Below are 72,089 nucleotides of genomic sequence, written 5' to 3'. Positions count from 1 at the left end.
ACTCTGGGATAGGTTGGTTAGTGAGAAGAGTCGCAAGCGGATTGGCAGCCGTCCGTAAGAGGCAATTGGTTGAGTAAGCGGGTGAAGGGAATCTTGGGAGTAAAAGTCATTTCATTATTGAATCAAAATAAATAAAACAGACAAAATTACGTTTTTCAAGGCGTTTAGAAGTGCGATGAAAGGTGATTCTCCAGCTTACATTGTGATGGAGGAGCAAGGTGTAGCACCGCGTTTGTGGTTAAAGCAGTGGTATAAGCTAACTAAGAAGCAAGGGTCCTTAGCATTTCCGGAGCATGGAACATTACATTTGAGAATTCTGGATTAATTGCGAATGGCATTATATGAGATGAAGCTGTTACCAAGACCAGCACAGTTTGAGGCTTTAGCCGTTTGGGAACTGGTAGCCAGACAGCAACAAGAAATGCAGTTTAATAAGAGAATGAAACGAGTAGAGAAATCCTTAGCTGAAGCTAGAAGGGATTGGGAACAGAAAAGATGGAGAGCGGAGACACTACAGTGTGCCAAATTGTTTCCTGACATTACGGAGGAAGATGAGGCAGAGAAGGAAGATGGCGCTAAAGAGGATGAAAGTGCAGGAAAAAAAGAAAAAGAGAAAGACTTATGTAGATGATGAAGATTCTGATGTTGAGGATCTCATTACGCAGTTGTTGAGGGATAGACCTCCACCCTTGCGACATGCTCAGGGGGTCCAAGTACTAGTGCCACTACAACTGCTCCAACATAAGCACGGGGATCTGAGGGAGCAGCTCAGATAGATAGTGGACAGATACCAGGGGTAGTACAGAGTACACCTAATGCAGGGACTACTACTGTGGTACAAGCGCAGATGCATCCACCTTCGGTGCAGAGAATTTATCCAGATGTACCAGTTCTTGAGACAGTCTTGAATATAATGGTGCCAAGGGAGCAAGTGCTTCAGAAGCCAGTGCTAGTTCAGACAGAACCGACACCAATGCTATTGCCTTCAGCACAGGTGCAGGGTTTGCCGAAGTACACCAATGACAGGAACACAGTCAGATGTTACACCAGTCATGAATCAAGCGATGGGAGTAACTTTTCCACAAGGTGCGAAAGTCAGGGGAGCTCCAGATGCAATTTCGCTACCAATTACTGTTGGTCCAGCAGTACCCTTATTTGTGCAAAAGAAATCAAACACAGGGGAGTAAAGCGAGATGTCACAAAGTCTTGGAAGAAGGGGAGTAAGTGATTCGGTGCAAGTGATGTCATCAGTAGGTCAAACTTTCAATGGATCTAGACCATTGATGGATCTTAGTCCACTTGTAGCACTTCCAGATGCAGTAAATGGCCCGAATGCGAGTCAAAGTTGGAAACTTGTGACGCCGCAGACTCCAGGTGCAGTGGTGCAACAGTTACCAGTGCCAAATGCGAGTAACATTTAAGTACAGGGATTGTCAGCCCAGCAATTGAGTGAATGGCTAGATAGTCTAAACACTCCTCAAAATGCATCCAAAGGTGAAGAGCAGATAAATCGCTTGAGGCTAAATATAGAAGCAACCGTACTAGTTGGGGGAACAATGGTGTGGACAGATTGGAATCCTACACTGAAGAAGAGCTGAGATATTTGTGCACATAAATTACAAGAGAATTGAGTATAATACATCGGAAATTGGCAGAATTATCAGAGAAACATGGCACTGAGACTGAGAAAACGAAGCATTTGAAACGCAGTTACAGATTAGATTTCGAGGCAAAGGATTTTGAACACACGAGATCAGCAGGAACGAAGGCACATTTGAGAGAATTGCTGCAGAATGCTCAGATCTGGGGAGCATTAGAGAGGTGGGAAGGCAAATGGACAAAGAAAAAGGACAAATGAAAGAGGGATTCACAAGAGGGGTCCGAGGAGGTTCAAAAAGAAAGGGAATCAGTAAAGATGCTTCCAATGAGAGAGATTCCAGGAGGGCAGTTTGTTCATGTCCTATGGCACAGGAATGATATATTGTCATTTACAAATGATTACCCAAAATTGAGAGAGAAGCCAGTCGAGTGGTATCAGCAAACAGATAGATTTGTGAAACTTTCCAAATGTTTGTGGGAAGACTTGAACACGCTATTGGAGATAGTAGTACCAGCTGACTTGTGGGATGAGTGTAAGAGAGCAGTGGACTGGCCAACAAGTGAACCAGAAAGGTATAAAGTAATGGGTGCATCTTCACCTGAGGTGATGAAAATCTACTATAAGGTGATTGAGTTTCTGAAGACAAGAATTTCTGCCAAAAATATTGATTGGCAGAGGATTGACAGAATGGTTCAGAAGTCTAAAGAGTCAATACAAACCTACTATGAAACATTGTTAAAAGCGTTCCAGGAGTACAGTGGTAAGGAAGCAATTGAGCCGAAAGACATGTTGCAGTTTGTGTTCAGGTTCATCGAAGGTTTGAGACCAGAAGTAGGGCAGATGATTAAGAATCATTTGATTTGCTGGCAGGCAAAGTCGATTGATGAAGTGTTGCAGTATGCAAAATATTGTAGTGACAAGATTGAATTGAAGCAGAAAAAGTTGAAGGAGAAAGCGATGGTCATGCAACTAAAGGCAGCTCTGACAGGAGTGCAGGGAGCTATTGTACCGCCTATGGCGCCACAACAGAGAGTTGTTATGTTTCAGCCTCAAATGAGAGGTAGAGGACGTGGAGTTGACATGATGCGTGGTCCGGAGTTAGGGACTGTAGTGGTTCAGAACGACATGTAAAGGATGAAAAAGATGTTGCCATGTCATTTGTGCTGAAATGTGGGACACTGGAAGCAGGAGCGTCTGTTGATGGCTCAGGATGGTGTTGTTCAGCAAAGTGATGTCAGTACATTTCAAACTGTGAAATTCCCAAGAATGAAAGGATTTATTCCTAACGTTCAGAATAGAGGACAGAATTTCCTACCGGTGCAGCAAATGCAGGTGCCACGTGCACAATTTACACAGATGCAACGGGTACAGCAGCAGGTCCCCATGGTACCTAGACAGCAAAGGCAGATACCTCAAGCCCCGATGGAGCAGCAACCGGTAATGCTTACTCAGCAGGTCACAGGTCAGAGACAAGACAATAGTAATAACACAGGGCACCAGTTTCCATTTTACAGTGAGGATGAAATAAACGAAGAATGGATAAGTGACAGTTCGGATGAAGGAGCTTGTATGCTTGCCGCTTTCCTAGACGTAGATCAGAGAGGACCTTTTGTGAAGGCAAAAGTGATGGGTTACAAGGTCTCATTCTTAGTGGATACAGGAGCTATGCACTCTACAGTGAGAAGTATAGAGGTCCCGAATTTACCTCTTTTAGGCAGGACAGTTCAAGTTGTGGGTGTGGAGAATAGACAGTTGACAAACCTAATCACAGAACCAGTGCAGGTTGAAATTGGTAATTACCAGGGACTACATAGATTTGTGGTGTGTGATTCAAGTCCCCTATCACTATTGGGAAGAGATTTACTGTGTAAGACAAAATGCTCCATTAATTATTCGGACACTGGAATAGAAGTTCAAATGAATAGTGATGATGAGGAAGAGCAGGTGACTGAAATGATGGTTAACAATGCCAATGAAGAATACCCGTTGATTGCATTTTTCCCAATGTTTACTGTATGGGAATTGCATGCAGACTTGCAGGGAACAGTGAAGGAAGAAGTCAGGGACCTGACAGGTAAAGAAGTAGGTCTGATTAAGGGGGTGGAGCCGATTAAGATCACTTTGAAGCCCAATGCAGTATTTCCGCAGCTTACCACAGTATAACATGCCACAAGATGTTTTGATGAAGGTTGCACAAATAATTGGAGACCTTCTAAAACCAGGAGTTTTGAAGGAAGAGTTGAGCAGCCCATGCAATTCACCAATAATGGGTTTGAAAAAGCCATGTGGGAAAGTGTGTGTTGTGCAGGACTTGCGAAAAGTGAATGATTTGGTGGTTAAATGTTGTCCAGTGGTGCTAAATCCAGCAGTGATACTGTTTCAGATTCCTTGCGATGCAGAGTGGTTCACAGTGGTAGATCTGTCACAAGCTTTCTTTTCTGTGCCATTTCATGAGGGTAGTCAGTTTCTTTTTAGTTTCAAGTTCCTAGACAGAGTCTACAGCTGGTGCAGGCTTCCACAAGGGTATTCAAACACCATCGCTGTTTAATCAGGTCTTGAAAAAGAACCTGGAGTTATTGGAATTACCATACCAATCGACTCTACTGCAATACATTGATGATTTGCCGATCGCATCAAGAACAAGGGAGAAGTGTTAGTATGACTCGATTGCCCTGTTGAATCATTTGGGAGAATTTGGACATACAGCTTCACGTGTGAAACTGCAGTATTGCCAAAAATCAGTAAAATATCTATGACACCAGATTGAGAAGGGATTAAGGAGAATCTCCAGGGAGAGAATTACCATGATTCTGCAGAGAAGTCCCCCGACTTCACAGAGAGATGTCAGAATGTTTGTGGGAATGGTGGGGATACTGTAGACAGTGGATTCCATATTTTGCTGAAAATTGCTAAACCTTTACAGTAGTTGACACATAAGGAAGTTACAGATCCCATTACCCTAGATGAAGATCAGATGAAAGCATTCACTGAATTGAGAGAGAGTTTGTGCAGAGCTCCAGCGTTGGGAATGCCTGATTACACAAAGCCTTTCACTTTGTTTTTTCATGAACGTGATGCTTGTTCTTTGTCTGTTTTGACACAGGTCCATGGAGGTGCTTATCGCCCAGTAGCCTATTTTTCAGCTACCTTGGACCCGGTCGCAGCAGCTTTACCAGGTTGCCTGCGCGCAGTAGCCGCAGTTGGTCAAAGTCTTTCCCAATGTGAGGGGGTAGTCATGGGATTCCCTTTGACGGTAATGGTACCACACTCTGTTGAGATTTTACTGACAAGGATGAAAACGCAATACTTGACGGGTGCAAGACTGACAAGGTATGAGACAAGCATATTGGGTGCTCCAAATGTAACATTGAAGAGATGTACAGTGCTGAATCCAGAGACATTGCTTCCAAGTGATACTGTTGAAATTGAAAAAGAAGAAGACATCGAGCATGATTGTCTTGAGGTAACTGAGTTATGTACAAAACCAAGACCTGATATTAGAGACATGCATCTAGAAGAAAATGACCAAATTGTCTTTGTTGATGGTTCGTGTCTCAGAGATGGAACAGGAACACTGAGAGCAAGATATGCAGTGTGCACAATTACAGGCACATTATAAGCTTCATGACTTCCAGGTGTATACTCTGCACAAGTGGCAGAATTAGTAGCTCTTACTAGAGCCTGCTATTTTTCTGCAAGATTAAGAGTCACAATATATACTGACAGTCAATATGGATTTGGAATTGTTCATGATTTTGGCCAGTTGTGGTCGCAGCGAGGTTTTCTGACCTCTACTGGAACACCAGTGAGAAATGGCGACCGAATAAAAGACTTGTTGTATGTAATACAGTTACCTGAAGAAATTGCTGTGGTAAAATGCAGTGCACACCAAAAGACACAGGATTACATTTCATTGGGAAATGGATTTGCAGATCAAGTCGCAAGGTTTTGCACATTGAACTGCATATCATTTAAAGACAAGTGGGAACTAATGCCTGAAGAAGAAAATAATTGCACAAGTTTTGCTTTAAAAGTAATTGATACACAGGAAGAATTGAAAACATTGCAAGAGAATGCCGATATCGAAGAGAAACGACTTTGGGTCAGATTAAAATGCATTCAAAGATCTGATGAAATTTGGGTTTCTGAGGAGGGTCAGATGGTGTTGCCAAACAGTTTGTTGACCCAGATGGCCAGGTATTATCATGGCCAAGCACATATGGGAAGAGATGCCATGGTTAGACTGTTTAAGGTTGATTGGTTCAATCCGAAATTCAGACAGGCAGCAGAGGCAGTATGTCATCGATGTGTAATATGCCAGCAACTAAATGTGGGAAAAAGGACAGTGGTGAATTTGAGTCACAAATGGAAGAGCAGGGGGACCATTCAGCAGAATGCAGTTGGATTTCATTGAAATGCCTGCATGTGGATAATTGAAGTATGTGTTGGTGATTGTGTGTGTGTTTAGTCACTGGATTGAAGCATACCCTACATGAAGGAATTACAGTCTCATAGTAGCAAAGCTGTTGCTTACAGAGTTACTACCACAGTTCGGATTTCCGATCTCTTTACAATCAGATAGGGGAACTCACTTCAATAACAAAGTGATTAAGCTCTTATGTGCAGCATTAAACATTGAGCAGAAGTTGCATTGCAGTTATCGTCCTGAAGCATCAGGACTAGTGGAGCAAATGAATGGTACATTGAAATAAAAAATTGCCAAGATGTGTGCTGCGACTAATCTGAAATGGCCAGATGCTTTGCCTTTGGTATTGATGTCAATGCGAAATATTCCTGACAGGAAGGCAGGACTGTCACCTCATGAGATCCTCCTGGGCAGAGCAATGAGGTTGCCAGCAATTCCAGCCAATGCTCTTGTCAATATTACAGATGATATGGTGTTGGACTACTGCAAAGGTGTGGCTGATGTGGTTCGCTCTTTCTCTCAGCAGGTGCAGGCTGTTACCCTGCCACCCATCCATGACCCACGTCACAATCTGAGAGCTGGAGATTGTGTTGTCATCAAAAAGCACGTACGAAAGACTTGTTTACAATTGCGTTGGAAAGGTCCATATTAGGTTGTGCTAACAAATACGACAGCTGTGAAGTGTGCAGGACTGCTGAATTGGATACATGCAAGCCATACAAAGAGAGTGGTGAGTCCGCAAGAACATGAAGAAGTGTTGTTGAGAGCACCAACAGCAGCGAAACAGGTGGCTATACCTGAGCCGGAACAAGAACAAGTTGAACCTGAAATTGAACCTGAGCTGGTGGAAGATGGGTCAATCACCCCTGTAAGAGACGAAAGTGAAGAATTACAGGAAGGTGAGCAAGAGTCAAATTCCACAGATACACCAGGAGAACCCAGCACAGAAGGGGTTCTCCCAGAAGCAGAGCAAGTGCCAGATCAAGAGGGGGAAAGAGTTGAGACTGATCAAAGTCAAAGAGGTCCGACTCCTCCTGAACCCTTTGAAGGTCCATCAAGAGAAAACACCATAGAGAAAGAAAAAGAAAAGAGTCAAATTCTGAGGAGAATATTGACTGAAGGAACGAGAAAAGGAGACAATTGGCCTGAGTCACGATTTGGGAAGAAGAAAGAATTGGTCATAAATGAACCAATAGAGGAAGAAGTGGATACTACAAGAAAGGAAGAATGAAGTGAAGAAGAATTAAGTGGAGAACAAAGGTTGAAGAGAAAGAGAGTAGCAATTCAAAGATATGCAGTTCCTGAGTGGGCATATGTGGCAACAAGTGAATGGCAAAACAAGTTTATGTCCTTTTGTTTTGATAGAGAAGTTCCGAATCAGTACTTTGATGCAACCTGAAAGGGATCAATAGACTGAGTTGTTGAGCTAATTTGAAGAAACCTGAAAAGAGACTCTTGAAATAAAACCGGAAAAGACATTGATAACCTGATGTGACAATTTGAAAACCCGGATGTGACAAGCTGCTAACTGATTTTTGACAAAGGAGAAAAGGGTTCCTACGTGTGAAACTGAACTGTGAGAAATAAATATTTGTCTTCATTTTTGATTTTACTGTTGCACTTTATCTAAGAGTTGATTCTACTTTCTGATTCTTTACAGAACATGGGTAAAGTAAATAACCACATAAAAAATATTAGATATTGTAGGCATTTGAGTGTTGGAGTGGCAATTATGTGTGGAATAATGTTCATAATAATGATTGTGGGAATGTCTTTTCATGAAATGAAGGCGGTTACTATTGCTTCTGTTCCTGAGACTACTACACTTCCGGCTTTAGAGAGGTTTAAGTTAGATGAAAAATATTTGCATGACTATAGAAATGCTCAAGGAGCGCTTTCTTCTAATGTGTTCTATCGGTTGTTGAGTGTGTATGTGGAGACGATGGATGCAAGGAATTTTCTTGTGTGTGCTCAATTTCCTTCCTCTGTGGAAGAAGGGGTTACGTACCACAGCCTTCCACTAACTTATGGCAAGACTTGTAGTTTGCTTCTAACAAGATTCTATAACCAAGAGTATATTCAGTATTTTTATTCTAACCATGACGTTGTGTTTTCCTTTGTTCCTATTATTAGATATCTAATAGCTAAAGAGCATGATATAGTATTAGTTAGAGGATTCTTTGAGCCAACACTAACATTTGGTACTGCTTATGCCCATACAAATTTTCTCACCTGGTTACTAACACCTTTAGAGAAGAGCTTCATAGAGCATACTGACGACAGAAGAAACACATTGAAGGAGAAGTTAGGGAAAGGATTGGAGAAAAGGACGCAAGGGAAATTAGATTTAGATTTAGATGCATTACATGTAGGGAAGCTTTGTACATATATGCCGAAATCACGCACTGACAATTTATTTGTGGGAACGAGTGAATGTAAGCATGTGTTTTTGTTTCAGAGTAAATGGACTTTTATGCTAAATGGTCAGGACCCTGCGATTCCTGGGATCTACTATATTTGTGGACTTAATGCTTATTAATGTCTTCCTAGAGGATGGTATGGGACAGGCTATTTGGGGATAGTTTTCCCTAAAATTTATCAGATAGATGATTTAAAGAAATTTCCGAAAGTAACTGAATTACATCATGAGCGACAGAGGAGGGAAACCTCTTCTGCAATTGTGGGAGACATTTTTGGTGCAGTAATTCCTTCTGTAGGAGTTATTTTGAATGCAATCAAGATACGAAAATTGTCTACTATTGTGGATAACATGCTGACAAACTTTACAGGGGCAATACTCCTGTTAGATACTGAATTAGCTGCGGATAGAGCTATGACGCTTGCTTTAAACATACTTTTAGCGAAAGACGGCAGAGTCTGTAAGATGATTAGTGCTAGGCATTGTTGCTCGTACATACCCGATAATGATAAGGAGATAAGAGACTTACTTACTAACTTAACTAATTCAAGCAAGGATTTGAAGGAATTGAAGGAACCAGGGGTTTGGGAAAAGGTTGGGAACGGATTTGCTTCTGTGGGTAATTGGTTTAGTCAAATTTGGAATGGGGTATTATGGAAAATCGGACAGGGAATATTAATTGTGATTGTTTCTATATTAGGATTATGGGGTACATGCAAATTGTGGCATAAGATAAAATTAAGGAAGTCCAAGAATGATCAGAGGAGGGAAGAGCAGCCTAGGAGAAGAATCTATAGAGAAAATTTAAGGAGAAGTCAAGGAACATTAGAAACACAACTGTAAAAATAATGATGAGGGAAGGTGTGATGACATATTTAGTCATCAGAGGAGGGACTGTTGAAGCAGATATGCTAATTAAGAAAATTATTAATGATCTATATGTTATTACTAATGAGAAAATGTGTAGAGAAAATAATCGTAGAAAATTAATGTGCATGTTTACAAAATGTGCCCTCTGGGTATGATCACAATGTGTACTAAAACGACTGAAAATATGCAAAATAATGAAAATATATGAGAAAAATGTAATATGTCATAATGAGATGTATAACCTATGTTTTACATTAATTTATAGTACTAAGTTAGCTGAACTAAAGGCCTAGTTCCACTGGGCCTCGCACTCTCGAAACATGGAGAAACCGGACGCTTTGCAAAGGACTAGAAACTGCTGTATGCAACCTTGACCCCTTCAAAGTTCAAGTTACTTAGCTAGAACTTTCTGTAATGTACCGGCGGACAGGAGATGATGAAGACAATTTGATACAATTATGTGTAGAGCAGGCTAAATGCACTTGCCCAGGACTTGAACAATAGAGGCACTGACTGGAGAGCCATATGCAACAGTTTTGATACCTGAAAGGCTGGATGATGAGGGCATTGCATGAAGAACCAATCCGCTTCTTGTGACTTGGGACATATGAAAATTAGTAGATTTGGTAAACAAAAACTATAGGTTAAAGTCATATCTGCTGACTGACTGACCAATTAGAAATTAGTGGGATGGACTGAGAGACCCTAATAAAAAGTCATGACAAGGGGTGAGAAATCAGAATTGCTGGAAGAAAATTGATGACGTCAGGAGACGCTGTCCGAGGTGCTGATATTGGGTTCACACTCTGTGAGCCTGATCTGTAGCTGACTAATTGATGACCTGAAGATGAATACTGACTTGTTGCTGATCCATCCTGGATAGGTAGCTATGAAAATGTGACTGACGATTTTGTGCCTTTTCTTCTAGGTACCAACTGCGCTGTTTTATAGAGATTCTCACTTAGGTAGAATTTTCCAAATTGATGTTTCCCCTAAATTGTTTTTCGCATGAAGACTCCAATGCTAATGCTAATCTTGGTTAGGTAGGCTGTTGGGGTGACGTCGACAGTGACAAATGACTGACAAACTTAATTGCTGAATTACATTATTAATGCTGGTATTCATAGCTTATGGTATTGAATTGTTGCACATGTTTTCTGTAAGAAATAATGTCTTTCTGTTAATTAATTAAAAGAAGTTTGATTTGAATAAAGATTGAACTAATGAGTGATCTAGAATTCTAATTAATAGGGAAATAAAAATTGTTAAACTCTTTACTGCATAGTGGTTATTCTTGATTAATTTGGTTTATAGTTGTTTTTCATAGAATGTTTCTTGAATATTGATATTAGCTACCGTTTCAGTAGTAACTGCATGACTGGGATACTCCATGCGATTCAAAAGGTTCATCGACCTATACACGTCCCCTTGTAAGTTTAATTACTAAGGACCAGGCGCACTAGCATGCCCAATAGGGCATACAAACTGTATTCCAGTCCATACTCCAGTAATCATTTTTAATTGGTTGTACATTTGGAGGAAACATATTGTGAAAAACAAAATAGAAATTTAGAAATTTAGAAATTATTTTAAGTGAATTATAGATTTTTGACAAAGAATACCTGAGAGCGAATGAGATTTGTTAAAAAAAAGGAGCAAACTGGTTTTATTTATTTTGTAACCTTTTTAAACAAGTAATTTGATGTGTTTGATTTTGCCTGTAATTTAGTTTCATCATTCACATTTAAAAACATTCAAGGCAAAGCCAATAGATCTCAGTCTTGGAATGCAGATGGTATCCTATTGGCCATGTCATTGCTTATTTGGATTGTTTCTGCCAGAATATTGTTTTGCATATACTGTATGTGAATGAGTCATGATGCTTGCGCATGCATAAGTGCACAAGGCAGCTATCTCGCAATGCTAATAATTCCAAGATGGTGTTAAAATAAAACACAGCATGTCAGGTAGCCCTCCAGCATAAAATGCGTGCAATGCAAAAATAGGAAGCAGTTCAGCAATAATCAAAAGATAATTGTAATTTCAACTGACCAGAGCTCTCATTAGAAAAGAGCCCATTGGCATTTAATGCTAAAGTGCATGAAACTGAGGACATTTCTGTATGGTTTCTTTCAATTCATGTCTATGGAGCCTATTCAAGTGAACGTATTACTTTCAGCAAAACAAGCAGGTGGCACAGTCTTTTCATGGAGGAAGTGTGAGATGACCCTGGGAAGAAGATATCATTCATGATTAATATACTGAGTTCATAACTCTCCCAAAATCCCACTTCCCATGCCACACTAAAAGAAAAAAAGGCTGTGACTTGCAGAAATGTGCAAATGTACTACACTGAATAAAATGGAGTCTGTGTCTACCAGGGCAATGAAACGTAGCGAGCATAATTGAGGCTAAAGAACACTTCACATCAGTAAGAAGCAACATCCATATTTCTGTACACACACAGTAATATGTATGTTTATATGTATGAATTTAAACACACAAACATATATGACAGAACTAGTTAGGTATTCAAAACACGTCTTAGAAATTCACTGAGAAAATCAAAGGTTAAATTAAACTCACAAGTTATAATTAGATCAAGTAACTGTAACTCGTGCCCTAAATTAACCATAACTATAACTCGTGTCCACTCCATGTATTCTGTTTTAATCGATAATGTTATTTCAGATGCTGCAGTAAAGTTATCAATTATGTCATAGAATATGTTATGTATTGCAATATATGAGGTAATTAGCAGTGCATGGTGAGGGTGCATGTAATAGTTAATTTAGGGCAAATGTTCTAGTTATTTGACGTAATTGAAACTGGTCATTTTCAGTGTTTTTTTTGTTTAAAATGCTATGTTGCAGCTGACAGTGTTACCTATCTGCCCTAACTATATCCTCACTTTATCCTTTGGTTAATTAGTGAATTTCTCTGATGTTTTTTAGAATAGGCCACTCTTAATATAGAAAAGGCAGGCCTACTGGTTTTGTCAAAGGGTCATTACAAACTTTAGCAATAGGCATATAAAACATTTGTAATCAAAACAACATTAAACAGGTGTTAGAGTCTTTTTTACACTCTTCAGACTACGTAATGTAGACATTAGACCAACCACAAAGGGTCCCTGCATTATTAAACGTAAGAGCAAAACCTCTAGCTTTGGAAACGCTTACAATAGATCAGCCTTTTCTAGCGTCATGTTAGTAGACTCCAGGAACCATAGGGTTCATTTTTAAAAGTATTTCTGGGAGAGCTACTGAACTCCCTGCAGCCTCCAACAACACTTAAAAAATATGCTGATGGTGCCCCTGCCCAGAATAGGACATGCCCATGCATCAACATATAGTTAAATTAGCCATCAAAGGACATTATGGAGCACACCTTCCCAGACATGTGAATTCTAAAAGAGTGGCTCTGGCTGCTCATTATTATTATTTCTCCTTTTTTATTATTATTTTTGTGGGTGTCCCAGTCCCAATGTCCCCCATGGCCTGTACCGGTTCCCTGACCAGAGCCCTTCGTGGGTGCCAGTGGTAGCAGGACACTTTTTCTTTTGGTGGGCACCCTGGAAATGTGTTGGAGGCCGCTAGGAGGTCCCCAATGTGCCCTTGGCTCTTGCTGGCTCCCCACCAGTACCCATGCTGGGTACTGGTGGGAGCCCGTAACATGTATGCTCCTGCTCTGCAGGAACAGATTTTAACTTCCAACCTTGCAGCCGTTGAAGAAATGAAATGTTATCTCCCCACAGTAGGAGCATTACTAGTCCTGTTGGAGGTGGAAAACATAGAACGAGCCCTAGGGGTCAGGGTTACTGGGTCTGCACTACTACTAGGGTAAGGGGGCCCCATGTCCTCTCCCTAAAAAAAGAAATTAGCCCCTGGAGATTGGATTCCTGGGACTGAAAAGGAGCTGGTGGGAGGGAGGCTGGTCGTCCCTTGCCCATTAAAGTGAAAGCAGATCTTGGGGAAGAGGTCCCTAAGGCCTATAAATGGCTTGGGAGGTGGGTCACACATCCCAAAAGAATTGCTTGCACCAACCCCCAGGCCCTGGCCCACCTCAGAGGCTTGAAATAGAAAAGCGTAGAACCCCCTTTTTATTTTAACTCTTACTGGGGATGCCTTTTTGGCCCTTTTGACCTGTGGTTGGGAGGGGGGAGCAGGGTATCCCTATCCTGCATCATATTTTTTCAATGTTTTTAAGTCAAGCATAGAAGCGCCCAAGCTCAGCTCTTCTCAACATGTTGTAATCTATTTTGTGGGTCTTAACCATTCCCATCTCATGCCCATCGCTTTCATTTGTTCCTGGGTCTGCTTTTAAAAAATCCCTTGATGTCGTAAGTAAATGCTTTACAATTGTCCCGCCCTGAGGCTGGTTTGTTTACCACCTTGAAGACTGACCCTATTACATGGATTATTACATGATCTGCCATGTAACTTAGTGTGGCGCATTATTTTTTATTTTGCTTCGCCGTTCCCGCTGCATGGTCGTATGTTGTTTCTTCCTTTTCCTTGTTTTCGAGCATCTTGCTGTTTCTTTGCAATGTCTGCAGGGTCTTTTTTATTTATTTTTTCTCCAGTTTTTATGTAGCGGTAACTTGACACAAAGGTATTGGAGCACTTTATTTCTTGCAGTTTTATATAGTGTGAACTCAATACAAAGGCATTACAGTGCTTTACATGAGCACTGGTTACATTACACAAGAACACATTAATTTTTGGTGGAAAGGGGAGATTAAGTGATTTGCCCAGAATCACAGGATATGAGCCGGTGCTGAGACTCGAACTGTGTTCCCCAGCTCCAAAGTCAGTAGCTCTAGCCCTTACGCCACATCCTCTATCCTAGGGTTATTTGTCTGGTGCATGTTGGAGGAGTCTGGGAATAACTTGTTTTATTTTATATAGCGCTTGATAATACAGGCTCTACCATTTCATAGCGCTTCAAACCAGGTGCCATTCTTAACAAAATCACTATAATTCATTTGCATCGGCCTTGCAGAGATGAAGAGGTACAAAAGCTATATCAGGATTATAATCTGTGACATTCTCATTCTGTCAAGACCTCTCAGGTGAGTGCATTAACCAACTGACTTGAGTAGATCTTAACACTAAGTGCTAGCCTGTGCTCTTGATAACCCCCGAAGGGCCACCAACCAAGCACATAGATTACTTCTAGGCAAGAAGATGGCGAAAGATGTTGTCTCCAAAATGGTGGCAAAGGAGTTGTGACTGCAGACATGAGCACTTCACAACCTCAAGCTTGATGGCAAAAAAATATCTAGCCTTAGGATGTAAATTGGGCCTCTTCAAATAGAGTCTAGTTAGTAGAGGAAGTCATTTTCCTAACCCTGTAGCACAAAGAAGCTAATACAAGGGTGCCACAGTGAGAAGAGCAGTGTATCATAGGGCACAAAAGTGGAGCAAACTCCATCACTTCCTCCTCTCAAAATTCACTGGTGTCACAGCTTTGACAGTCCCCTTACAGCTACTGGGACCTTGCAGATGCCACTTCTGGAAGCGCTGCCTAAAACAGCGTTCAAATAGCACTGCCAACAGTCGCTGTCACAGGCACAGAGCGCTTCCCCATCACACTTTGGACTCCTGTGTATAATATTACAGCCAGTCTGTAGGAATGAGGAAAAAACACTCCCAAGATGGCTGGCTTTTTGTGTCTGCTCTCCTGCAGTGATATGCCTGGGAGGGTTGCTGTGGCACCTGGCATACATCCACTGTACTTCAAACCAAAACACATAGGTAAAAGACATTGTCATTTACAACCCCAATAGCTCTAACTCTCACAAATGCGAGACCTATTGCATTGCAAATGGTTGTTTTTTTAGGATATGAGACAGTGCCCTAGTCCTAAAAGAGCTGCCACTACATTTTTGATGATGTGGTGGCAGCCAATCAGATCTTATTGTTAGATCTGTCAGATCTGTGGGTCCTCTACGGCCTTATATTTACATGTATTTAGAACCTTAATTTTTCAAAAAATACTGAACAGATTCACACCAAATCACGAAAAGAGAGCTCTCTAGATCTAGCTTTCTGCCAAATTTGGTATAATTCCGTGCAGCTGTTTTGGCTGCCACTGTGTCTAATTTTCCTACGGAAAATTGCATGCGGAAAACGTGTTTAGTGACCCTCTTTTTCTCGGCTTCCACTTCGATTGATCACCCGAAAGTTTCAAGGAAGAATCTTAGGTGGATGAGATTTTGTTTTGGGAACAACCAGCTCCAAAGTTATTAGTTATATATGTATATATTAACATAGAAGTACATTAGAATATATGATTATGTATTCACAGTGGCCGCCATGTGCGAAATGACATAAATATATATTGTGATGCATGTGTGCTTCAGTGCCACAATGTGTGTGCACACACCTATTCTGTTATGCATCTGCTGTCATTTTGGCTTTTATTTTTATTTTACTGAAAAAACGTAAGTGCCCAGAACATTTAAAAATCAAGTCAGTGATCCAGTAACACTTCACAGCTGCTGGAACCTCAGAAATAAACAAAAATTAAAGTAAATAAACAATACCAAAAAAAAGGCTAAAGGAGGAGGGTAAAGGATAAATGGATGAATGATGTGGAGGGGGAATTGCAGGGGCCCTCCCAATCAATAACAAAAAAAAGATAAAAAAAGATAAAGCAAAGCATAAATGCCATGTGTGCGATGTACAACCCTGTTAGCCAGTGCTTACACCCAGCTGAATCTCAGTAGCCAGCGGCTGAAGTAGAGAGCCCAAAAGCCCCTTTCTGTATTTGTCTGTATACATGTGTCTGCAGCACACATAGAAAGAGGCATGAACAACGAGAAATAAATATATTTCTCCTCATCGTGCCTCACCTGGGGAGGCACAGGCTTTTGATGCATCCCCAGGTCTACCTTTACTAGTAAATCTGGGAATGTGCCAACAAACTATGAGTGAATGTGTGGGAACACCCATGCTCCACTGATGAAATGCCTTCCCAGGGCAGAGTAACATAAAACAGAGATTTGCACTGTGTTGCGTTACTCCAGATTCATCTAGCCAGACAAGGCCACGCAAAGTGGCTTTGCCTGTTTTGATAAATCATCCTTAAGAGTTGTGTCACTCTTGCACCATGTTGCGTGGTGCAACAGCGACACAACTCCTTTAATAAATATGGCCCTATTTGTTCCAAAATGGTGAATGCTGATGTTGCAGCAGTAAATTTAAAAATAAAAAGTGTGTAAAAACACATTGTCGAGAAATGGGAGGCTGGGTAGTGAATTGCAGCTGCCAGGCACTCCAAAAAAGAAAAAAGTAAATAAAATGCAGGAGAGGGAGAGGTAAGGGAGCAAAGGAAAATACGGGGATAGGAAAAAATTGTTGAGCACGGTGTGAAGGTGAAGGGAAGCAACAGATGAGGTAGTTGGTGAGGGATTTGAGATTGTACAAAAAACACACATGCAATCCAATAGACTACTGAAAAAATGAGTACCTTGATTGAAAGCAGTTGAAGGAAACACTGTAACACAATTATGCTGTATGGGAGGAACAAATAAATGCACAAGAAGAGGATAGAAAGTGATTGAATAAAGAACAAGCAAATGAGATAAACAAGAGAGACAATCAATCACGAGCAATGGGCTGACCAAAAGCTCATTCTAAGGCCTTCATTCCAAGTTGTGTGGTATTTTCACAAACAGGTTTAAGGATATTGCAAGCTAACATCAACTGTTGCTTCAAGAAATTTGAGATTTTATTGTATTACCATGGTATCGAATATATCATACTTGAATTTGGATTCGTAAAATCACACTCAATTTTTTCCACTCAAAAATACCATGTCTGGCATTCCCAAACGAGCCATGATTAACATTCATCTAGTTCTCAGATAAAAAATTATCTTTGAGAAGTTATTGTAATTTTTTTTAATGAAATATGGAATTTCAATAACTCTTGATGCAATTCACATATACTTTCATGTATTGGTTAATGATGCAACATTGATACATCCATATGCACATTGGCAGATATTCGATTGATAAAAATAAGTGTTTCACCCTCAGAGCTTTCAAATCATCATGCACCGCACAATGCAAAATGTATTCCTGCATATCAATATTGACCACTAAATGTATGACTGTTTTTCTAGGGCTTGGAAATTGGCAGGATGCCAAAGAATAGTGGTTCTTTGATTGAGAGGCAAGTATCATTTTTCTCTTTCTGCTCCGAGGAAGGAGAATTAATGAGCAAATATCATTTGACTAGGGTACCTTCAGCTCTCCACCACCCAGGATCCCTGCAAGAACTATTTCTGAATGCATTGCATCATCACTGCAGCATTTATTCCATGTCTTATAACTAATTTCAATCCATACCTAAATGTATCATCATTACTTATAGTGAAGCTGATACTAGTATCTAAGCCAATAATAAAAAGACATTAACAGCAGTGTCATTATTCATTCAAATATACAGTCCCCAACTGTTCTACAGGCAGCTGTTTACAACGCCACAATCTGCAATTAATATGGAAATATTCTATGCTACAGATGAATTGGGATCCTGGCTGAAATCGAGAGTGTTAATACAAAATCCCCAGCATGTTAAGTGTCAACATAACAGCTAGGTATTATTTCAGTGTAATTTTCAGACGTCAATAACAAACGCAGTTTTCTCTGGCTGCAGGCCAGACTGGGAAGGAGCAGTTCAGGGTAGCACCGTAGCATTAGCAGGCCATTCCTTCCATGGCACAAAATAGCCAAGGTACACAGCCCCAGACAGGTCCTACTTCATCCAGTTTCCTTCCTCAGTCAGACGTGGTATGGGCGGGGCTGAACTAGGCTTTTATAGTCGTGCATTTGTCTTTGGTGTGTAGTGGCCAATCCGCTTCTTTTTGTAGTTGCAAATCTGCTTCTTTTTCAGTAGAAAGGTTTCAATCACTCGCTCGCTGAGATTTGCTACACATTTCAGCCAGGGCACTTCTGATTTTACAGTTGGATGCATATGTCCATGACCGAAGACACTGGCCCTAGACCACTGTGTTGTTGGTGAGGAGTGCCAGAAAGGGTCATCTCCACTGAGACTGCAAAGCTGTCTTTCTCTTATGCACCTTCACATGTATCCCACCCCCTATCTAAAGTTGATTGCAGTGTTGACATGGTTCCTTGGATAAAGCCTTTGACACCTGTGAATAGAAGGTCTTTACTCCACTTATTAAGCAATGGCAATAATTCAAGACAATGCCATCATCCCGTTGCATATAAATGTAGAGACGTTTATCAGAGACCAGGAGTCTTTGGCTGGTACAGTGCCAAACTGAGAAATAAAGTATTGTAACTGCATGTATTGACACAGGGATAGGACTCTACCTACCCTGGAAACCATATAAACGATGAAAAGCCCATTATTATAATTGCTAAATCTAGGCATGTTAATGATGTACATTTATAAATAGACCCCATAGTGGTGGGTGGGCAGTCTGTGTAGTTTTGGTTGCTTTCCCTACATTTTGGGCTTTTCAGATGGTACATGTGTTGTATTATTGCTGGACCACTGTGGAGAAACATGGAGCAAACCAATCATTTCTAAAGCAGTGATCATTCTCCTCTACATAACATGCTATTCCACCATGCACACAAGGCAGGTATGGTGGTAGGATCTTTGACATTACCAAGTAATCATCTTGGAAATGCCATGAGTGGTCCTTATGTAAACGTCAACCTACATCCCTTTACCCCCCCCCCCTGCTGTTCTCCTCTTCTGGTGTGTTATCTTGTAGCCTAGCAACCTCTTGAAGGTTGGCACTGTGGATTCACAATGGGGACGTAGTCGAAGCATCAGAATAGCCTTGGGGAGTGAAGGGGCTGTGGCTGTACCTGCAGAATCGTTTGGGGAATTTCCATGAGCAACTTCATTCTTGGCAGACTAGTTGGTTGCACACATGGTGACAGCAATTTCAGAGGGAAGCTGGAGGGCATAAAACAGGCCAACTACATAAGGGCCAATTTGTTCCTGTTGCTTCTTCAACTGTCCATAATCATGTACAGGTCTGAAGGCATAACGAGAGTCAGTGGAGATGTTGGCAGATTTATCTTTGGTTAAAATAAAAGCTCTGGTGAGAGAATAAAGTTCGGAAACTTGAATAGAGTGGACAGTGGGCAAGTGGTTTCCCTCCATGACTTCATGTAGTCAGCATACCTCTTAACCAATTGCCAGAAAACCATGTCATTGTGTAAACAAGGGCAAACCACAGAAAGGACCAGGAAGGATATCAATTAATGTAAATTGCCCAGTGTATAAGCACACTGGATGTATATAAGGACTACGTCAGCATAATCCTCTAAGACAGGAAATCAAAAAGGTAGTTTGCCACAAAAAAGAATTGATTCAATTTTAATTTTATGTCCATCCATTTGAACTAGCAACACAGTGCAGCAGCCACCTTTCAGAGGTTAATGGATAGCCTGTTGAGAAAACATCAGAGATATTCATGTGCATAAGATGCCATTATATTGTAAATGACCAACTGTGGCATAAATACAAATTTTAATTAACTTGAACCATATCGAACACAAAAATACATACCTGTAGTGAGACTGCTCAATGCAAGTCGTTTTCTATCAAATCCAAGACGTTGTGTCCTAACCATTGAGTAATTTTAATATCTGTATTATACATTATGCAACAGACCTATGAGCACCAGATTAGTAGTGTTCGATACCTCTAAAATATATCTGCACTTACCTAAAAAAACTCACTGATTTGTTGGTTATTTTGAGTGTTATAGATGTTGTAAAGCCATTTATGCATGCATTTATATCCCTTTTTCCGATCTTCAAAAAAAGACGACTCCAATCCAAGTAAAATGGGAGGATGTAGTACATGAACATTTTTCATTCACAGTTCGTTCTTTGGCGTAGAAGAGCCAGTTTTGTCTTGCCGTGATTTGAAACATCCATTTTCCTAGAGACTCCTGCTTCATGCATTGGATTGGATATTCCTGTCTAAGGAGAAGTCAAATGGGATTCGCTCAATCCTCAACATTGACATTAAACTCCTTGCGTATGATATACATTATTCCACAAAGGAGAAAGAAGGGTTTGACCTAAATAGAACAATGCAGTGGTTGAAATATCATCTCAAGCCACTTAAGTCGCTGACCCATTTTAAAGACAACAACTACATATATTTCACTACTACATATATTTTAGTATAATTTGTATATCCTTCTTAACTATACATCAGGGCTCGAAGTCGAAACAGTGGGCAAAATGACAAGACCAAAACCTAGGCTGACGGTACTAATATCAAGACATCCCTGAAATGTGTAGCCCAAAGCTGTAGGATTAGCTCACCATACCGCAAATGTATAGTTTAATGTTTTTTTTGTTTTTGAATGCTTTTACATCATGTCTGGTTAACTTAATTGGATGACAAGAAATCTACTGACTCGAGACACACAGAGCAGAAAAGAACACATGTAACATAATAATCAATTTCTCTACCATGACAGGACAGGAAAAGGGATGACAAACGAAGCAAAAGTGAGAAATACCATATGGAACTAAAGTTCCTCCTTCCATATTTCTTCAACCTTGACTGTAGTCTTGGCACAACCCTTTAAGATCTTTTTGGTCATTGTAATTTTTCGTCCGTTTTGGAAGTGTTGCTGATTTAAGCAGGCACCACTTTGCTGGAAGTGAGTGGGGGAGTTGGCTTTCCTGCAAGCATTGAGTGATGGCAATCCACTAGAGTTTCTATATATGAACAACTGCTTGCAAGCGCTGGCCTATCTACAGGACTTAATTTGTAGGCTGGTAATGTGATGTCACTACTCACTGATGATTATTGTTTTAAGTAAGTAGTTCCATTCCCATAGTCATGGTGTCACCCCTGCTCAGTGCCACAAATCCTCCTCTCGCCTTGTTGATTAGGTATTTGTTATACCCAGAGTCCTTCGTACAGTCACTCCGATCCCCACATTTCCCTGCACATTATATTGCTACCCTCATCCTCTCTTCAAGCACACATTGACATTTTATTGTCAATGAAATGAAATCAGTTTGATTTTTGAGGCATAAAATAATTTGAAAACTTAGGTTCGATCTACTTGATTGTTGTAGAGTTGCTCTGAGTCTGTGGTTGAGGCCTTGGCTGTTGCTCAGCACTCTATTCTTCCTAGTCTCAGTCTCTACTCTGCTACATCCCACTTGCAGCCAGCCTTGGACACTTCCTCTGCTGGACACCTGTGTAGGTCATTTCCACTGGGAGCCTCCTTCCGCCAGCCTTCTCTGACACAGCTGTTAGCTGTTTCCTGCTGGCCTTTCCTGCTTCTATCAGTGCCTGGAGCTTTTCATTATTTCTACGACACAGTGCAGTGCAGGGAAATACTACGCAACGTCACAATACTACACATTGTAATAATATACAACAGATCAGTGAAGTGCTGTGGAACAATAGAATACCATGCTAGCTGATTCAGTTCAGCTCCATGCTGTAGTTTGGAATGCAGTGTAACAATACTACACATGCAAGAATACTACACAATGCAACACCATACAATAAAGTAAAATGCAGTGCAATTCAGCAGTATATAAATCAATGCAAAGCATATGAAGCATTCCTATATGCAACTGTATGAAACAATGAAATACCGTGCAATACAAGCTTTAATCGAATTTGAATTTACTATGAAATGCAATATAATATTACATAATGTAAAGATGTGACACATCAGCTCATGTGTAATGCTTGCACTGACATAATATTAGATGAGGTCCTGCCGCTTCTAACACAAATAACATTACCTGTCACATGGAGCGGTTGAAAGATCTAATGTAGGTGATAGATGTTAAAATCCCAGGTTTTCTTCTTAACAAACTTTCTGAAATACCTAGCATCCCGGAATTCTGCTTAGAAAAACTGCAAGACTGGATGGTTGCAAACTTCTTCACTCAGTCCGGAGAAAGCAACATTCATCCTCATAAAGAAAACTACAACAAATTGAGTAAGGGATGGCTCAAGGAACGAACTGCTTTCTGATGATTTTACCTCAACCCTATCAAAAGAGCAAAAACACTGGGCATTTAGATCGACCACATCCCTTGAAAGACATCACACATTATTCACACAGCAAACTGAAATCTTGCTTACCACCAGCAGACTTCATTCTTGTGGTCAAAGCCCTTTTAGCCTACCAAACTGACTGAAGGAATGAGTCTCTCATCGAAGCTCCAAACTCATCTCTCTCTCCTCTCAAGGCTGTCTTCGATTCTGATGCTTACTTGGCTAATGACACTTTTAAACATGACCTCATCACTCAAGTACTAAGAGACCTTCACTAATTTCTCATTGAGGCCAGATTTAAGTTATGTTAGCCCTAGCTGCATTATTTTCAAAGCCATTCAGCCTCCCCACGATATTATTTGTGTTCCACCATAAAAATCTATGGGAAAAACAACTAAGTAGGGCCATCTTGAGACTTGAGTCCAGAAACCCGAAAACCCAATTTGCCCATTCACAAACTTTTTCTCTATCATCTCAAAGTTGCTGAAACTCAATTGTGTTTATGCAGTCCCGCTATCTCTCCATAAGAAATTAAAACGTTCCTCCTTAACTGTTATGGCAATTAATTCCTGCAAGGAACTTAATTGCAACAACAAGCTTGCTGGATGCAATTAACTCTATTCCTGAAATTAGTTTAATCCCTGCAACTGCCTACTCATTTCTTTCCCTTTCCCTGTTTTCCTCTGAGCCTTCTTTCCTGCCTATTCCCCACTCCAACTTCTCCCCCCCTATTTTGCAGTATTACTATATCTAGTTCATCTTTCCTTCTTACCCTCGCCTGCTCCCCATCTCCCTCTTCACCTCATTTACCTCAGCCCCTTTCAACTATGCCCCAGTACCCTCCCATAGACCTACTCCATCTTCCATACCCATTCCCTGCAAACTTTGCGCCCTTCTCTTCCCTTTTTGTATTACTAAATGAGCCCCCTTCTTTCCCAGCTTTCTTCTCTATCCCAAGTTATGATAGTTTTCAGCTAATGTATTATCATTGATCCTACCAATGTTGTAATGTAATTTTAGACTTCATCTCATTGGTTTTGTTACACTGTAAACCACGGGGGTAGGGGCTGTAGAAAAATGTTAAATAAAGAAAAGATGAAATAAATATTGCTATTTCCTGCCATTTGTCTAGGATCTCTACTGCTGGCTGTTGTCTCTAAATGTAAGATTCGTCTAAGCTGTACTCATCCAGTCTTGTATCATTGTATCAACCCATTCATTTAGCTGCATACTTACGTAATCATTTACGTACACACTCACTGAATAATTATACACCTGCTTTCTTACTCATTCATTCATGCCTTCGACCATTGACACATACTCGCACTCACCCATCTGCAATTCTACACGCACGCACACGCACACATGCTCGCACAATACTTGCTTTGCCAATTCATATTATATTTAAGTTTCTAACTTTGACTGTATTTAGCAAAAGTGAAATGTTGTGATGTACAGAGATAAAATACAATAGAAAATAAAAAGAAAGGAAAGCATAAAAGTATATATCAAAAATAAAAATGTAGGTATAAAAGAGACCAAAATTGTTCATACCGAAAAAAGTAAAAGATCAAAATAACTGAGGAACAATACAACCAGGAAAATCAACCAGTTATACGGAGAAGTAAGTTGAAATAAACAGATATTTAGATCCGTCGTGAATGTAAAATAGTTGAGGCAACATATCGCCACTAAAATATTTTTCCACCGCTGTGGAAGTAAATTCAGTAAGAGTCGACTTTAGATAATTTGGCTATCTTAAAATAAGAATAATATGGCGTTGTGTTCTAGCACAAAATAATCACCAAAGGAGGTTGCATAAGTTGCTTTACTTATTTTATTTATTGTCACGGTAATGGTCCCTTTCTGTTCTTTTTTGTTTACTAAAGGGAAAGCTTGTCTCTTTATCTTTGGTCCTACCCCTCCCTACTCTGTTCTGTGTCTGTTTTGTTCGTATCCCTTCTCCCGTTCCAGTCTCTGCTGCTCAGGTCAAGTGGTGCTGGGAATCTAAGAGTTCTGTCTATTGAAGGGTGCTAATTTTCAACCTGAAAGACACTCGGCTGCATAACCTGAAAGACTATTGAGATCTGCAGATTTTTGCGGAGGTTGGTAGAGAAAGGTTATTGCACAGTCTTATCATCAATCATTGACAGAGCATGATGGCATCAAGAACTCCATGAATCTGGTCAATAAGGAATTTCAGAACCATTTGGATATGGTGCCAGAGTTCTAAAAATGTAATGGGCCGTGCACATGGTAGAGTGCACACCATAAATTGTGTGAACTAAAGTAGAATGGGGTGATGTTATACAGCTGGAACTTGCCAACCACTGAGGGCGTCAAAGAATGAAGAGCAGCCTTGAGAAGGGCAGAGTAGATGCCAGCAGCCCACAGAAGGCAACATTACTGCATGCATTCTAAGTTTAACTAATGCTTAGAAGACAACACATCTGTCACCTGCTAACAAAACAATTTATGACACATATCAAAAGATTATTGTTTGCAGTACATTTTATTGTCTGTTACAGATTTTGGGGCATATTTACAAGCCCCTTGCGCCACCTTGGCGCCGCCATAGCATAATTTGTTTGATGCTAGAGTGGTGCTAAGGTTGCACCACTTTGCAACCTCTTGCACCACATAATGTCTGCGCTAGGCATAATGTATGTAAGGGGGCATTCCGACGCAGGAAGGCCCAAAGAAAAATGTACAAGATTTCACTGCACCATTTTTTCCGTCATTTTTAATGCCTGCTCAAAGCAGGCATTAAAATGACCCACCCATTTTAATCAATGGGCCTCCCTGTGCTTTTCTGCACCAGCGTCAACATTTTTTAAGCTAGTGTAGCAAAGTGCCACAACAGTATAAGAAATTCTGACGCTGTTGTAGTCTTATAAATACGGTGCAACCAAGGTGTCCTTAGGTGGGGCAAGGGCGACACAAGACAAGTGGCCCATCGGGACCTATATGCCACTTTCCCATAAATATGCCCCATTGTGTGGTATGTGTTGCTTTCTTTGAGCATAGTCATTGTGTTTTTTTGCCCAGGTCAAACCAACTGCTGTGAATTATATTTTTTAGTGCGTTGTCCTTATTGATTCTTGGGATTACTATGCTATGTGCTTGTGATCCCTACATTTTTATGTATTTTTCCTGACAGTTAAAATAATTATGCAACATTCTGCTCAGGGTCTGGTAAGATGTATGCCTGCATCATTTTTATTGCTGAAATTATGCACCTTTGCAGGTTTTACAGAAAACACGGGTTAGTGGTGGAAAGGGACACTGTCGGGTTGGCCGCCATGCTAAATGGATGGAACACCCCTAAATTCGTAGTTTATATGCAAAAGCGTTCAGAATGGCAGTTCTCACCTCGGAAATAGATGTAAATATATCCTAAGTTTGGAGTAAGTGTGTGTGTCCAGAAAGGGGAAAAGGAAGGTTACTCCACCAGGAAAATGAAGAAAAAAGGAAACAAACATTTGCCAATCAATGTGTCTCGCGTTTGCTCGAGGTAGAGCTATTTGCGTTTTAAATTCATGACTGGACTTTTCTTGCCATCATGAAAATAAAAAGTAAAACAGTTGACATAAGCAAGCAATACAAAGCACCAGAGTGCAAAGAGAGAGACAAGAGCAAAAAGAAGTTCGCTCCAAGTCAATGTTATCGGCAAAAGTGCAATTATCACTGTAACAAGGTTGATGGCCAAGGCGGTAACAAAACTGCCCTAAGGAGGGACAAACAAAAAGCATTTACCAATGAAAGCAAAGGATTTTTGAAAGGCAAGCCCATGAACGAGTGATTGTGATGGGCTTGTGGTGCGTGTAGTTAAAAGCCTTGATTCATATCGACACATCGGAAAAGCAGCACTTGCGCGCTGCTATGCTCAACCTAAAAAGTAGGATTTATAATGCACGCATACCCCTACGTTTTCTTGTAGATTGTCCTGCGAACAAGCCAGAAAAGAAAATGTACGGAGGCAGGAAAACTCTTTAAAATCTCTGCCTTACCTTAAGTATGGATGAGTGCAGCGTTTTTTTTTTCAACCGCTAAGTTTTCCAAAAGTCCAAATGTGTATCGTTTGGTAAGAGTGCACAGTATCTCAGTTTTCATTCCCCTTGAAATGTGAAAAGCTGGATAATTTTCATGCTAATACAGCTCAGCTAAGTCAAAATCTACCCACCTACTTAGAAGTATTTATTTCGATTAACATTACCCATAAAACATTTAGTACAATGACAACATACACAATGTTTCAGTAATACATTAATGATTACAAGTTTAAATATACTCGCAGTAGATATAATTAATCAACACACACATAGCCATCCAGACTATGCATAAAACAATCCTTGGGTTATTTATAAGGTACAGTGTAACACACGCTCGATCTATGAACTACAGTTTACTTAAGTATCAGTGTGCATTCATACTTCATGTGGCTAGTATTAAAATAAGAAAGTGTGAGGGAGCCTGTCTGTCCAAGCCGAGAATATGAAGAGAGACAGAGAAATATCTATGAAGACCTTAGTATTTGATTTGCAGATACGAAAACAGCTAGATAGATCCTGACTTCCAAATTATGAAGGACTGGCTAACTTTGTCTTATTCTTTGTGTTTAGTAAGCAGTGCAAACCCATAAAATCATATTTTTGTTTGATTACAATATTAGCAAGTTATAGACAACAGATTTATATCCACTTGTATGGATAAATAGCTGATGGTAAAATACCATATTTAGAACTTTAGCAAATTGTGGTTCAGTGTTGTCCATATACAATTCAAAGCGTGGTATACATTTACAATGTTCTAAAAAAAAGTCTGTGAGGTCACCTTGTGGGGCGCCCACATGTCTTCTGCAATCTGCAAAAAGTGTGCTTTTTTAATGGAATAAAGAGTGCTGGAGGTAATTCCAATTATTCCAACAGTGTGAAAGAACAGTAGTTCAAGACATTAGTGTTCATGAAGAAACCAAGGCATGAGGAAAACAAGAAAAGTGTACATTTTTTATGAATGCGGGGGGACCTGGCTACCCTCCACAAGCTTAATTAGGCCCTGGAGACTGCATCCCCCAGGGCCAGTTTTTGTTATTAAAGGGCAGGTGGGCTGCTTGGCCTCCCACAGCCTTCTTAGGCCCTGGGGACCCCATCCACCATGTTTTTCTTTTTATAAGAGGGGAATGGGCCGCATGTCCCCCCTCCCTGAGTTAATTGGACCCTGTGGACCCAATCCCCCAAGGATTGTTTTTGATTAAAGGGAAGGGGGAGTGTGGGGAGTGTGGGGAGTGTGCCCTCTGAGCCCTTTTAGGCCCTGTGGACCCCATTCCCTATGGCTACTACTAAAACTAAAGGTGGGGGGACTGCATACATTTTTGTCCTGAGCCTGTTCAAAATTCTTTTTTATTCACTGCTATTTTGTAATCTTTGTATTTCGACCATCTCCAAAATACTTCCAAGTTGAACCATGCCTTCGTTGGTTCTATTTGTGAAAAGAGACTCTATGTTAAGATATCCTTTAAACCTTTGGCTTTTTTCAATGTGACCTTGGTGTGTTCCCTCGTTCTCTACGACACCATAGTTGTTTTAATGGTATTCTTTATCAAATTATTGTCCATTGAGGATGCCATAATTAGGCTTATTGGTACTTGTTCTTCCGTTTTTGTTCTTTGAAAGTAACAATTGCTCTCTGTTCAAATCTTTTTGGAGACATTTTTCAACAACTCTTTTTGGAATAATTCCAATTTATGAATCTCTTTCGCATTATTGTACATTGTTTTATAAATTCCTCCTCTTCTGAAAAATTATGTTTGTTGCACTGAAATTCCCCAAACGGGATACTCCATTTGATTATGTGGGGTGAATGCTTGTTGCATTTAATACTGAATTTGTTAAAGCGAAACTGAACATGTTCACAAAACCTGAATGCCGATATAATGTTGCATGCTGGTATAAAGTGCAATCACATCAATGATTATTAATCATGTGTATCTTGCCAAGGAATATGTTGCAGATGTTTGACTAATTCACCCATGTCACATATGCATGAACTCAAATCTCTCACCAGTGGAGCTAAAAAATGATTGATGTAACTGGACATGGGTTCCAAAAGGGAACCTTTCACAGACACAATATCTCTCCCTGTTCAGTAGATGGCACCCTTGTGTATCTCTGGGAGAAAACATATTGTTCGAATAATGGGATGGCATACTGATAGAAATTGCCTCCCGTCTTCATCTAATATGTCCAGTTCGGGCCAACTACTAAGCTCATCTTCAGATGTTGCAAATAGATGTTCAATGGGATTGTTTTCCAATATTATATAACAGCCTGTCTGATCGGTTCCTCAACATATTTTTCTTTTTTAAGGATAACCACATTGCCCCCTTTATATGCCACTTTTAATTCAATGCTGGTGTCTTCCTGTACATTCCTCAGGGCTTTTCTCTCTCACTTAGATCATCCTTTGCCCTGTTGTTTTTGATTTTCCCCAGTTCCTTAATCATTACTTCATGAGAGAGGTCAATGTTACTTCCAGGAGCCAATGCATGACAGAATCTTGATTTTGCTATTTTTCTACTCATGCCTGTTCCCAAATTTTGCAATACCTCTGTCAGGAATAAGGCTGTGCACGGTCCTGGTCCCAAAACTCCGCTGCGCGTATTTGCGGTGCTTCATGTGCACCACTTGTCACCCCCTCTTGTTCTAGAAGTGGTTATCAGCGTCGCCTGCCCTGTGGTAAAGCTCATGTAGCTGCAGGGTCAGTACATTGGTGGACAAGATGCACTTATCAGTGCTATTCTATGATTGGACTACAATTCCCAGGTTTCTAGAGGCCATCTTGGGGTGTGGCAGGCCTATAAAGCCCAGCCACACCCAAGCACATTGCTCACTATTTTGAAGACTTCGATGCAGTCAGACCTCGTGGGGGTTCCGCTGAAGAAGAGCAGATTTCCTGCATGGCAGATTGACTGCAAATTGGAGTATCCTTGTTTCCATGGTGAATACAGATACAAGTAGGTCGTACTCATAGCGGTAAGGTCTTGATGAGCCCAATCTTGAAGGGAGTTGTTACTTCCAAAACTAAAGCGCCCCTAGCACAACGAGCAAAGCGCTTTCTGTCCAAAGAGTAAAGCGCTCCTAGCACGACGATAAAAGCGCTTCAGGCCAAACGAGTAAAGCGGCCTTGGCGCGACGATCAAAACGCTTCGGACCACATGAGTAAAGCGCCCCTTAGCACAATGAGCGAAGCGCTTCAGGCCACACATATAAAGCGCCCTTGGCACGATAATCAAAGCGCTTCAGTCCACATGAGTAAAGCGCCCTTGGCAAGACAATCAAAGGCGCTTCAGGCCACACGAGTAAAGCGCCCTTGGCACGACAATCAAAAGTGTTTCAGGCCACACGAGTTAAGCGAACTTGGCACGATGGTCAAAGCGCTTTATGCCACATGAGTAAATCGCCCCCTTAGCACAACGAGCAAAGTGCTTTAGGTCACAAGAGTAAAGCGCCCTTGGCACGACAATCAAAGCGTTTCAGGCCACATGAGTAAAGCGCCCCCTTAGCACGAGCGTAGCACTTCAGACAAAGCAAGTAAAAGCGCTCTCTGGCATAATGAACAGAGCGCTTCATGTATGATGATCAAAGCGCTTCATGAACAACAAACAAGGCGCTTCTGCCCAACGAACAAAGCGCTTCAGGTTCAATGAGTAAAACTTTCAGGCCTTATTAGTAAATGTGAAAACGTTTTGGAGATAAGCAAATTATAGTTTCATTGTTTTTTGGGAAGCCTAATATGTGAGATATATATTTAAGTCTTTGAGAATTTCTAGGCTGAGATCAAACGTTTATGTTATGAATGCATAATTGTTACATGATTGATATTCAGAGTATGACCATAGTCCAAAGCTCTTGCCATCTCTAGGTTCAGAGGTTGCAGTTTGTTCTTGTTCCATGATTCAAAGAAGGGGCTACGCCCAATTCACAAAGGGTCTAAATCTGATACAAGGGAGACGCCTTTATTCAAGAGTCTATTGGTGAGTTTATACTGTTATGAATGAGTATATGCATATTTGTTCTAACCGTTTCTTTTCAGATCTCTCTCCCTGCAGTTCCCTACCCTAATTCCCTTCCCCCGCCTGATTTTATCACAACTCTGTGCTCTGATAGCTTTCTGAGTTGGTGACGCCGGGAGGTGGGCCTTTTGTTCAGCAGCGTGCAGATCCCGAGGAAAGGACACTGTGACAACCTCCGATGACTGTGAGTCAACAATATCCTCCTGTGTGTGTTCCAATTAAAATCCAAATTAAGAAGGATTTTAAATAGAGATAGAGATCCACCTCTAATAACTGAGTTTGAGGTGTTACTGTGCTTGTATTGCCTTTTATTTATGTAATACCTTTATCTGTAAAGATTTTTGCTAATTTGATTTTCAAATATATTTATGAAGATCAATGCGGGTTTGAGTGTAATCAGATGTTTTTGTTGGACAAAAACTGAGACCTTTCTCAAGAACCGACACTTCCATGTCTGTTATATTTCTGTCCAAGAGATCGATAACCATCTTTTCATTTCTCATTGATCAGTATCTTCTTGTGATTCCTGGTCCTTCTACTATCTATAGGTGTATCCTTTGCCCCTTTGGCCTTTCCTGTTTTTTCTTTGTTGAGTGACTTGGCTCTGCCTTTTTTTGGCCTCTTCCTCTGCCTTTTCCCGTTGGGAACTCTGATCTTACGTTCCATTGCTATTGCTGTTGGTGTGTGTTAGAAATGGGGTCTCTAGTTGGCAGGGGTTTGCACCATGTCCAAGTAGGGACCACTATTCTAGTCAGGTTAAGTCACATACACACCCTAAATTAATCTGTGCTCACCCTCTGGTAGCTTGGCGCAGAGCAGTCAGGCCCAACTTGAGAGGCAAAGTGTAAAGTATTTGTATAGCACTTAAATTACAGTAAGCCAACAAGGACACCACAGAAAGACTACACACAGGCTTAGAAAAATTGAGAATATATCTGGTTAAAACAAGACAAAAATGACAAAAAGGCAATAAAAGATCAAGAGATATGTGGGTTTAACGTTACTAGGTTCAACTCATGGAGAATCAGAGTACTAAGAAAATAGCGGTTCCTCCCTTTAAGGCAAATATGGCAATGTTCTTACTGACGAAAGCGGGCAGGGCACTTCAGTTGGTGGGCCTCGTCATCGTCCTCTGACTGGTTGGTGATTCTCAGGGTCCCTAAGAGAGGAGGCTCAGGGCAAACTCAAGGGGCCACACTGGGACTCATCAGGCAGGACCGCCCTCTGGGGTTAAATGCTTGCAAGGTGACCCCGAGCTGGCACGCTGGTATCGCTCCCACAATATCTGGGCTTTGGCTGACGTCGCTGGGGTTCTGTGTTTCCTGGCAACCCCTCTGCTTCTCTGGGACGGCTTCCCCTGGGACGGTGGCATGGATGAGAGGAGATGCTGGAACCACGGCCCACACACTGGCAGTGTAGAAAGTGATGCAGATCAGGATTAGAGAGCTGTCCTCGCTCAGAAGATCAAATAAGGTGCAGCAAAGTCTTGAAATAATGCACACACTCTGAGGGAGAACTAGCAATACAGCAGAGTCGGGAAGCTCTGCACATGCACCATAGATGAGAAGAGGTGCAGCAAAGTCTCAGAGTGCTGCACATGTACTGAAACTGAAAAGCGGTGTAGCCAAGGGTGGTAGCGCTATGCTCAGGCTGAAGTTGAAAAGTGAGGCAGCTCTGATGAAGAAAGTGTTGAAGTGCTCCACATGCCCTAGAGTCCCAGAGGTGCAGGGGCACTGATCTTCACAAGGCATTCTCCTGCAGGTGTGAGGTTGATGAGAAGTAGCTAGCAAGGTCTTTGATGTCCCTGAGACCTCAAGGAGAACAGGAGGCAAACAAGCAAGCCATTGGAGTCACTCTGGGGTGTTATTGGCAGGACAGAGATCACCAGGCAGCACAGCAGCACAACAAGACGGGGCAGCAGTTCCTGGGAACAGTCAGTCTTGGTTGAGTGGCAACCCTGGCAGCACTACAGTCCTCATTCCAGCAAAGTTTCATTTAAGTTCAGAAGTGTACTTCTTGAGTGGGTCAAGAGACGCAGCACTTACACTGATAAGTGTCTTTGATATGAGGGGTGACTACAAAAGAGTTCCTGTGAAGTGCACAGGTCCCCCTTTCGAGTAAGCCTCAGCCCCAGACTGCCAGTGGAAGGTAATCAACCCCTTTGTGTGGACCGTTGTCACTACCCTTTGAAATGTAAATCTGAGCCCATCCCAACCTCCTCCGCAGGAAGACCCATCAGTATGCAGATAAATGCAGATGTAGCAAAGTATCCTGTATTGTGAGTGTCTCTGTCACCTAGCCCAAGTCAGACGTATATTGGAGATTGGCTGTGGGCACTTAGGGCAGAGAATGCAGAGAAATTTCCACTTTCTAAAAGTGGCATTTCTAAAATAGTAATAACAAATCTGACTTTACCATTACAGAGGATTTATTATTACCATTCCCATGGTACTAAACATGAACCAGCTACTCGTCTCAGATTAGGAATTACAATTTAAAGTTTTTATAAGGAATTCCCAAAGCTGGCCTATGAAAGGGGCAGGCCTCACAGTAATGAAAAATGACTTTAGGAGTTTTTCATTACTAGGACATGAACAACTTAAATGTACATGCCCTGCCTTTTGCTTACATGGCACCCTATAGGCTACCTAAGGCCTGCTTTAGGGGTGACTTATATGTAAGAAAAATGGGGGTCTGGGCTTGGCAAGAGGTGTTAGAGGTCAAGTCCGGGTGGCAGTGAGACTACACACACAGGCTCTGCAGTGGCTGGCCTGAGACACATTTACAGAGCTACTTAAGTGGATGGCACAATCAGTCCTGCAGACCCACTAGTAGCATATGGTATACCACTCTACAAGGGATGTACAATTAAATTAAATATGCCAATTGTTGATACACCAAGGTTACCATGTTTTAGGGGAGAAGCGCATGCACTTTAGCACTCATTAGCAGTGGTAAAGTGCTCAGAGTCCTAAAGCCTACAAAAAGATTCAGCAACAAATCAGGAGGTAAAGGAATAAAGTCTGGGGTAAGACAGCCCTAAGAATGCCAGATCTAACAGCCTGCCAAACTCTTCTCATCTAAAAAAGATAATTTTACATCCCTTTCTATTTGATATTCCTTCCCCCTTGCTTAAATCTGAATCTGATGTTCCTGATTCTGACCTTGTATACTCTGTTGTTACCTCATCAATCATTTCCTTCTTCCTAAGAATGTTAAATCTTCTTACGAAGGTGAAGATTCTTCCCTCTTCATAATCCTCTTCTTGTCAGGCATTAAAAGGACGCACTCATTGTAATCAATAGGCCTTTTTGCACTTTGATCCACCAGCTTCAACATTTTTGACCTTAGTGGAGCAAAGTGCCACAACAGCGCAACATTTTTTGACGCAATTGTTCCTAATACTGCCACGGTGCTCTGTATCATAAATATGGTTCACACATGGTGATAGTAGGAGGGTGCAAGGAAATTGGCGCTGCATTGAAAGCAGCGCCACTTTTCTTAAATTCAGCCCTTAATTTTCTCTCTAGCCTTCACCTCCTCTTCATGTTTCTCCAACGTATTCTGTATTAACCTTTTTTTATTTTATTGCTGCTCAAATACCAATTTATCCATGTTATCTTCAATTTCTTTAATTTGAGCTTGTATTTTCCATAATGGTATGTTCCCATGCTTCATTAAATTTTGTACTAATCCCAAGGATGATTTGAGAATGAATGTTCCTAGTTCCTGTAGGACCACATGGTACCCATTAAGCCTTTATATATTTTTGCAAATTTGATACCGCCCATCATTTATTGATTTCCTTTCTGGAGAGTCTTTCCCATTGTATATTTTTTGTTTTAATATCCACTGTGGTGGCCATTTGAGAATATATGTCTTCTTGATCAAAAAGAAGTGACATACCTGCTTGGCGTTCGCCTCCTTGTTTTCCACCTTATCTCAACATGCTACTCAATACGAACTTTAACCACTGTGTCAAGAACAAGATTTCACTTTATCACCATCCAGATGGTATACGATTAGCGTTAGTTACACACAGTGACTCCTCCCAGGCCTCATCTACATTATGCCATCACACCACCATTAATTAGCAAACCACCCCAGTTACAACTTTCTTCTTACGTCTTGATCGCAACCTGGTCTGCCACTACCCTCCAGTTTTAGTTTGCCGGGTCTCCACCAGTTGGCAATGTTGATCGTTCTCTGGGCATAGTTGCCACTACATATCAACAACACATGCTGTATTTGGAGGTCGTGGCTGCCGTTGGTCCTAAAAAACAATATTCACTTTGTATTAACTCCACCTTCGGGTCCTAGAAGGTCTTGAGAGTGCAAAACGCAGTGGGACAGCCCACCCACAAACATCTCCAGTACCAAACCAAAGCTATGCACACACTCACAAGCCTTTGTAACTTTGTTTATTCTTCTTGTTCTGCACTGGCCAGATGCTGCTGTCAACTGATGCCGAAGAAGGTGACCACCTTGCCTGACTCGTATAACTAAATGTCATCTCTTGTTTCCTTTTCAGTTAGTTACTTAATTTTTAAAGTGAGTTGTCCTAGTTAGATGTTTTTGGAAATAATTTTTGTCTCTTTTTTATTTCTTTTGCCCGCATATGTTAGCCCTTTCCCACACATGCAAGTCCTAATTTGCGGTAGTGACAGGAATGGTCCAGCCCTAAAATCTGAAATTGAATGTTGAACTGTATTTTGATGATTTACTGATGTTAGAAGAATCTTTCTTTCCCGGCCCAGCTTGTCAACAGTTTTTGGTAACAGTGTTGTGGCTTTGTCTTGTGAGGAGGAAAGTCAGAATTTGCCCTCATTGTGAGTTTTTTTTTGGTGTGTTTTTTTAGTAGGGTTTTGCTTGCAATGCTTTGGCTAAATTGAAGTGCGATGTATGAAGAGAGTAGGGAGTTTGCGGACTCCAAGGTAATTAAGTAGGGGGTTTGAGTAAGAGAGTGGGGAGTTGGTGTACGCCAAGTGAATGCTGAGTTTTGTGCTCAAAATTGCCCACGTGGTTGTTGTTTTTGATGGGTCCTGCGAGGCCTAAGACCCTGGAGTATTGTACAAGTGTATGGAGACAGTTAATTTCTTTGTCTGCAGGTAGGGTGTTGGTCGATTGAGTGCTGGCGACAATACTAGTAGATTTCCTTTGACTGTATCTGTTGTTGGTTGATTTCAGGTGAATCCTGACAGCGCATGGAGGATCCGTATCAATCAGAGTGAGGTTTACTGGTCAAATCCAACTTGCGTTTGTGAAAAAGCCATAGCCGACAGACTAGCTGTTTGTGTGAAAGACCACATTTGAAAGTTTCATATAACTTTCAAAGTGTTTATGTCCTATCTGTAGTGAGCAGACAGGTTTTAGTTTTTGTGCTCACAATATTAGCATTTAAGTTTTGAGTGATAGGTGTATGAGATGGCTCTGAAATAAGTCTCAGTTGCTCAGCGAAGCGAGTATGACGTAATTTGGTTTGTGCTGGGATAGGTCGGTTGGTTAGAAAAGCTTTGCACGGATTTGTGGACAATACTGTGTTGCCATAGGTTGAGAACAGCTTGTGAAAAGGATTGTGGAATAGAAAATGATTTCCTAGTTTTGTAGATTTTGTGTTTATTAATAAGATTTGTCTGAAAAAGACATTTTCAAAGCTTTAAGGAGCACGTTGAAAGGAGATGTTTTTATTCCATTAGAGAGGGTGAACCTACTCCACCTGAAGGTATACCAGCATTTGAGGTAATGCAGGAGAGAGAAGTTTCAGCATGTCTTTGGGTAAATCAATGGTGCAAAATGACGGAGAAAAAAGGTACCTTAGATATTCCCTGTTATGGAACCTTTAATTGAAGAATTTTAGAGAATGTGCGGAGGGTGTTGTATGAATTAAAACCCCTTCCTAGACCTGCACAATTTGAAGCACTTGCCATTTGGGAATTAGCTGCAAGACACAAAGAAGCTCAGACATTTGAAAGGAGAATGAGGAAAGCAGAAAATACATTAACAGAAGCTAGGTGGGATGCAGAGCAGAGAATGTGGAGAGCAGATACATTACATGCAGTGAAGTTGTTTCCAGCAATTACACAGGAAGGTGATGGAAGTGTTAAGCCTAAAGCCAAAAAGAAACCTGAAGAAGATACAGAACAGAAAGTGGGTGAAACTAAAAGAGTAGCAGAGATCGAGAGTGATTCGGATGATGAATTTATAATCCAGTTGTTGCAGAATTGTCCCACACCTTATGATGCAGATTCATAAGTAAGCCAGAATGTAGTCCTGAATGTTGCCACAACCCCAGTTGCACAGTCAGGTTCAGATGACTCCAAAATGCCTACTACTAATTTTGCACATGTGCCTGCAGTTTACCCAACAGTTTCAAATGTTAATATGGTTCAGAAATTCCCAGTTCCAGTTATGCCACAACCAAATCAGAATGCAGGAATGACTCAGTTTGAGTCCACACCTAATGTACAGACACCTGCACAAGTCATGAATCAGAGACAGACCATGCCTATATATTCCCCAGTAACGACACCACAGAATGTTACCCCAAATCAATCAAATCAAGCTTTTGGTAGAGTATAGACTGGCCAAAGTAAAGGATTAATGTTCCTGCAAAGTCAGTCGAATTTGTTAGGACCAGAAGCATTAGCAGTTCCTGTAACCATAGGTCCAGTAGTTCTGTTGTATGCCAAGGGTAATAGTGAGAGTGGTCCCCAGATTCCCAATCCAGTATCACCAATGAATTTGTCTTTTGTTTTTGGCATTAATGCAGAAATGGAGAGACTGAGTACTACATACAACTGTGCCAGCCATGACCCATCTGAATTCTTTTGGTTCAAATCAGACATATAATGGAATGGGTCCACTGATTGATGTGACGTGCCCCCCATGCTCTACAGGTTCATGTATATTAGTACAGGAGAAGGCAATAAGAACACCCTGTATTCATCCATAGTCCTTATCCCAAGGTAAAAACATTAGTTTACAAGGATTTGTCAGCCCAACAATTGACTGAATGGCTAAATAATTTGCATTGAGCATCAGCTCCAGGAAACACGCCTGAGGGAGAAAGGACATTGGACGTGGCTAGATTAAAACTGGAATTAAATTAAATGATTGAGGAAACACTTGAATTAGACAGATTGGATTTTTACAATGAGAACAAATTGTACTTTATGTGCAAAGATGTTACTTTTGAGCAGGGCAGGTTTATGAGAAATGAAATAATTTGGCACAGGAACATGAAATCAAGATGGATAAATCCAAACAGGTGAAGAAAAGTTACAGATGAGAATTCAATTTGAGAGACATTGCAAACATGAGATCACCTGGAATGAAAATTCACATTAAAGAGTTGGTTCAAAGCATTCACTCATGGGGAGTGTTCGATAAATGGGAAGGCAGACAGGCAAAGACAAGAGGTCAGAAGAAGAAGCTGACTGCATCTTTGAATGATGTACAACAGGCTGAGGGAGCTGTAAAAATGATGCCAATGAGAGAAATACTGGGAGGGAATTTTGTTCATGTTCCTGGGAGCAGAAGTGACATATTGTCATTTACAAATGATTACCCAAAGTTGAGGGAGAAACCAGTGAAATGGTACAAGCATACATAGAGGTTTGGCAAGCTTGCAAAGTGTTTGTGGGAAGATTTGAATACTTTATTTGAGATTGTGGTTACAGCAGACTTGTAGGTTGAGTGCAAGTGAAGTGTTGATTGGCCAACGTGTGAGCCAGAAAAAGACGCAGTAGCAGGTGCGCTGTCTGATGAGGTGATGAAAAACTATTATGAGGTGATTGAGTTTTTGAAAAACAATTGAATTTGCAAAGAACTGACAGGACATCTCAGGAAACGAAGGAGTCTGTTCATGCTTATTGTGAGCGACTGCTGAAAGCGTTCAAATAATACAGTGGCCCAGATATTATTGAACCGAGAGCCGATTAATTTTGTGTTTAGATTTGCTCAAGGATTGAAGCCTGAAATTAGCAATATGATTCAGAATCATTTGATTTGTTAGCAAAGAAAGTGATTGATAAAGTATTGCAAAACACAAAATACTGTAGTGATTAAATTGATTTGAAGCAGAAAAGGTTGAAGGAAAAGAACATGGTGATGCAGATAAAGTCTGCCCAAGCAGCAGGTATGCAGAGTCCACAGGGAATGATGGTGTCTCAGTTGAGAGATAGAGGTAGTGGAATTCAAGTAAATCTAAATGCAAATGTGGCTGATGTTCAGAACATGAAGAAAATGCTTCCCTTTCATGTGTGCGATAAGGACAGACATTGGAAACAGGAGTGTCCATTTAGTAATGTAAATTATTTGGTGCAAGGTGGTGATGTTGCATAGATGGTTGGCAACACTCAATTTCAAAACCAGGGAGTTCAAAGACCCCAAAATCAAAGTATAAATGTTCCCACTGGAGCAGCCTAAATGGAAGTTCCCCAGCAGCAAGTACAATTTCCCCTACAGCAAATCCATGCGCCACAGCAAATACAGATACCACAGCTCCGATGGCACAACAACAGGTAATGGTTCCTCAGCAGAACATGAACCACAGAACAAATGCAGATATAAATCAGTTAATCACACAATATCCATTGATTGATTTCAGTGATGATGAGGCGAGTGAAGAACACATGAGTGAAAGTTCAGAAGAGGAGGAATGTGTGTTAGTTGCCTCATTGGAGGTAGATCAGTGTGGTCTTTATGTGCATGCGAGTGACATGGGTCACAATGGCTTCATTCCTGTTTGACATTGGAGCAAGTAGTACCACTGTCATATCTTTAGAAGTTCCTAATGGACCCCTTTCAGGAAGAACAGTTCAGTTTGTAGGAGTAGGAAACCAGCATTTGGCAAACCCCATTACAGAACCCATTCCAGTTAAAATAGAAATATTTGAGGATCTGCACCAGCTAGTAGTTTGCGACTCAAGTCCTGTGAGTCTGTTGGGAAAAGACTTGTTATGCAAATTAAAATTTTCCATCACATGTATACATGAAGGGATAACAATTCACACAAATTTCAATGATGTGACTTCCAGTCAAACTGATGAGATGTATCCTCTTTTTACACTTTTATACCGCCTTGACAGATAAACACTTGCCTGATGAATTACGAGAAACAGTAACATTGGGAGCTTGCCATCTCTCTGGAAAAGATATTAGACTTATTTAAGGTGTTGATCCAGTCAAAGTGACTGTTAAGCCAAATGGAGTTTCCCCAGAACACCACAAAATATTATGACTCTAGAAGCGATTGAAGGTATTACCCCAGTAATTGCAGATTTTGTTGAGCAGGGAGTTCTGAAAGAAGCGATTGGGCACCCCATGTAATTCACCAATTATGGATTTGCCAAAGCCAAGTGGGAAATATTGCAGAGTTCAGGATTTGAGAAAGGTACACAAAATTGTAGTATTCTGTTGTCCTGTAGTGCCAAATCCAGCAGTTATTTTATTTCAGGTTTCAGGTGAAGCAGAGTGGTTTTCAGTTATCGATTTATCACAAGCATTTTTCTCAGTGCCTTTTGCACGAGGATAGTCAATTCTTCTTTTCGTTCCGATTTGGCAACTGTGTGTATTCATGGTGTCTTACTCCACAGGAGTTTTCGGAATCTCAGTTCATTTTAATTTAGATCTTGAAGAAGAATTTAGAGTTTTTGATCATGCCATTGAAGACCTGATGGTTGCATCTAATACACGTGAAGCTTGCAGATAAGATACCATAGCGTTATCAAATCATTTGGGGGAAAGCAGACATAACGTTTCCCCTGTTAAGTTGAAGTATTGCCAGATAGAAGTGAAGTATTTGGGTCATCAAATTGAGAAAGGTGTGAGGAAAGTGTCCTGAGAAAGAGCTGCATCTATTCTACACATGAATCACTCAGTCACACAGAAAGATGTTAGAATGCTTTTGGGCATGGTGAGCTATTGTCACCAATGGATCACATATTTTTGAGAAATTTCCAAAGAGTTGCAGAAATTGACACACAAGGGAGTCACAGATCCAGTCCCCTTTAATGAAGAATGCATGAAAGCTTTCACTGACTTGAGAGAGAGTTTGTGCAGAGCTCCAGCTTTGGAAATGCCTGATTACATGACAGGTTTTGCAGTGTTTTGTCATGAACTTGATTTTTGTGCTCTTTCTGTTTTGACGCAGTCGCATGGAGGAACAAACAGACCAGTGGCATATTTTTACACCACATTGAATCGTTTAGCTGCTGCTTTGCCTGGCTGTTTAAACCTGTGGCTTCCACTTGTGTGAGCATCAGTTAATGTGAAGGCATTGTGATGGAATACCCTTTAACTGTTTATGTCCCACACTCAGTCAAAGTACTTTTAATCTGGTCCAGGACCCAATGTTTTACTAATGCCTATCTTTACCGTTATGAGTTATTGATCCTTGAGTCATCCAATATAACTGTCAGGAGGTGTGCGGTTTTAAATCCCACCACATTAATGCCTGTAAATGTTGATGATTCAAATGGTGTTAGTGAAATGGAACATGTCTGCCTCAATGTCACTGAACTGTGCACCAAACCCTGACCTGATATTCAGGATACTCCTTTAGAGGAGAATGACCAAGTTGTCTTTGTTGATGGCTCCTGTTTGACAGAAAGTAAAGGTACTCTGAGAGGTGGATGTGCATTTTGCACCCTCTCAGGAGTGGTCGAAGCCTCATGGCTTCAAGGAGTCATTTCTGCCCAAGTGACCGAATTGGTTGCTCTTACAAGAGCATGGTGCATGTCAGAGCAGCTCAAAGTGACAATATTCACAGATAGTCAATATGGATTTGGTACTGTCCATGACTTATGGCAGGTATGGCACCAGAGAGGCTTTTTGACCACTTCAGGATCGCCCATTTGAAATGGTGAAAGAATTCATAATTTGTTGAATGCATTACAGTTACCTGAGAAGACTGCCATTGTGAAGTGTGTAGCCTGCCAAAGATCGAATGATTATGTATTGTTGGGCAAAACCTATGTTGACCAAGTTGCCAGATATTGTGCACTCCATTGCTTCTCCATCTATGATAAGTGAAGTAATGAAAGTGACACCAGTGAGACTAATACAAATTTCTTAATGTCTATGGTTGATACGTGGGATGAAATCAAGAGGTTGCAGGAAGAGGCAACAAAGGAAGAACACAGAAGCTGGATAAAAGCAGGTTGTACTTAAAGAGAGGGAGATTATGTCTGGATCTCAAATGAAGGGAAAGTTGTATTACCAGATTGTTTGTTGAACTCAATGGCAAGGTACTATCATGATAAGGTTCATCTCGTCAGAGGCGCAATGATTCACACATTCAAACAGACATAGGGGGTCATTCTGACCCCGGCGGTCTCAGACCGCCGGGGCCAGGGTCGGCGGGAGCACCGCCGACAGACCGGCGGTGCCCCGCAGGGCATTCTGACCGCGGCGCTTTGGCCGCGGTCAGTGCAGGAAAACCGGCGGTCTCCCGCCGGTTTTCCGCTGCCCGTCAGAATCCTCCAAGGCGGCGCAGCATGCTGCGCCGCCTTGGGGATTCTGACACCCCCTTCCGCCATCCTGTTCCTGGCGGTTCGCCCGCCAGGAACAGGATGGCGGTAGGGGGTGTCGCGGGGCCCCTGGTGGCCCCTGCAGTGCCCATGCCAATGGCATGGGCACTGCAGGGGCCCCCGTAAGAGGGCCCCGCTTGTATTTCACTGTCTGCATAGCAGACAGTGAAATACGCGACGGGTGCAGTAGCACCCGTCGCACCTTCCCACTCCGCCGGCTCGATTACGAGCCGGCTTCATGGTGGGAAGGTCGTTTTCCCCTGGGCTGGCGGGCGGCCTTTTGGAGGCCGCCCGCCAGCCCAGGGGAAAACTCAAAATACCCACCGCGGTCTTCCGACCGCGGTACGGTATTTTGGCGGCTCCCGCCGGGCGCGCGGTGACCGCGCCCGGCGGGAGTCAGAATGACCCCCATAGTATAACCACAGATTTCGATTGGTTGCAAAATCGGTTTGTCACAGATGTGTTACATGCCAACAAATCAATGTAGGGAAACGTAGATAGGGAGGTCCATTTAGCAAAATGCAACTTGAATTCATTGAGATGCCTGCCTGTAATGGATTGAAGTGTGTACTGGTCATTGTGTGTGCGTTCTCCGAATCAATTGACGCTTATCCAACACATAGGAATGATAGTACTTTGTAGCTAAGCTACTGCTCAAGAAAAGTATATCAAGGTATGGATTTCCGACTTCTTTGCAATCAGATCTAGGAACTCATTTTAATAATGAGATCATAAAGTTGTTGTGTGCAGCACTGAACCTTGAGCAAACAGTGCACTGCAGTTACAGACCAGAGGCATCAGGAGTGGTGGAACAAATGAATGGGACACTAAAAGCTCAACTGGCAAAGGTTTGTGCCTTTACAGCATTGAAATGGCTTGGTGCCTTGCCACTTATCCTGATGAGCATACCTAGCACCCTTCACAGGAATAGAGGTCTGTCTCCACGAGGTTCTAATTGGTCATGCAATGAGGTTACCAGCAGTGAACATAACAGATGACTTAGTGCTGGATTATTGCAAAGGTCTAGCTGATGTGGTTTGCTCTTTATCTCATTAGGATGAAGCAACAACAGTTCAAACGGCCCAAGAACAGTGTCACAGCTTGAAATCTTAAGATTGGGTCCTTATAAAGAAGCATATGAGAAAGACTTGCTTAGAGTCAAGCTGGAAAGGACTGTTTCAAGTCATCGTTGTGACGACAACAGCTGTGAATTGTGCTGTTCTTCTGAATTGGATTAACGCAAGCCATACACATAAAGTTCCATGTCCTCTTGGAAACACAGAGGGAGATCCCATAAGAGAAAATGCTGATGAAGAAGGGGTTCGGTTTGATCAAGTTGTGAGGACGGAACCAGTGGCTGAAACAGGAAATGTGCAAAGTGGTGAAGTTACGAGCAGTCTGCATGAAGATAAGGGTAAAGACAAATGTGCAGGAGAGCAAAGTCAGAGTCAACTGATTCCTGCCAGTGAAGCAAACATTGTGAAAGCAGTTGCACCCAAAAAGAGAGCTGTGAAAGGAAACATATCGCCTGCAGCTGCACATGAACTGGTTGATGATAATCTCCTGTCAATAACAGAAACAGTCGAAGAGTCAGATCAGAGTGAAGATGGTGCTGTAAGGAGAACAAAAAGGAAAAGAGTGCCAAGTTTCAGATACTCTTCACCCGAATGGATCTACCTTGTCACAAATGAATGGGAGACTGAGTGGCCTTTTAGTTGAACATTCTGGAACTTGAAATCGCATTTGATCAACATCTGTAAGAGACCATAAGCGATCATCATTCTGTGTTCTATTGAGAATGAACATTTGAACAGTTTTTGAGATTTTAAGTTGAATCTTGAAGAATTTTCTTGAAGATCGAGAACTGCTGTAAATTGTGCAAAGACTTAAAGCCACTTGTTTTTTTTTATTTTTGCTCATTTTTGCTTTTATATTTTCCTTTTTCTTTTCTCCTCTGAGTCTATAGAATGCATGCACCCTGGACAGGGTAAACATAGTAGGTATAAATATGTGTACATTGGTTGATTATTAGTATGTATGATTGCGGGTATTTTATTAATTGCAGGAATGAGTGTTTCATTGAAGAAGAGGTGCAAAGCACAGAAACTCCAGTGCTGAGAATAACCACATCCAAGCATGATAAGATCTCTAAGGATGAGGGATTGCTAAATTTTGATGACACAAAGGGAGATTTACCTTCCAATGTTTATTATAGTTTGCTGTATGAGTATGTGTGTGAATGTGTGTGATTGTTATGTGTGTACACAAATTCCTTGATCAGTACAAGCAGGAATTACCTATCATAGTTTACCACTAACTATGGTGTTAGTTCCAGTCTGTTACTAACATGTTTGTACAATTGAGTACATTCAATACTTCTATTCTAATTATGATTTATTTTTCTCTTTTGTTCCCATTAACCAGCACTTGAGCAGCATTGCAAAGGTTAGGAACATAGCTATAGTAGGAGGATTCTTTGAGCCTACATTGACCTTTGGCACAGCATATGCACAGTGGACTGATTTAACATGTCTTCTTACACAGGTAGAGAAGAAGTCTATTAATCAAGAAAATTATAGAAGAAAGGCAATGAAAGAAACAATAGATAAGGGTATAGTTAGCAAGAAGAAATCAGTTCACAACTCACTTGATGAACAAGGATGCTTAGCTTTAGATTGGCAACATGTAGGAAAGCTTTGTATATATAGGCTGGAATCAAAAGTTGACAATGAGTTTGTATGAACGAGTGAATGCAGACATGTGTTCCTATTCAAGAGTGCATGGGATTTTATGTTTAATGGACAAGACACCTCTGTACCAGGTGTTTATTATATCTGTGGTATGTACCCTCATTACAAGTAGCCGAAAAGCTGGTATGGTACATGCAATTAAGAGTGATGTTTCCTGATAATCTACCATGTGGACAACATTGACAATCCACAAGGGATTGAGAGACTTAAAATGAGATTTAAAAGAGGAGCAAGTGGTTCAGAGATTACAGGAGATATTTTTGGAGCTTTTATTCCATCAGAGGGTGTGATCTTGAAAGATGTACAGATAAAGAAATTATCAATGATTGTAGATAAGATGTCAACTGACTTCAGGTGCAATGCTCCTGATGGACACAGAAATCGTTGCACCAAGGTCTATGATTCTCGACAATCCCCTTGCGTTAGACATCCTTTTTGCAAAGAAGGCGGAGTCTGCAGAGTTTTAAAATCACAGCACAGCTGCTCTTACATACCCAATAACAGCAGGGAGATAAGAAGATAGTTATCGAATTTGACGAGTTTGAAAATGAACTAAATGACCTCAAGGAGACAAATGTTTGGGAGACAATAGGTGAAAGATTCTCAAAAGTAGGATCTTGTTTGGAAACTTGTGAAATGGCTTTGTGAAAATGATACTGAAACCTTTATTGATTGTGACAGTGTGCATAATATATGCATTTGGATTTGACAAGGCTTACAAAAAAGCAAAGAGGAAAGAATAAACAGAAAAGGGAAGAAATGGAAAAGGAGCACATGAGAAACAGGTATTATCAGACGATGAAGAAAATTGGCAATTATCATAAACCTAGGTCTATGCGTTATCAGACTACAACGTTTTGATTTTGTCTCATTGTAAATGAGAATAGTTCTTTTGGGATGGCATATAATGCTGTCAGAGGAGGGACTGAGAGAGATCAAATATTATTAATATATCAACAACATACAAGGTGACTAATTAACCTCCATTTAAAGGCCTAACTGTGAAAATAGCATGAGTTGTAAAATGTGCATTTTTGAAATGGTGAACCACGTGGCCACAATTTGTATTTTGCATCACGTTTTAATATGAGTATTGCGTTCATATTAAATGAAGTACTAAAATGACTTACCATTAAAAGAGTGTTTTCTTAAAATGTAGATTAATAATTGAAGTATTAATTGAAATTGAATTAAACACACTTATATTAATTAAATGGATTTTATTAATGTAAGTTACATGTGTGTGGTAAAAAATAAATGCATGTTTAAATCATTCTAAAATGTCATAAATAATGTTTGCAAATAATTAATTTGCTTGCATATTTGATTTGAATTGTAAGGTGCACAGTAGGTTTATTAATATATTAACTGTAATAATGTCTATTTAGGCTGAAAGATTGATTTTGCATCAGTATTGGCAAATTACGTTTTTATTCTGTCCCTTCTGACCTGAATTCTTTCCTAGGATATTAATGTAATGATGAAAATCCCATTGTATTGAAGGCAGAAGAACATGTTTCAGAATCAACAATGTTGCTTTATTTGTTCTAGCTGTTGAATGGGACAGGAAATTCATGATACTATGTTAAACAGGTTTAGTTCCATGAGAGAAAATGTTCAAGTAACAAATAACTAGAGAATGTAATATTTTGTCGGCAATGTGTGAAGCCATGGGATTAACAATGGACTTTTGCTGAAAAGATCTGTAAAAGTAGCAGAATTGGTGGCGCAATCTACAGCCATTGGATGCTGAATCTGATGTCCGAAGTGCACCCACCTGAAGAACCAAGGAATGGATTGTGCATATTTTAATTAGTGAGACACTTTGAGATTAGGAGTCAGTCTTCACTCGAACTTCTGTCAGTTTTCATTTAGTCCCACTCCTGTTTTGATGCTGTTCAGAACTCTGTTGGAGCCTGCTTAAGTCTGATGTCACCCCCCTATTCTCTATGTCCCCAGATGAGTTTTCTTATCTTGGTCTCATAGTCCTATTCCTTTTATGTGGTTCAGTACTAATAAGTCCAACTAATTCGGAACTGCTTAATTGATCTATGTGCAGCAAGTGTTCTGCACTGCCCTAATGCTGCTGTCAACTGACGCCGGAAGAAGGTGACCATTCTGCCTGATGAACTGCTACTGTATGATGTCCCATGGGGAGAGGTATAACTGTGGCCTCTTGTTTCCATTTCAATTAGTTACTTACACCAGCGTAATTTTTATAGTGAGTTATCTTAGTTAGATGTTTTTCTAAATTATTTGAGGCTCTTTATTTCTGCTTTTGCCCGCATGTGTTAGCCGTTCCCACACATGCGAAGTCCAAATTTGTGATAGTGACAGGAATGGCCCAGCCCTGAAATCTGAAATTTAATGTCAAACTATAATTTGATGATTTATTGATGTAATCTTCATCTGCTCTGAAATTTAACAACAATGTGCATATTGTGTTGTTGCTAATCTATATCATTATTTTTGAGTGTCTAACAGTGTTGATGTTTAGTAGGTTCAATCTTTTCAGATGTTTTGGACAGCCTATGGTTTTCATGTATGTTTATAATTTGGTTTTGTGTGCCATTTATGTGACATTGATTTTGGGATTGTAATAAAGCTTTGAAACTTTATTCAGTTTGGAGTTTTATTTAGTGTTAAATTATTTATGGTGTTTAGTATTGTTTATGGATAATGTCATTGATTTGTGATTGAATGATTCTGACTACTACACTCTTCACTAAGTCCAAAGATCTAGTTGACTTCGACAGGTGAGAAAGGGAATAGTGTCTCACCTGTGCACTTGGGTGGTTTATGAGCCATAACCGAGGAGAAAAATCTTTCTTTCTGGGCCCAGCGCGCCAACAGGGTGTAGGGGAAGGAATTTCTCCATGGGGAAATGTGTATGCTATGCTAAGAAATAAAGAAAAAATTGAAATGTGCATATGGCCTTTCGCCTCAAATTTTCACCCAGAGAATTTTACACAGAGTGGGAAATGTGCTTACATATATTTAATACATTTAAATGCTCAAGAAAATTGTCATAGAATTTCCCAGTCTCCTCGTTGGATCCTTCACAAATTCTCGGAAAGTTATAAATATTGTACAACAGTAGCATAATCTGACAGGCACACATTTCTAGCTTGCAATGCCAGAACTTTGTAAATCGGGATCATAGTGATAAGTCTGCTCAAAGACAAAAGGCAGAGGAGTGACAGAGTGTAGAGCGAGGGTTAAGGAAATAATAAATTAACACAAGGCCAAGCAGGGGGACCCAAAATCAATTTCTTAGGGAGAATGTGAGAATCCAGTGCGGTTCAACTTACATTGACATGCAAGTTTTACAATATGCTTTATTTGGTTTGGTTAAATGAATGCTTGATAAAACAAACGAGTCACTTAACTTTAAAGTAAACAATTTCACAAGCTTTTGGAGATCTGTAAAATTCATCAAGATACAATGGCGGCTTCTCACTATGCCCGAGCTGTGTTGCCGCATTGGAGACAGAAGGCACATGCTCTCAGTCTGCCTGGGAGCGTAACAGCAGGGTGCTCAGGCCAATACTGACGCTGCACTCATGGTGCCAGCAGTTTGAGAGCAGCTTTAGGATTGGCTGCAGGGCAGGCAGGGAGCCTGTGCCTGCCTGAAGTAGAGACCTGAAGAGCAGAGGTGTGGCGGGGATCGAGGTACGTTTATTTTTTATTATTATGCAGTTTTTTGGGTTTTGTTCAAAACTCCCTGCCCCACCCCACCACTTTGCCCAGCTGGCAGCCGAAACTGTCTAGATATATACCGTTTAAAGGTGAATCGTGTTGAGGGTTTTGAACTATATTCGTTTTTTTAAATGCTTATTTGAAATACAATAACTGTAAATCACGTCCACAAGCCTAATTTTAAGGGGCCATCCAAAAAGCAGAAACACATTTTTGCAAATTAGAAACAATATGTTGTCTTTTCATTGCAACAAATACTTAATAATGAAAGGGTTAATTATGTTTTTCCTGGAACCTCTAGGTAAAATACAGCTGTGAGTTACACTTGAACTCTGAATTCTCAATGGCAAAATATTCGGAATACTCGAGGATCACTGAACCAACAATATTCAGGAAATAAATTCCAATTTCATAAAGTAATAAAGAAGCGCACTTCATCCCTGACACTGGGGAATGTCAATGTCAACTAACTAATTCTAAAAAAAAGAGAGCAGTTGAATATCTGTTGATTGGCTGTACTGTGACATTGTTTTTCCTGGCAGGAGTCGCCAAGTAGCTGACATCCGCTGACATACAGTGGTGACAGGACAATTATAAGATTAACACCCCGTTTCATGTAACTGTGTCAAACCCTCACCCATACATGTCAGGAGATCTTAGTGAAATGAATGAAAACATTTAGCTGACGAACAAATTCCTCATTTCAAATAATAAATACATATTTTCCAATGTGGTTCAGATGTAAAGTTTTGCTGTTTTAATGCAGCTAAAAAGTATAAACATTGAGTTGTGCACTGCATATTGGGCACCTTAATCATGTGATGCAGGGCAACTTTCTCACAGTTTGTTGACTTTTTACCCATGATTTAAAGAAAGAAAATTAAATGTCATTGTATGCTAAATATAGAGGACGAAGGGCCAATGAGAAACAAGAACTGCCATGCTTGCTTGCTCTGTGGTTGCCTTGTCTTAACAGACTCCACAGAGCCTTCTCCAAATTGACCTTCATTTTGTGAATCCTCTATCGTGATGTGAATGACATACATGCAGGCGAGGCTCCTCCATATGGGCAGAGGAGCGTCGCCCCCTGCCAGAAGCAACCGCTGCAAATCCTTTTACATGGAAAGGATAATAAACTTTGTTTATTATCCTTTCCATGTAAAAGGGGTGGGGCATTAGGGTGATGAGCTGAGGTGAATGCACTGTGCACTCCCCTCAGAGTGCCTGTGTGTTTGGCCAGCCGCCTCGGGCCAGCCAAACACACATGCGCACAGGGTTCTCTCCAGCCCAGCAACACGGTTGCTGGGCTGGAGAGAGCCTGCAGAGGCTCCCAGTCTGTCTGGGAGAACCCTGGCTGGGAGCTCCCACCTCCTCCGCGCTCCTCCCCCCGCACCTCCTGCCCCGCCCAGCCCCAGCCACGCGAGCCGCTCCTGCATACATGGCCAGATGACATTGTACCTTTGCAAATCTGGCAATCAGCAATGAGGACCCTTCATGGGTTTGACATACATAATACAATTATAAAAAGTAATGACAGTAAAAAATCATAACCAGGAATGTATGCATTAGTTTTCAGTTCATGTATATACATCTAAAAAATCAACCCAAATTAGATTAAAAGAAATATTCTTTGTATTTGAAATTCAATATGCCGGATAATTGACTGACAAGCCAAAACGCGGTTACCTTTTTATTTAATAAGAGATTTTTTAAATAATTAGTTTCAAGCAAGAGAATTTTTAACAAAGTTATGTGTCAGCATAGCACAAGACCATTAGGAATACATGCTACTGAGATACTGAACAGTGATTAAGGATATCCATGATCCAAGTTGGCTACAAATATATTAAACAATATAGGGGCCAGGGCATGCCCTTACTTGATTGAGCTTAAGAAGATCTTTTTCACAGTTGTATTCGTGCTCGCGTCCTCAACTGATATTCAGGTAATGGTATAAGGTAGATATGTTATAGCTAAGAGTGGTACTGAGATATTCAGTATTTCGTGTTTTTCCATAAGAAAATCCTGTCTTTTATGTCGCAGGCCATCCTGAAATCAATAAATATACAGTTGAGCGGAGCGCTACTCCTAGCTTGGGTGAATCTTTTAGGCAATAATGGAACATGGGGCATGATTTAAGAAAAGTGGCGCTGCATTCAATGCAGCACCACTTTTCTTGCGCCCCTTAGTTCCCCCCAACGCCACCATGTGTGCGCCGTATTTAAGATTTGGCGCACCATGGCGGTAGTCAGGGAACTAGTGTCAAAATGTTTGACACTAGTTTGGTGCTTTGCAGGATTAGCATCAAAGATGTTGACGCTAATCCTGCAAAGCACATTGAGGCCCATTATAAATAATGATGTGCCTCCATTCAACACCTCCTCTGTACAGGCATTAAAAATGCCCCAAAAAATGGCTCAAAGAAATATTTTAGATTTCTTTGCGCCATTTTTTCAGCCCCCCTAACGGGGGAATGCCCGCCTTGCATACATTATGCCTGGCACAGACATACTGTGGCACAAGGGGTGACAAAGTAGTGCAATGCAGGCATTGTACCACTTTGTAAATCTGGCACTGCGATTTTAGCCTCGTTGGGACATATTGGCGTATAAAAATTACACTAATGAAGCGCAAGGAGGCGCTAGGCCCCCTTAAATCTGGGCCATGGAGTGGTTTGCACTACAGTATGATTGCGACCTATTTAAGTAGATGTCGCATTTTTAAATACAATTAAGGGTTTTTAGAAAATGGGATCTGAACTAGTTCCTCTCAATACCTCTTTCATGCTTGATTCATAAGCAGATAGGTGTGTGGTGAGTGCCCCTGTTTCACCATCAGTGTATCATAGCACCACAGTGCTTTTTATGCTGACTTAAAGCTTCTCATGCTGGACTTCATATTGTTGGATTGAAATTCCTGATCCTTTATGCTTCCCACCTCTGAACTGAAGCGTTTTCGAGCAGCTATAGATACTGCAGGACAAGGAGGGGGTAGGAAAGTTTCAATAAACCGCGGCAGATAGTACTAATGTGTGCTAAAATCAAGTGGTGGAATATCTGGAGAAAGTGCCATACTGCCTTTTGAAAGGCCAGTTTAAAGGCTGCTTGGGGGATAGCATAAGAACTCATGCTTCAGCTCCTGTTTTGACATGGTTCACACTTAGGTATCTCTCCCCTTCAGGTGCAAACACTGCAGGACACTGAGCAGTGAGCAGTTTTGGGGGGGGGGGCAAAATAGAGCATATTAGAAAGTTAATATTGGTATGTTCTTATGTATGATGCAATCCAGATAAGAGAATAAAAATCCTGAACCAGATGGAGGGTCATCATTTGGCAATACGAAAGCAGACTGCAAACTAATTGGCATGAAGGAAGAGGAAAGGGGAGTACCAGTAAGCCATACGCATGGAACAAACAGCTACTTTCACTGTTCACAAAACCTAAGTCTTTTTACATCAAACAACTATCCTCCAGTCTTTATTTAACAAAACAGGCTTTTAAAATGTGATACTTTTCTGAATAATTTTAAAAATTCACATTACTTTTTAAAGCCTCGACATAACACATTGTTGTCACTGTGGGCCATGTTAGAAGCATTTGTTCATCATTGTATTCTGTATACGTCTCAGACCTCCCAGGGTACCCAGGTCTGCCATCTCATCAAGACAAGCTATCTACAGTGCCAGGGGTATGCCCACTTCTCCAAATAAATCCCAGCAGCCCTTAGCCATAACTCACTTCACCGAGGAACAGGAGGCAAGATTTAAAAATTGGTGGAAATTTGTATCCAATAATCTTGTGTCTAAGGACCCTTGTCAATAGGTAGAATGCTGGTACAGTAGTGGCAGCAAGATAACCAGAAAAGAGGACTTTATATTTTGACCTGACATCAGTGGACTTTGATTACCTAGCTGTGGTCAAATAGTTACTGCAGACTCAGATGACTCTAAGTACTTGTTTGAACATAGATCTACAAAGAGCCCATGGAACAGTGTTGAAGAGACCACAAGTTTTTTTTTGCAACTAGTTTCAAGTTAGGTGTACAAAAATCATAATCTTAATTTAAAAAAATCATGCTTTTAGGCAGTGTTTCTTATACTGTGGGTCATGAGCTGATTTTTGGTCAGTCGAGAATGTTCAAGCAATAAATAAAGATGCCTTTAAATTCTCTATTTACCACGCCACATTTGAAGCACTTCAGAGACAGAGGTCAAATGACAGGATGACTTTCAAACTCCTCTCACTTTGCAGTCAGAGAAAGAAAAGTAAAATGAATTATTTGACAGTCTCACTGGGGTACAGATTGTGAAATGAAAGGCAGTTGGAAGTACTTTGTTGTAACACAACAGTATGTCAATACCTGCAAATTAAGTGTACACATTCAACAGTTGGAAAGAAAAAGTGCAGCACATTTTTCTAATTCTGAAGTGTGATGGAATTGAAGATTTTTATTGGATCAAAACAATCAAGACACTTTACTTGGTGATGTACAAATGATAAATATTCAACCCAATTTCTATACATTATCATTTGTGTGCCATATAGTGTTATCAGTAAAACTTTATGTTGGTCAAAACGTAGTGATCATTTCAATGGAAAAATGTTTGTCAGTTAATGACAGTGTGTTGACACCCACTGTTTTAGTTACATTAAAAACACACCCGCCTCATGTCAATTAAAGTTAGCTGGGTTGCGAAAGTTTGTTGTTCTAAAAAGTGGGTTGTGGTTCTCAAACGTTTGGGAAGCACTGATTTACAGAATCAGAACTACTAGACCTTTGTAAATGCCAGTTTTCCAACAGGATATTGTAATCTCTCAAATCATAGAAATAAACATCCGCAAACCAATTTTGACACTTTCTCTTCTGTATAGTGCCTAGAAACTATGCTTCGTATTACTTGTGCTCTCAATCACAACACATTTCACTGTTAATATGAGTTCTAAATTATTCACAGTAGCTCCTCAGAAGAGCTAGAGACAAAAATATTTACTGACATTGAGTTTACCTCAGTATTCTGACTTAATAAAAATAAAGAAACAAACATTTAATCATGGTTATTTCTCTATTCAATCATTTGTTGTTAAAATGTATGCTTATAAAACTGAATTTCTAATTTTATTTCAAGCTTTTTAAAAACATCAAATAGGGAACTTGTACTGTCACTTGTCTCCAAACTAGTAGTCACTCAGGAATAATTTTGGGAACTATTTTTTCAGAGAGCCTCTTCAGAATAAACAAAACAATCAGATTTCCCAATTCTAGAAAAAACAGTGTCCATTCTTTAGGTTTCACATGCATGTGTGTGCTTGCAAAATCTTTTGTCATTGGGAAAAAAATCTTAAAAGGGGTTTAGAACCCTTCTCCTTACTTACCTGAAATTACTATTGGCTTTGTCCAATGTCGCTCTAATTTCTGTGCTTCCAATTGGCCTGCACATTGTCTGCTTTCAATGTCTGCTCTCTGCTTTGCTGTCCTGCTATTGTGTGTATTCGGGACCAAGTACTCCTTCCGGTCACTGACCAATGGCTACTAGCTAGTGTCCTTCCATTGACCTCATACTTCCCAACATACTATTATTTTATTTTTACAATGAATGTGGCTGTGTGAAGTACATCCTAGAGGTGCTCGAACCATTCACCAGGTTTGCTTGCCCCATCCCTCCCAGCTCCTCCTGTGTAGCATGCCTTCTCCATCCGTCCTGTCCCCTCCTGGGTTACTTGCCAAGTTCCCTCCCACCCACTCCTGCATTGTTGCTTGCTTGTTATTTTAGTGCAAGCAGCACACACACAGCGAGCATGGGCAGCGTCTTGTGGCTCGAACCCTGAGGCATCCAAACACTCCTTTAACAAATACTGCTTTTACCCAATTGAGCGCCACCAGCACAAGATGCAAATTTAAAGGTGAAATTCTACCACTGGGGCAGGGCGCTATGCGAGGGCCACATTACAGGGTTCTTAAGACCTTTGACCAGTGCACACAGTTGTTATCAGCATTTGTGTGGAGCACATCACACCATGAGTAGCAATACAAAAGAACCCTGTTGCAGGCATGGAAGAAACTGTTGTAGATCATGCAGGTTGGGCGTTGGTGATGGGCGATGCCCCCTAAAGTCCTGTCACTGTCTATTGCCTTTTCCGGTGTCTTTGTTTCCAAAATAAGTATGAGGCCTCGAGTTTACACCATTTAAAACGTGCTGGAAGATGCCATCTGTGCCGCAGCAGTGTGCCCCATGTGATATTCATGGGGCCAGGGTACAGGGCTATGTTTTACAATAACAAGCTGTAGTTTCGGGACCATGGCTCTGGATTCCTCTCTGTTGCTGTTTGTTGGGCTGTTGACAAGGTGCTATAATAAGAGAAAGTTCAGAGAGTGTATATTCTGGCCTGGATTAAGCACTGATCGTTCGTGCAGAGAGCACAGGACTGCGAGGTGCCACTCTGTGCCGTCTCTTTCCTGCTGAACTGCACGCAGGAGCACCCCTCAGTCCTCCAAGGGATGCAGCGCAGATGCACATACCTAATCATACTCTGTGAAGTGCTGCTGTATTGTTTCTATTTGTAAAAAGGTTGTCCACTGACTGTGAAACTGAGCAACCTGAACCTGAGCTCCAGTCCCAGCTCTCCTGCTTAGTAAGGGTGTGTGATCCTGGCCAAATAACGTAGATTTTTGTGCCTAAATCTCTTCACTGCCAAAGTCTACTTTAATAACAACGGGTCAATGGGCAGGTCTAAACCACGACATGCCATTAAACATGCTCTGTCCGGAATGACTGCCTTCCTCTTATTACCAATTTCAACAGGAAGGAGGCATATTTTCCTGCAAGAGCTCAGTCTCTTGCTCCATAGTCTGCTCTCTTTTGCTCCTTTACCCCCCAACTCTTGACACCTACCATCTCTACTGATCCCTTGCCCTTCTATCTCTTGCTTCCTACATATGTCTCTCGCTCGTACCCATGTCTCTTACTCTCTACCCTACTCCTCTCTCTCTTTACCTCTGCCTCCAACTCTCTGGCACCCTCTCCCCTGGTCCCCATACCTCCGCCTCTTGCTCCTATGCATCTTTCGTTCCTAATCCTTCCAGTTCCATGCCCCTGCCATCTGTCTCTTACTGTCCACCCATCTGACATTGACAAAGCCAATAGATGACACATAGGCAAAATGTATTGGCTTTGCCAGTGCTTGTTTACTTCTCTAATTAAAAATCAGATGTTAATGCTTATTATGTTGTTTCAACAGTAGTTAATTTATCCAAAAATAAATTATTTCCAAAAGCAGTTCCGATCTGCAGTTCAAAATAAATGTAAAAACACTAAACATTCCCTGTCTTACTCACATATGAAAACTTCCAAGAAATTACTTGAAACTCCACCTTTACGGAAGAAAACTCATGCACTGACTAGTAGCTCTAGTTTCCTTGAGGCAATGTAAAAGATTTGACAAACACTGCATAATTACTAATGTTTCACACAAAGCAGGGCAGCAAGCAAACTTGCTCCATTGCGTTAAAGGTAGCGAGCAGAAATGGACCCTATCTACTAAGAAATGGCATATTTCTGCTCTCTCTTAGCACTGGCACACTGTGTGCTGCCTAGGCTCATAGAGCACATTCCATAGCCCCACCTTGACGCCTGACTGCAAATAAGCCTCCATGTGAAAGGGACATCAATGTGGCAGGCAGGCACCTCAGGGGTGGAGGGGTGGAGGTGGTTGGGGGCTTGGGTTTAGATGGGGGGTCCTTGGGTTTGGGTTTGGCTTGGGTCTGGATGGTGGGTGAGGGTGTTTGGGCTTTCGGGTAGGAGTAGGGATCTTAGATTTAGGTGGGGGTGGGTGTTTTGTAGGGGTGGGGGCATGGGCACTGGTAGGGGGGATATGGGAGGACTGGGAGGTGGAAGGGTTGGGTAGGGGCAGGGGGGCATGGCCTTAAGGGGCAGCACAGGGTGGGACAGGAGTAGGGAACAGGTCAAGGAAGGCAAGGAAGACTTTCTTAGGGACACAGGGGCGGTCATATGAAAAAGATTTAGGAGTGAAGGTAGAGGAATTGGTTGTATGATGTGTTGGTGTGATGGACGTGGATGCAGGTGTGTGCAATGTGTGCCTGTGTGTGGTGGATGTATGTTGGGTGGGTGAGTGAGGGTGTTTGTGTTTCTTGGGAGGACGGAGGAAGAAATGCAGGGAGAGGGAATGGAAGATATGTGAGTGTATGGTGGGACGGTGGCTGCAAGTGAGGTGGATGTGCTGCATGTGGTAGTAAAGGTTGTTGTGGTGAGTGCGGATGTGATGCGTGGGGTGGGTGTCTGCATGTCTGATCTTGTGGTGTCTGAGGGTATGACAGGACTGGTGGCAGGATCAGGGTGTGATGATGCAGCAGGTGTTAATGGTGATATGACTGTAAGGGAGTAGGTGGTGAGGGAGACAGTATAGGAAGTGTTTGTTGGTGTGTTTGCTGATGTGTGTTGTGTGTGTGCATGCTTGTGGTGTCGCTTGTGGTGCATGTGTCTGTCTTTGCGCACCTTGTCTGTTGTAGGGGGTGATTGCTGGTCTGTAGGTGTGCTCTGGATGGGTAAAGGGAGAGGGGTCTTGGATTGGGAACAGGCAGCTGGAGGAGGGACAGAAGATGATGGGACACTGGCTGTCGTCAAAGAGGAGGCCAGAGCCTTAAACTAAATCTGTAGGCCATCCAAAGCACCGTGAATGCCTTCCAGGTAGGCATTGCTCTGCTGCATCTGGGATGCCAGTCCCTGGATGGCATTCACAATGGTTAACTGCCCCACAGAGATGGACCTCAGGACGTCAATAGCCTCCATATTGAGGGCAGTAGGGCTGACTGGGGCAGGGGCAGAGGTGCCTGCAGAGAAGGAGATGTCCACCCTCCTGGGTGAGTGGGCACGGGCAACTGGGTGGGGAGCTACAGTGAGGGCGGTGCTGGTAGGGGGGGTGGCAGACAAGGATGATGCTGGGCTGGTCCCAGATGAGTCCGCCACTGCCAGGGAGCCACCATCAGAGGAGGAATCCGAAGATGATGTTGTAGTTGTTCCAGTCTCCCCTGTGGTGCTCCCCTCACCCCCTGTTCCACTGGTCCCCTCGGCATCGGTGAACTCTGCCTCCTGGGTCCTATGGGATGCAGCTTCCACACTTGCCGGTGCCCCTTCTCCTTCACCAGATGATGCTAATGCACACATAGACAGAGGTGGATAGAGAAGGAAGTTGGGAGAGAAAGAATGGGATGAAAGGGTCACTACCTACCCATCTTGTATACATACCGACAAGATACCTACTTATCCCAGCTGTGACAAATAGTGGCTATAATACAATTACTACAAACATAGTTCAGGTAGCAATAACCAACTATATAACTATTACCTCACCTCTTCACCCAAGAGACAATATTGAACATCCTAAATGCCTGTTATCTGTCGTACTCACATGTATATTCATTTACTCCATGAACATACTTACCTATGTGTCAATCATAACACAATGAAACAAAAATAAACTTCAGAGGTACTGTATACATAGACGATATGACAGGTATGTGTGGAATACATGTTGTACAGATGTCCATTTATATTGCAATGAATCCTCTTTCAATGTATACTACACACACTTGTCAGAACCCAAATACAGAGCTAACAAGATAACTTTGGCTGAGTAAAGTAGAATCAGGGATATAGAATGAAGGTTATAGAATGCCTCAACATTAAAGTTTGTCTTAATTGCAGTTGACAATTTGGTATGGCACCATCACATCAATGCTTGCATGGCTTTACAAAGCTAACGCACATCACTACAACACAATTGGAGTGACAACCATGACTCTATACTCCTCTAATTCCATTAGACCTCGTCAATACCTAAGTCCAGTAAGGGACACATACAAATGTCACCTAACAGTCTGAACTTACCCCCTTGTGGCTGCTGTGTTGCCCTCAAGCACCCATCCAACTCTGGGTAGGGCGCCGCCAGTATACGGGCCATTAGGGGGGGTCAGGGTCTGATGGGCACCCCTTCCTTGTTGAGAGGCCGATCCCCAACTGGGCCTCTCGGGTTCTCCAGGCCCAGCATCTCGGTCCCACCCATGTCTTCCTGCAGTGGTTACTCCACCAGCTATGGACCCCAAGGGTCTGCACTTGTTTGGTAATGGCTCTCCATAACCCTTTCTTCTGATGGGCACTGACCTGCATCGGAGACATAGAAAAAAGGAGAACATCATGTAGGTGATACAAAACATCATCAGCATTTGCTGACATACAGCATAAACAGCACATGCACATACCCAGTACACTGTACACCACATACATGATTAGCATACAATTCCACCTTTCAGATATCCCATTTCAATGTACACACACTTTCACCATCAAACACCACCAGCGATGAAAGTAATCAAACATTGTACTGACCTGTTGATCTGGAGCCCCATACAGCTGTCCATACAGGGGGTAGGACCCCTTCCACGAGTTTATCCAGTTCATCTGGAGTGAAGGCTGGAGCCCTATTCCCTGCAGTATGTGCCATTGTGGCTCCCAGATACAGAACATAGCAGCTCACGCAGTGGAGGTCTTGCTTGCTCGAGTGTCAGGAGTCAAGTGAGCTGGGCTATACAAAATGGCGGTCACTGCCGCCGCGGTCATGACCGTCACCCCCAGCGGTGATCATCATTGGCCCCAATTTCCCATAGACATCAATGTTAACCAATGAGGAGTTGCAATGTGGTTCTGACCACCTTTCGTCATGACGACTCCCACAGGCGGAATGAGGTAACTTCCATCTGTCCTCTGGATGCAGGACAGACGGCTGCGAATTTACATTTTTTAATGAATTTTATGTGATCCCACTGCATCATTACTTGAATATTTGCTCAATATGCTTAATGTAAGGTGTCAACTCATTGACACTCACATATGAAGTGGGTGTCAGCTGGCAATACTCAGGTGTATGTTTATATCCATGTAAGAACACTACATACTGTGTAACATATGGGAAGCTTTTGTTTGTTCATGACTTCAATTCCTGTACACGTCCCTCTGTCACAAGTCTGGCAATATGAGGTATTGCCATAATGTCTGGGTAGGAATGGTGTGTGGATAAATGTCTCCATCTGCAACATGCCTGACAACTTACAGGAGCAATCCTTTCCGATTGTCCTATAATATTTATCGGTCACAACACTGTAAGAAATGTACTGAGTACTGTTTGTCCCTCTCCCTAGATACCGCCAAATCAGAGTGATGAGGAATGCACCAGTCTACGGGCCCCTAGTAGACCATAGAAGAGAGGCACATTTTGATGACTTATCAACTGAACCATCTGACCATCAGGGAACTGGTTGCCCAGTTGCAGCCAGACCTCCTGCCACCAGCCTTAAGGAATCTCCATGCCATTTCTCCAACAGTACAGGTGTTGTCTGTCCTGCATTTTTTTGCTAGTGGCTTGTTTGAGGTGACTGTGTGACTGGCTGCAGGAATGTCACAGCCGATGTTCAGTGTAGGTTTACAGGATGTGCTGAATGCCCTACTAAAGCTTATGAACAGGTACCTAAGGTTTCCACAATGTCCAGAACTGAACCCTTCTAAGGCTGCCTTTTACAACATTGCTCATGTGCTACATGTAATAGTGGCCATTGATAGTACTCACATCGCCTTGTTACCTCCGAGGGCCAATGAACAGGTGTACAGAAACCAGAAGAGTACATATTTGATTAATGTTAAAATGATGTGTCTTGTAGACCAGTATATATCATATGTGGCTGCAAAATTCCCTGAGATGGTGCATGATTCCTACGTCCTGAGGAACAGCAGTGTCCTTGCATTGATGTTACATCTACAGTGAGAAAGGCCATGGCTCATTGGTAGGTGTACTGCTGTCCATGTCAGATGTCTGAACTACCTCTCTACACAGTCAGCTCTATGCCTATCATAGTGTTATAATGTACTATTCCTATATCTACACAGATGACTCTGGATACCTCAACCTACCCTGGCTCCTGAATCCAGTTAGATATCCAACTATAGATGGGGAGGACAGGTACAATGAGTCACACGGCCGGACGAGGTGTGTGATAGAGAGGACTTTCGGCCTATTGAAAGCAAGATTTAGTTGCCTCCATGTGTCCGGTTGTGTCCTGCAGTACCGACTAGGGAAAGTCTGCAAGGTCATTATTGCATGCTGCGTGCTACATAATCTGGCCCTCAGAAGGCACATCCCACTGTATGAGGAGGGGGGCATTGCTGCAGGAGCTGTGGCTGAGGCTGGTGACCCTGATACTGATGATGAGGGAGACAAGGAAGAGGCAGCTGACCGAATTTGCTGATACGTTAAGTGACTCTCAGGTATGTGTGGTCTAAAGTTTAATGAACAGTTGAACCCTGTATGGGAGATGTGATTTTGTCCTTTAATGTTGTATGCATCAAGGTGTATGAGGAGACTACTGCCTTCCATCTTTGTTTTCAAACCTGAAGGGTTGCTGACGTAACATGAGGGGAAGTGTAAATGCAGTGCTGCCATTTAGATGTGATAAATGCTGGTGCCATTACCTCTCATCCTTGTAGATGTACTCAAGTTGTATGGTCCTAAGTCTGAATTAATAAGACAATAGAATGCACACATCTTTGAATTGTCCTGTTCAGCAGTCCTATTATTTTGTACTCTGAGCTGCTGCCTGGCATCTGCCTGTTATTGACAATGCAAGGTGGTGTACTGTTGGGGATGTCACCTATATGGAATGATACCAGTACTTTGCATGTCCGTGACTGACAGTCCTAGCCTGTAGATAAGTGGCTGAAAGAGACCTGGGGCACTTCAAACCCACTCTTTGAAGTCTCCCCCACTTCAAAGGCACATTTGGGTATATGTTTTGGGTATCTGAAACCATATACGTGGAACACGTGATCTGAGGACATTCTACCAGGAAATAGGACTGCAGTGTTGTCAGGAAAGACTGCCACTGTGCTGTTTGCTCTGCGGTGTTTGCCTGATGCCTGCTTCGGCTTGCCTGGGAGTGAAAGGACTGTATCTAACCCTCTACATCTTGCAATCTAAAGCTTCTCCAAGGGCATGACTGAGCTTGCCTCCTGTTTCTGAAGTCTCAGGTATTTCAAAGACTTCACCTGCATCTTGCTACCAGCACCTGGGCTCCTCTGCTGAGTCCTGCTCTGCCAAGTGATGGCAACTCCCATCCTGGGCCCTTGGAGGTGAGTGTGGTGATACAACACAAGGACTGCTGCAACAAAACTGCTGCTGCAAAAACTCTCCTTTTGCTGCTGCCTGTAACAAAGCCACAGACACCCATTACAAACTACACAATGCAACTGCCCCAAATTACAACACAGCCCTGGCTTTGTCAATGCTGCACCAATGCATCGGAAGCAGTACTCATTGCTTCTGGACATCGATGCATCAATGATGTTGCCCAATCTGGAAATCATGCATCACCCACAAGTGCAATGCATCCCCTCCTCTGAATCAACGCATCATCACTGAGCATCGACGCAACAAAGGTACTATCAGCGGGTCTGCGTGACTCCTGTACACATCCGGTGCTCCATCGCGGTCGGACTGAACATTTGAAATTGCCCCGGTCCAGCACGACCAGATAGCTCCAGTTGGAGCAATTGTCTCCTAATTACTGCATTTTGATTTAACCTTTGAAAAAATCATAACTTGACTTGTATATGTTGGATTGTTGTCATTTTGGTCTTGTTTGACTCAGAATTATTAGCTATTTTTCTAAACGTGTGTGGAGTCCTTTTGTGGTGTCTGCATTGTGTAGCTGTGTGTGGGCACAAATACTTTACACATTGCCTCTTGAGTTTAGCCCGACTGCTCTGTGCGAAGCTACCAGAGGGTGAGCACAGGTAAACGTTTTTTGTGTATCTTACTTGCTCTGACTAGGATAGTAGTCCCTCCTTGGAGAGAGTGCAAACCTCTGCCAACTAGAGCCCAAATTTCTAACAGGAAGGCATACAATTTTGATGCAATCCCAGGTTTACTTGTCTTGGCTAATCTGGGAATGTGGCAAAAATAATGGATGGATGCATGGAAACACCCAAACTCTACCTATGAAGCACCTTCCAGAAACAGAGTATCACAAGGCAGCGACCTGAGCTGCCTTTTGTTACTCCCGATTTACCAAGCCGTCAAGGTGGCTTTGCTCATTATGGTAAATCAGATTTAATGATTGGATTGCCCTTGTGTCACCTTGCATGAAGCAAGGGCACCACATTCCTTTGATAAATCTAGCTCTGAGTATGGAAAAACTGCATGGAACAGCATATTTCACATAAATACCCCCTCCCCAAACAAATACGCATCCTAAAAAACAGTCACTCTGAACTTTTTGAAGAGTAACTTTATAAGATTTCCAGACTGTGAAAGGTCATGCAAAATATTTGGGAACCTATGAGTCGAGGAGTACTTTCATAAGATGTCCATTGTGGGAATAGCGATGCGAAATATTTGTGAATATTTGATTGTTCCCTGTTTTTTACAACCACCTCCCCGACATTTCTTACCCACAACCAACCTTAATGGTACAACAACAACAAGTCAGTTACATCGGGTCATTTTTGAACCGTCAGAGGTGCAATTTACAATTCTAAAATTCTATGTGTGCTGATTCTGTGAAGCATGCTATCGTTTTTAGAATGGCAAATGTTTTTCTCCACTAAAGTACACCCAGAAGGCAAAGTATTTTGTGAATTGCTCCACAAGTTCTTAGTGAGTGTATACTACAACTAACAAATTAATGAAATACAGTGGGTCCAAATGATTTTCATTTCAGATATTGAAAATTGAACACGTGTGGTCTGTGATTAAGCAAGACAACACCTGGTAAAAACAAACTTTTTATGATAACACAAATGAGCACAACGTGCTTTTTTCCCCAATGTTGTTACTTACTTGCTGAAATCCAGGGTGCGCGCAGGAGAATGTTCTCTTGCCTCCAGTTCTAAATCAGGATGCATATCTGGCAAGGAGGCAGAACATCTGTATGCCTTTTAGGGAAATGCAGAGTTAAGAAAAAATGTGCTGGCAGTGTTTCCATTGTTACAGTTTTATGTTAAGATTTATGCCTGTGCTGAACAAAACAAATGCTGGTTTTTAAAAGCTGTTTAACAGGAAACAAGTCCCAACATTATTCCCTACTTTGTTCAACCAGAGGTTATGTTTATTTAGAAAGCTAACATTTATACAGATTATAGACTCTCAAAAGAGGCCGATGCCAAAAATCACAGCCTAAAATGACTTCTTCCATTATGCCCATAGCTTTTTTACCTGCAGCTGTTTTTATAAGAATTGGATCCTTTAAGCAAAGGCCTCTGGGTCTAGTGGGAGAGATCACGGCAACTTGCACAATGGTTTACATACAGTGTCATGAGAGAAGGGGAAATGTAGAACAAAATCCATTAGAAACCTTGCACTTTCCAGATAATTCCTGGAATTGTTGAAATAGGCACAACGCCAGTCAAAAAAATGTTGCATAGTTCAATAAAATATGCAATTACTCTCCGAAGAAAAGGCGTGTATCTTGTTCAACGTTCTAATGGCATAATCCATACTGTAGTAGAAACCACAGCAGTTATGATGGCAAGGAATGTATATAAGAGAGGCAGAACTGTACAATTGCCTTTGCCTTTTCCGACATATTTCAGTGCACTGGTACGATCTAGATTCTCTTAGTCTTGACCCAGGGGTGGATCTATTCAAGATTTTCAGGATAGCTACTGACTATGTAAATAAATTTACTTTAGATTAATTTGTTTGTTGTATGTTAATGGATTTTTGGGTAATGTACTGTAAAGCTGGCCTGCATCCACCATCCCGATCTATGTTAGGCACCCCTGATCTAGATGTTTTGGACTGCTTTTGAGACTGTTTACTACTTTAGAAATCTTCCTTCATTACTCATTAATACCCTTTGGTTCAAGCCATTGATTCGGATTGGTGAGTATACCTGCACTGCAACAATAGCTGGTTGTATGGCCAGGAGTTCCTGAATGCCATTGTATATATTAATTCTACCTCAGAAGCACACCCGTGAACCATTTCCTGCAGCATAGCAATTGCCCAGGTGTTGTGGCAAACAAGCTCCACCATGCCGTCCAAATAGAGAAGAGGTGAATTTATTAAAATACACCGGCGACACAGCTGACAGCAAACCACTCTCTTCAAGCACTCACAACTGCCGTCACGCCATCATCGAACCCAACTCCAACATTCGATAACGCGTGGCACAACATAACATTACCTTTTTTCTTCTTTTTTTTTTAAAGTACCCAAACCAATCCTTATATTTTTATAAATGCACATAAAAAAAAAAAATTATGAACAAGGGTGGGTTGGAACAAGGGTGGAAGTAGGATGTGGTATCCTAGGACTAGTTAGGGGTGCCTAGCACTTAAACCTATCAACTTGCACTTAAAACCCCTGGACAAGAGAGAGAGATTTCAGCATGCCCTGAACCAAAAAGCAACAACTGCAGAAGGATGCCCAGCTGGAAGGAGAAGCCACCTGATGCCCAGCAAGGATCGAGTAAGGGCTTTGACTTCACCTGACCACAGGACTAGGATAGGTCTCTTCAGGACCAGTGGAGCTGGCCCACTTATGCCCCTGAGAATCCGCTGGGGGAAAGGACCTGGAATTCATTTCCACCTGGGACCCCTTCAAGATGCCAAGAACCCTAAAGTCCTAGTAAGTGCAGCAAGGAGAGTGTTCTGGTGGATGGTTGCAGAAGGGTTGCTCAAGATTCACCCACCAGCAGGAGAGGCTCACCAGTAGCCAGGCAGAGGACAGGTTTGACACAAGAAGCCTGAAAATTCAGCTTCACACCAAGTACACCCTTTTACAGGATAAAAGGCCTGAAAACTGCACCTGGTAGCAAAATGCAAAACGAGCAAATAATGAAGAGAAAGATTGACCCAACAGGGCCACAGTTATGCCACTTCACAGATGTGCCTGTTTCAATAAGAGAAAATTATGAAAATAGGCACATAGCGCACAGCCAAGGCCTATGGGTTTGTGCAGCTTTGTATAATTAACCTCTTTGTGGAAAGGACGTGCACTGTGCCTATTTTCTTCACCAGGGGCCCCATTTCCAGGGGGGCGGGCAATGTAAATATTCTTCTAATTCAGCAAGCCCGTCCTGTGCGGCAAGAAACCATGTGCTGGGTCCATTGTATCCACCCACTGCCCATGTCTGAGGGGGTATGGGTGCACCCAGCACCTCACTGCCTCTCCCGTAGCTAAAGCACAGGAGGACTTTCCAGCTGGAGCAGCAAAGAATGTGCCAGCTCCCCCACTGCACAGGAGTCCAGTGTAGGGAGCAGGCTAGGCTGCGGGGACCTTGGTGTTCCATACTGCAACATCCAAGCTGGGCACCCAGTTCTAAAAATGAAAGAGGCCAAGATCTAAAAATGAAGAGGCCAAGACCATGACATGAGGCTGGAATCAAGAGTGGTGCAAGCCACTCATTAATTTTTACCTTTTCTGGGCCAAGGAACACCCCATTGCTCTGTGTGATCTTGAAACCGTATAATTCCTTTCTTGTGGTTGCCCAGGGAGGGGTTAAGGTGCACCACCAATGGTGAAGGAGGAGTGTTTGGGGGGCTGCTAGAGTGCAGCAGCCCTCATAAGTGAATTGAAAAAAAATAACACCAAGACTCCTGGGGATCAGCGCAAACCAGGAAAGGTTTGCTTATCATTTAAAGCATGCTGAGTTGGAGGATTTTGCTCTTTGGCTCAGGAGTATGCGGACTCCTTGTGGTTGGTCCTATGACTGCCTTATGTGGCTTGTATAAAGTCAAAAAAGACTCTGACACACTTTTATAAATTAAAAATGCTTTACTGACACAATGAATGTTAAACAACACAAACATTTACCATTATAATTAATGTTTATGACTGGTAGTATAATTTCCAATTGTATTAATTGATTTTGCCCTATTAAAACATGACATGTGGCTGATTTGATTAATACAGTGACACCGTGAAAAATCCAGTTGGCCTGGCATATATTTACTGACACCCCCTCCTAATACATATGTTACATTGACAAAGAAAAACCTGTGGTCATTGTTATTACTTTGGTGATGCCCCGACCAAGCCAGTAAGCCTGCCTTCTTTAAAATGCCACCCCCTTACAATATGATGTTGCATCTTCTATAGTTGCAGAGCTGTTGTGATCTCGGGGTTCAGGACCCACTAGTGGTGAATTGTGATATGAAAGTGCCACCAAATGTACTTTATGGATCAAATCTGTTTATTGATATTTTGGATGTAAGAAACAAATAACACGGCTGTGCGCCTACAACCCCATCGGCTGGCAGAATTGATGGTCCACCTTTCAATCATTCTAATAAGGGTTCCGACAGAAGTGCCGTTATAGCAGAAGCTTACGTGCATTATTGCCATACAATCGACAGTCAACAATGAACAAGAACAATTAACGAAGGAATTAATCACACAGCGTTTTCTCCACCCTTCGCCCCCCCTCGGGTGACCAGCCCAGCTGCCTGCCAGGGCCCAGGATCCAGATTCCACCCTGAGGAGTTTGGCTGCCCACCCGAGGGTCACGCATCTTGCAGCAGTCGCAGGGTCTTTAAGTATGTAGGGCAGGTAAATTCATTGAATTCAGTGGACAGAATCTGTATAAAGGGTCTCCACAATGTGGCTGTTTCTTCTGCTCTCTGGCTGGCAACCAACAATAGTTTCTCCATCGCTAGGATGAACCAGAGTTTATGGAGCCATGAAGTGTAGCTCGGAACCTTGTCCGTGCCCCACAGGGCTAGAATCGTCTGATGTGCTGCGTTGAGGGTAAGGGCAAGCTGCCATCCCCTAGAAGCGTAGGGAAAAGGTGAGAGGGTTGGGCAGGCCCAGAATAGTATACGGTGGGAGCTAGGGGATCTCCGTGTGGAATACTCTTATCTATTTCAACGAGGATGCTGCTCCAATATCTTTTCAGCTTAGGACAGAGCCACAGCAAGTGAATGAGTGTGCCTATGTTCCCACACCCCCTCCAGAAAAGCCCAGATTTAGTGGGATCCCATGCATGTATTCTCACAGGGGTATAGTACCAGTATGTTGCTATCTCATAGGCTGTTTCGGCCCCCGGTATGTTGCGAGCTGTGTGGTGTGCCCTGAAGTGAATTCCTTCCCACTCCTCCTCTGTCAGGTCTCTCTCCACCTCGCCCTCCCACCTTTTCTGCCCTTTAGTTTTAGAGGATGGTGCGGCTACTTGGAGCTGATTATAGAGTTCAGAGATCAGCTGCTTGTAGTCTTTTTTAGCCAGTAGCCATTTCTCGAATGCTGTAAGTGCTCTAGCTACTAAGTGCTTGACCGCTGGTTGGAGCACCCAATGTCTGACCTGGTAGTATGGCAATCTCTCTGCCTCCGTTAACCGTATGCCTCTCTCATGCGATCGAAAGGGATAATACCATCTGTGCCAAATAGACTCCCCACCCTTCTGCAACCCCCATCATGCAATTGTTGAAAGCCCTCTGATTTCAGGCCGGGGGCGAAGTCAGGATTCACGCAGATCGGCGTCATAGGGGAGGGAAAGGTCGTCAGGCCATATCTGGTCGCCACTGCGTCCTACACCCTGAGAGTCACGCCAGTGACAGGTGATGAGTATAACCCTATCGCTCTATGTCTGCGCCGCAGCCAGGGTTCTCTCCAGATATGGGACGCCACAACTGTTTGGTCCATAAAGCACCAGTGTTTCTTGGTTAACGGGCGGCTCCACTCCAGCATGAAACGCAGCTGAGCCGCTTGATAATACTTCAGTATGCAGGGAACCGCCAGCCCCCCCCTCTGCTTTAGGAAGGTATGATGTGTGGTGCGAGATGCATGCGGGTTTCCGGGCCCAAATAAATTTTAATATCGTCGTCTGAAGCGTAGCTAGGGTGTTGGGTGGCGGAGCAAGGGGTAGTGTTTGGAACAAATAGAGTATGTGCGGCAGGATTGTCATTTTGATTGCAGCGACTCTGCCAAACCAAGATTGTTTATATTTCCCCCATGCCTCTAGGTCTTTTAATACCTCCCTCGAGAGGGAAGCATAGTTCATGCAAGCTGTCTTTGTGGCCGTTGGTGCTAGGGCTATGCCAAGATACAGGACGTGCAATGACGTCCAGACAAAAGGGAATCTGGAGCGCAGTTCCCCCTCATGTTTAGGGAGGACCGACAGGTTCAGGATTTGAGATTTCTGTGCATTCACTTTGAATCCTGAAATAGCACCATATGTACGTAAGGCGTCAGAGAGCGCTGGGAGTGAGACCATGGGCTCCGACAGAGTAAGGATCACATCGTCAGCATAGAGACTGATAAGGTGGTAATCACCCCCAAATTTGATGTCAGTAATACAGAGATCGGCTCATAGTCTTTGTGCCAGGGGCTCCATGTAGAGAGCAAATAGGAGCCCTGTCTCGTTCCTCGTCTTATCGGAAACGGCAACAAAAACGTTCCATTGACTCAGACCGCTGCCTCGGGCTCTTGATAGACACATTTTATCCAAGTCAGGAGCGTCGGTCCGACCCCGAAGTGCTCCAACACCTGGAAGAGGTAAGGCCAGCGCACCCTCTCAAACGCCTTCTCCGCGTCAATAGTAAGGAGGAGTGCCTCCTTGCGTGATCTCTGCGTTTAGTCTATAAGATGTAAGAATCGCTTTGTGTTGACTCCACATTGTCGATGGGGTATAAAACCTGCCTGATCCGGGTCAATAAGCCCGGGCAAATAAGGGTTGAGTTGTTGTGCTAGGATGCCAGTGAACAGCTTGGCATCTATATTTAAAAGTGAGATGGGTCGGTATGATCCACATTCCTCTGCGTCCTTCCCAGGTTTGTGGATGACCATGATGATCACATCGAGCATACTGGGAGCAAGCGCCTTGGTCTCTGTGAAAGAGTTGAAAAGATGTGTGAGTATTGGGGCCAGTTCAGGACAGAAGGTTTTATAGAAAAGCGGAGTGTAGCCATCCGGGCCAGGTGACTTCCCGACTGTAAGACGGGAAATAGCCAAGATCACTTCCTCTACCATAATTGGTTTATCAAGGAGAGCTGCATCCTGTTCCCTGAGTGGGGTAACTGTGCAATCAGTAAGGTGCGCAGAGGGGTCAGGGGCAGAGTCTGCCGCATATAGCTCCCTGTTGAATTCGGAAAATGCTTCCGCAATTTGCGCATCTGTGCACACCTCCCCTAGGGAGGGGGAACGCACCATCTTTATGGTGCTAGCATGGTGCTGCGCCCTTAATCTGTGGGCCAGGAGTTTCCCACAGCGGTTGCCCCCGATGTAATATTTATGTTTGAGCCGTGCTAAAGCATACTCGGCCCGATCCCAGTCCAATCTTTTCAGCTGTAGGTGAATTTTCTCAAGTTCCCTCCACACTGTGGAGGCACCTGTGTGCTTATGAGAGCGCTCTAGTGCAGCCACCTTTTGCTCTAACACCGCTCTCTGGTCCCTCCGGGTCTTGTTTTCTTTTGCCGAAATCGAGATCACCTCTCCACGTATGACTACCTTGAGCGCTTCCCAGAGCATCTCCAGACGGGTTAGCCCATTATCATTCCGGCCAAGGTAGTCTGTGATCGCCTGTCGCACTGCGTCTACAGCACCCCGTGACTGCAAGATTGTGTCCCGAAAGCGCCAACCAGGAACCGGGGTTCGGCGGAGGTTGAATTGGGCTATTTGAGTTATAGGGGTGTGGTCCGCTAGAGCTCAGGGATCTATCGTGGTCTCATGGACCCGGGATCGGAACTCAGAAGAGGCCAGGAAATAATCTATGCGTGTGCAAGTCTTTGTGGCAGCCGAGTAAAACGAGTAGTCTCGAAGGTTCGGATGAGCCTTCCGCCAGATATCCTCTAAATCGCAATCTGCAAGCCACCCTGATCCAGCAGGATTGAGAGCCCCCGTCTGCCCTGATCTGTCTAGATTGTTGTCCATAATAAGATTGAAGTCCCCACCCACGAGTATAGCTCTGTCAGGGGTGATGAACGTCGAAGATAAAGCCTGTTTCATGAATGTTTCTTGTTGAGTGTTAGGTGCATGTATAGTGGCTGTTGTGAAATGGAATGAGTCTATTAGCACTCTGTAGGCCAGGTACCTGCCCTTAACCTCATCAATCTTAGCAATGAATTCCCCAGGGAATGCTTTAGAAACCAAAATCGCCACCCCCCCATGTTTAGTGGGAGCTGAGGACCAGTACTGCTGGGGAAACCATTTGGATTGCATTCGACACGTGTCTTTAGCCAGCAAGTGTGTCTCCTGTAGTAGGCAAGTATGGCTTTCGGAAAGCTCCAGAAAAGAGATAATCGCCAGCCTTTTCGAGGGATTATTAAGGCCCCGGACATTGAGGCTTAGGCACTTAAATCTCAGGTGTATGAATGCGTGTGGAAAGCAGTAGCAGCCTACCCCTATGAGTAATCTGGGCTCAGTGACAACCCCGGATGGAGCGAGCACATAGGGGTTTAGAGGCCTCTATAACAGAATGTGATTCCTGCGGGGGGAGCATATTGTAACTTAACAAAAAAGCACAACAGGTGGTCATTGGACAATAGTCAAGTCCTCTATAGGAAGTCCACGAAGAGGCGAAGTTCCGAGCAGAGGTCGGGGACATTTCGCGAGGCCCACTCATGGCATCCAGAGGCCCCGCCTCCCGGGCCCTCCCAGAGTGGCCTGCGGGAATCTCCATCCGCTTCCGGCAGCAAACAGTAGCTATGAGCTGGCACCGGCGGTAATACTATTCAATACAGACTGTCTCTCAAGAGCTCTCTCTGTGGATGATGGCCGCGGCGGCTTCCGTTTCCGTTCCTTTCGCCGCCATCCAGGACAGTGTTCGGGAGGACCCCCCCAGGGGACCTCGCTCTTTGCTCCGTCTCCTCCAGGTTTAGAATCCGGCAGGCCTCCTGGAGCGATTTCACTTGTCGCGTCTGATCTCCCCATCGAAATATGAGGCGGAAGGGGTGACCCCAGTTGTAAGGTGTGGAGTTGGCACGGAGATAGTCTGTGATGGGCTTGAATTCTCTACGCCTCTGCAGTGTAAGCATAGAGAGGTCCTGATAGAGGTGAAAGCTGTGCCCCCTATACTGGATCTGGGGTAGATTCCGTGCCTTTTGGAGAATACCTTCCTTGGTTGTAAAATTGTGGACACACCCTAAAATGTCAGGGGGGCGTGCTCCAGCGCCCCCCGGCCGGCCCGCTCTGTGGACCCGGTCCAATGTGATCTCTTGCCTGCTTTCTGGGCCTAGGAGTGACCGAAACAAAGCCGTAACATGCTCTCTGATGTTGTATCCCTCAGCCCCATGAGGAGCCCCTCTAATGTGTATATTATGGCGTCTAGAGCAATTTTCCAAGTCCTCGGTCGCGATCTGCAATTGCTCCTGTTGTTCGCGCAGGCAAATAATCTCCTGTTGAAGTTGTTCGACTTCATCACCTCTGGAGATCTCGCCGTTCTCTATACTGGACACTCTTTCCTCCAGCGAGGTGATATCAGTGCGTAGTTCCCGCATCTCCTGGGAGATATCCTTTCGGAGCTCTTGAAGATCCATCCTCAGAGAGTTAAACAAGGAGGTGAGGAAGCCCTTCGTGACCGGGGCCGCCTCGTCGTCCTCCACATCTCCCTTTTCTGCAAGCCCCTGCATCTGGGCGGCAGTGTCGGCGTGTCTGCCCTGCGATGGGTGAGATCTCATCAG

This window comes from Pleurodeles waltl, chromosome 1_2 (assembly GCF_031143425.1).
Source record: "Pleurodeles waltl isolate 20211129_DDA chromosome 1_2, aPleWal1.hap1.20221129, whole genome shotgun sequence".
NCBI classification, from domain to species: domain Eukaryota; kingdom Metazoa; phylum Chordata; class Amphibia; order Caudata; family Salamandridae; genus Pleurodeles; species Pleurodeles waltl.
Note: the sequence above shows the minus strand (reverse complement) of the source record.